The 71,104-nt window shown below is 42.4% G+C and overlaps 6 protein-coding genes and 2 pseudogenes across 7 annotated transcripts in view; 6 read left to right on the top strand and 2 right to left on the bottom strand.

Annotated features, from left to right (window-relative positions):
* LOC125541385 (probable leucine-rich repeat receptor-like protein kinase At1g35710) overlaps window positions 1-2,192 on the top strand; it is a 3,632-nt gene extending 1,440 nt beyond the window's left edge. Inside the window, exons 1-2 of the mRNA XM_048704815.1 lie at window positions 1-1,647; window positions 1,740-2,192. The exon at window positions 1-1,647 is cut by the window's left edge and continues 1,440 nt beyond it. Of these exons, the coding sequence (XP_048560772.1) occupies window positions 1-1,647; window positions 1,740-2,113 (2,021 nt within the window). The 3' untranslated portion in view covers window positions 2,114-2,192. The remainder of the gene's footprint in view (window positions 1,648-1,739) is intronic.
* A 16,491-nt stretch (window positions 2,193-18,683) lies between these two features.
* Window positions 18,684-22,220, top strand: LOC125544817 (probable leucine-rich repeat receptor-like protein kinase At1g35710). The gene is made up of 2 exons (XM_048708923.1): window positions 18,684-21,585; window positions 21,673-22,220. Exons 1-2 carry the CDS (start codon window positions 18,705-18,707, stop codon window positions 22,008-22,010), a joined length of 3,219 nt encoding a protein of 1,072 aa, XP_048564880.1. The 5' UTR covers window positions 18,684-18,704; the 3' UTR covers window positions 22,011-22,220.
* Window positions 22,221-23,177: 957 nt separating this feature from the next.
* Window positions 23,178-24,031, bottom strand: LOC125540883 (annotated as a pseudogene).
* A 10,875-nt stretch (window positions 24,032-34,906) lies between these two features.
* LOC125541346 (probable leucine-rich repeat receptor-like protein kinase At1g35710) lies at window positions 34,907-38,702 on the top strand. Its single transcript, XM_048704788.1, has 2 exons — window positions 34,907-37,845; window positions 37,934-38,702. Exons 1-2 carry the CDS (start codon window positions 34,911-34,913, stop codon window positions 38,248-38,250), a joined length of 3,252 nt encoding a protein of 1,083 aa, XP_048560745.1. The 5' UTR covers window positions 34,907-34,910; the 3' UTR covers window positions 38,251-38,702.
* Window positions 38,703-45,838: 7,136 nt separating this feature from the next.
* Window positions 45,839-48,862, top strand: LOC125541358 (annotated as a pseudogene).
* Window positions 48,863-51,377: 2,515 nt separating this feature from the next.
* Window positions 51,378-55,599, top strand: LOC125541327 (probable leucine-rich repeat receptor-like protein kinase At1g35710). The gene is made up of 2 exons (XM_048704772.1): window positions 51,378-55,054; window positions 55,147-55,599. Exons 1-2 carry the CDS (start codon window positions 51,958-51,960, stop codon window positions 55,518-55,520), a joined length of 3,471 nt encoding a protein of 1,156 aa, XP_048560729.1. The 5' UTR covers window positions 51,378-51,957; the 3' UTR covers window positions 55,521-55,599.
* A 1,054-nt stretch (window positions 55,600-56,653) lies between these two features.
* Window positions 56,654-67,127, bottom strand: LOC125541371 (vacuolar protein sorting-associated protein 60.1-like). 2 transcript variants are annotated; one of them, XM_048704801.1, is made up of 11 exons: window positions 66,648-67,127; window positions 66,192-66,263; window positions 65,941-66,083; window positions 65,561-65,707; window positions 64,905-65,076; window positions 64,557-64,634; window positions 58,271-58,364; window positions 58,113-58,184; window positions 57,889-58,000; window positions 57,456-57,604; window positions 56,654-56,973 (listed from the first exon to the last, which is right to left on the bottom strand). In XM_048704801.1, exons 5-11 carry the CDS (start codon window positions 64,985-64,987, stop codon window positions 56,923-56,925), a joined length of 639 nt encoding a protein of 212 aa, XP_048560758.1. In that variant the 5' UTR covers window positions 64,988-65,076; window positions 65,561-65,707; window positions 65,941-66,083; window positions 66,192-66,263; window positions 66,648-67,127; the 3' UTR covers window positions 56,654-56,922. The 2 variants fall into 2 exon arrangements, with proteins under 2 accessions (XP_048560758.1, XP_048560762.1); XM_048704805.1 differs by having other exon boundaries at window positions 64,905-64,998.
* LOC125541336 (probable leucine-rich repeat receptor-like protein kinase At1g35710) lies at window positions 60,201-64,225 on the top strand. Its single transcript, XM_048704781.1, has 2 exons — window positions 60,201-63,613; window positions 63,697-64,225. The coding sequence occupies exons 1-2, from the start codon at window positions 60,649-60,651 to the stop codon at window positions 64,047-64,049; spliced, it is 3,318 nt and encodes a 1,105-aa protein (XP_048560738.1). The 5' UTR covers window positions 60,201-60,648; the 3' UTR covers window positions 64,050-64,225.
* Window positions 67,128-71,104: the final 3,977 nt, after the last annotated feature.

The raw sequence follows: 71,104 nt of genomic DNA, 5'->3' as shown, positions 1-71,104 counted from the left end.
TTTCAGGACATTTACCTGCAAATATATGTTCAACTGGAGGACTAAAATCTCTCGCTATCGCTTCTAATATGTTCAATGGCCCAATTCCAAGGAGTTTAAAGACATGTACAAGTTTGGTTAAAATTGACCTTCAGTCGAACAAACTAACAGGAGATATATCTCATCATTTTGGTGTGTATCCACAACTCATATGGATGGGCTTGTCAACGAATAGACTCTCTGGGCAGATCTCATCAAGTCTATGTGCATGTACCCAACTAACGATACTACATCTAGGAAATAATATGATCACAGGTTCCATACCTCCAATCCTTTCTAAATTGTCCAACCTAGTAGCACTAACACTCAATTCTAATCATCTCAGCGGCGAGATTCCTCCAGAAATCTGTACTTTAGCAAATCTATATAGCCTCAACTTATCATCGAACCAGTTATTTGGATCCATACCTACACAGATAGAAAAGCTAAGCAATATAGGATACCTTGATATATCTGGGAACAGACTAAGTGGATCAATACCTGAGGAACTAGGGGCATGCAAGAAACTACAGTCCTTGAAGATCGGCAACAACCAATTCAACCGGAGTTTGCCTGGTGCGGTTGGAAATTTAGCAGGCCTGCAAATCATGTTAGATGTGAGCAACAATAACCTCAGTGGTGTTTTGCCGCAGCAACTTGGGAAGTTGGAGATGCTGGAATCTCTCAATTTATCACATAATCAGTTCAGTGGAAGCATTCCATCCTCCATTGCAAACATGTTGAGCCTTTCAACACTTGATGTGTCCTACAATGACTTGGAAGGACCAGTCCCAACAGCACGGCTACTCCAAAATGCTTCAGCAAGTTGGTTTCTTCCCAATAAAGGTCTCTGTGGTAACCTCTTTGGGTTGCCACCTTGTTATTCAACCCAAGTAGCTGCTCACCAAAAAGGGAAGATACTTGGTTTGCTTTTGTCCATTGCTCTTGTGATGGGTTTCGGCATTGTTGCTGCAATTGTTGTCATAATAATACTTACTCGTAAGAAGAGAAATCCACAAGAAAGTGTTACCGCTGAAGCAAGGGACCTATTCTCTGTTTGGAATTTCGACGGAAGATTAGCATTTGATGATATTGTAAGGGCAACAGAAGACTTTGATGATAAGTACATCATTGGAACAGGGGGGTACGGCAAAGTCTACAAGGCACAACTCCAAGACGGGCAGCTGGTTGCTGTGAAGAAGCTTCATCAGACCGAAGAAGAGTTGGATGATGAAAGAAGATTTCGTAGTGAAATGGAAATCTTAACACAGATCCGACAACGAAGCATTGTCAGAATGTATGGATTCTGCTCCCATCCAGTGTATAAATTTCTCGTCTATGACTACATTCAACAGGGAAGCCTCCACAGAATATTGGAAAATCAAGAGCTAGCAAAGGAATTAGATTGGAACAAGAGAATTGCTCTTGCAACAGATGTGGCTCAAGCAATATCTTATTTGCACCACGAATGCAGTCCACCTATAATCCATCGAGATATCACAAGCAACAACATTTTACTTGATACATCCTTTAAGGCTTTTGTCTCGGATTTCGGCACGGCAAGGATTCTTAAGCCCGATTCATCAAACTGGAGTGCACTAGCAGGAACGTATGGCTACATCGCTCCTGGTATGTACTAGCATAACCTTCCTTCTCACGTCAGAAGCATTCGTCTCTATCCATTTATTCCTAATTCTAATATTATTGACGCTTCTGTGCAGAACTATCATACACATCTGTTGCGACAGAGAAATGTGATGTTTATAGCTTTGGGGTGGTTGTGTTAGAGCTAGTGATGGGCAAGCATCCAAGGGATTTATTAGATGGTAGTCTTTCTAACGGCGAACAGTCAATGATGGTGAAAGATATTCTGGACCAACGGCCGACAACACCAATAACAACAGAAGAGAATAACTTAGCTCTGCTCATCAAGTTGGCCTTATCTTGTTTGGAATCTTCTCCCCAAGCAAGGCCAACCATGCAGGAGGTATACCAAACACTCATCCAGCGACCATCTTCTAGTTCTTGTTCTGTGCCTTTCAGCGCGCTTATATTACAGCAAGGGATGCATGCTGATATAAGGTCTGAATCCTAGTGAGAAACCAGGGTCTGTCAAAGCAGAGGCCGATTCAGATTTCCGATTTTTTATTCAAGTCACTCATACACCACCTATATATATACACTAGTAGAAAACAGGGCTATGGTCCAGGCCGGCTCAGCCCATTAGTCCCGGTTCAGTGTAGAACCGGGACTAATGTGGGCATTGGTCCCGGTTCGTGAGCCCAGGGGGCCGGCCGGGCCACGTGGGCCATTGGTCCCGGTTCGTCTGGACCTTTTGGTCCCGGTTGGTGGGACGAACCGGGACCAATGGGCCTCGCTCCTGGCCCACCACCATTGGTCCCGGTTGGTGGCCTGAACCGGGACCAAAGGCTCCCCTTTAGTCCCGGTTCTTGCCACAAACCGGGACCAATGAGGTGCCTATATATACCCTCGCCCGCGAGCAGAGCACTCCAGTGCTCTGTTTTTCTCTGGCCGGCGAGGGGAGGGGTTTGTGGTGCTCTAGCTCACCTCCTATGCACATGAGGTGTTCGATGGAATGCCCGAGCCACACTACTTAAACTTTCTCCTCTCGAAGCTCGACCTCCAAGCTCCATTTTCCTCGAGATTTGTCTAGATTTAGCGGTCCGTCACGCCCCGTCCCCGTCTTCACCGCCGTCGATCACCCGCGCTGATCTCATCACCGACACCACCGTGGTGAGCCTCTTGTTCTTATCTTCTTTCTGAAAGGAAAAATATTCTTACTTGTCTGTTTAGATAGATACTTGTATCATTTTCTTACATTTATTATTGCATCTTATATAGTGCGATGGTTTTGGTATCCGCCCCCGTTGGCCCTCGTCCTGTCTATGATTCGGATTTGGTATGTATATTATCTTCATAACTATTGGTTCATTTATTGTTTATGAAAATTATGCCGACCAACATGACATAGATTTTATTTATCTAGGATGTATGTGAATCGGAAATGCCAACCGACCCTATTGTTGAGAGGTTAAATTTAGTTGAAGAAGAAAACAATTTGTTGAAGGAAAAAATAAAAAAAAATGAGAAGGAGAAGATGATATTGGAGTTGCATGTTGCGGATGTCGTCGATGATCACAAGATCAAGATGGATGCAACGCGCTTGAAGATTAGAAAGATTAGAAAATATGCCATTCATACCGAGGCTTGGTATCATTATGCCGTTGGATCAATTGTTACCTTGGTTGCGATTATGATCGCATTTGTTTTCGCATTGAAATGTTTTACATAGTTTCAATGTATGGTTTAATTAATTAGATGCTCTGGAGAGCTATATGTTGTTAGATGAGAACTATGTATGCACTTTGGTTTTAATGTGATGATGAACTTCTATTAAATTGGACACTTAATTATATATAATGCACGCAGATGAACCGGCAATGGATGTACGGTGACAGACACACCCGCGAGTACATTAAGGGCGTGCATGAGTTTCTCGATGCGGCTGAGGCAAACAAACAGAATGGTTTTATGTGTTGTCCATGCACTGAATGTGGGAATACGAGGTCTTACTCTAACCGGAAAATCCTTCACTCCCACCTGCTTTACAAGGGTTTCATGCCACACTATAATGTTTGGACGAGGCACGGAGAAATAGGGGTTATGATGGAAGACGGCGAAGAAGAAGAGTACAATGACAACTATGTGCCCCCTGAATACGGTGATGCTGCAACGGGGGGAGCTGGTGAAGTTCAAGAGGAACCAGACGATGTGCCCAATGATGCTGCCACGGGTGAAGCTGCTGAAGATCAAGAGGAACCAGACGATGTGCCCGATGATGATGATCTCCGCCAGGTCATTGTCGATGCAAGGACGCAATGCATTAGTCAAAAGGAGAAGCTGAAGTTCGATCGCATGTTAGAGGATCACAAAAAAGGGTTATACCCCAATTGCGAAGATGGCAACACAAAGCTCGGTACTGTACTGGAATTGTTGCAGTGGAAGGCAGAGAATGCTGTGGCTGCAAAGGATTTGAGAAGCTACTGAAAATATTGAAGAAGAAGCTTCCAAACGATAACGAATTGCCCGACAGTACATACGCAGCAAAGAAGGTCGTATGCCCTCTAGGATTGGAGGTGGAGAAGATACATGCATGCCCTAATGACTGCATCCTCTACCGCGGTGCATACAAGGATCTGAACGCATGCCCGGTATGCGGTGCGTTGCGGTATAAGATCAGACGAGATGACCCTGGTGATGTTGACGGCGAGCCCCTCAGGAAGAGGGTTCCTGCGAAGGTGATGTGGTATGCTTCTATAATACCACGGTTGAAACGTCTGTTCAGAAACGAAGAGCATGCCAAGTTGATGCGATGGCACAGTGAGAACCGAAAGAAAGATGGGAAGTTGAGAGCACCCGCTGACGGGTCGCAGTGGAGAAAAATCGAGAGAAAGTACTGGGATGAGTTTGCAAAGGACCCAAGGAATGTATGGTTTGCTTTAAGCGCGGATGGCATTAATCCTTTCGGGGAGCAGAGCAGCAATCACAGCACCTGGCCCGTGACTCTATGTATGTATAACCTTCCTCCTTGGATGTGCATGAAGCGGAAGTTCATTATGATGCCAGTTCTCATCCAAGGCCCTAAGCAACCCGGCAACGAAATTGATGTGTACCTAAGGCCATTAGTTGAAGAACTTTTACAGCTGTGGAATGGAAACGGTGTACGTACGTGGGATGAGCACAGACAGGAGGAATTTAACATTAAGGCGTTGCTGTTCGTGACCATCAACGATTGGCCCGCTCTCAGTAACCTTTCAGGACAGACAAACAAAGGATACCACGCATGCACACACTGTTTAGATGACACTGAAAGTATATACCTGGACAAATGCAGGAAGAATGTGTACCTGGGCCATCGTCGATTTCTTTCGACCAACCATCAATGTCGAAAGAAAGGCAAGCATTTCAAAGGCGAGGCAGATCACCGGAAGAAGCCCGCCATGCGCACCGGTGTTCATGTGCTTGCTATGGTCAATGATTTACACTACGTAATCTTTGGAAAGGGTCCCGGTGGACTAGCTGTTCCGAATGACGCTGAGGGACACGCACCCATGTGGAAGAAGAAATCTATATTTTGGGACCTACCGTACTGGAAAGACCTAGAGGTCCGCTCCTCAATCGACGTGATGCACGTGACGAAGAACCTTTGCGTGAACCTGCTAGGCTTCTTGGGCGTGTATGGGAAGACAAAAGATACACCCGAGGCACGAGAGGACCTGCAACGTTTGCACGAAAAAGACGGCATGCCTCCGAAGCAGTATAAAGGTCCTGCCAGCTACGCTCTTACGAAAGAAGAGAAAGAAATCTTCTTTGAATGCCTGCTCAGTATGAAGGTCACGACTGGCTTCTCGTCGAATATAAAGGGAATAATAAATATGCCAGAGAAAAAGTATCAGAACCTAAAGTCTCATGACTTCCACGTGATTATGACACAACTGCTTCCGGTTGCATTGAGGGGGCTTCTACCGGAAAACGTTCGATTAGCCATTGTGAAGCTATGTGCATTCCTCAATGCAATCTCTCAGAAGGTGATCGATCCAGAAATCGTACCAAGGCCAAGGAGTGATGTGGCACAATGTCTTGTCAGTTTCGAGCTGGTGTTCCCACCATCCTTCTTCAATATCATGACGCACGTCCTAGTTCATCTAGTCGACGAGATTGTCATCCTGGGGCCCGTATTTCTACACAATATGTTCCCTTTTGAGAGGTTCATGGGAGTCCTAAAGAAATATGTCCGTAACCGCGCTAGGCCAGAAGGAAGCATCTCCATGGGCCATCAAACAGAGGATGTTATCGGGTTTTGTGTTGACTTCATTCCTGGCCTTAACAAGATAGGTCTCCCTAAATCGCGGTATGAGGGGAGACTGACTGGAAAAGGCACTCTGGGAAGAGACTCAATAATATGCAGGGACGGATATTCTTGGTCTCAAGCACACTACACAGTTCTACAGAACTCTACCTTGGTGACCCCGTATGTCGATGAACACAAGAACAGTCTGCGCTCCAAACACCCGGAGCAGTGCGACGACTGGATTACATGTGAACACATCAGGACTTTCAGCAGTTGGTTGGAAACACGTCTCAGAGGTGACAACACTGTTTGTGATGAGTTGTACTTGTTGTCCAGGGGACCATCTTTGACTGTATTGACTTACAAAGGATACGAGATAAATGGGAATACATTTTACACGATCGCCCAAGATCAAAAGAGCACCAATCAAAACAGCGGTGTCCGCTTTGATGCAGCAACCGAGAGCGGAAATGACACATATTATTGTTACATAGTGGACATATGGGAACTTGACTACGGACCTGATTTTAAGGTCCCTTTGTTTAAGTGCAAATGGGTCAATCTGTTAGGCGGCGGGGTACAGGTAGACCCACAGTACGGAATGACAACAGTGGATCTGAAAAATCTTGGGTACACTGACGAACCGTTCGTCCTAGCCAATGATGTGGCACAGGTTATCTATGTGAAGGACATGTCTACCAAACCGAGAAAAAGAAAAGATAAGGAAGCGAATACATCATACGATGAGCCAAAGCGCCACATAGTTCTTTCAGGAAAAAGGGACATCCTGGGAGTGGACGGCAAGACAGACATGTCGGAAGATTATGAAAAGTTTCATGAAATTCCTCCCTTCAATGTCAAGGCTGACCCAAGCATCCTGATAAACAATGAAGATTATCCATGGTTACGGCGCAATAAGCAAATGACACAAGCGAAGAAAAAGTGAAGACTTTCTCCCGCAATAAGCAAATGCTATGTGGGTGAAATTATGATACCATCCCAATTTTCAACTTTTTCAGAGTTCATTTGAAATGCTTTCATGTCTTATGGTTCGAAACTTTGATACTTCGAAAGTGATTGTCCATTTTGTACACGAAGTGCATCAAGTTTTTTTCGTAACCCTCTCTACTTTTTGGAACATGCTATGTGGGTGAAATGATGATACCATGCCAACTTTCAACCTTTTCAGAGTTCATTTTGAAATGCTTTCCAATTTCAGAGTCATTTAGCTCAAAGAATGAATTAATAGCAAACAGAATGAACTACAAAACTTTTATGAAAATAAAAACAATCAATTAAAATATTATGTGATGATCAACTAAAATAAAACTATAATATTCTTCAATAGCAAAAAGAACATAATTTGTGTGACCTAAAATCAAACTATAAGTATTTAACTGTAAGTAAAAATAAAAAATAAATAGCAAAGAAGAAAAAAATTCTAATTTTATAGTAGAGTTATTCATAAACTAGTGATTCACACAAATTTTTAAAAATTAAAATTTAAACTATTTAAAATTTAAAACTAATGGCACTAACAGAAAGTTTATAATTTTTGTGACCTAAAAGCAAAAAGAAATCACTAAAAAACTATAAGTATTTAGTTTTAAGTAGAAATAAAAAATAAATAGAAAAAAATTCTAATTTTATAGTAAAGTTATTCATAAACTAGTGATTCACACAAATTTTTAAAAATTCAAATTTAAACTATTTAAAATTTAAAACTAATGGCACTAACAGAAAATTTATAATTTTTGTGACCTAAAAGCAAAAAGAAATCACTAAAAAACTGTAAGTATTTAGTTTTAAGTAGAAATAAAAAAATAAAAAACCAAAAAAATATAGAAATAAAAAAGAAAAAACCAAAAAAAATGCCACCTACTGGGCCTCCACGGCCTGAATACGACTAGAAACCCTACATGGGCCAGGATTCAGGCCCGCAGAAGGCCCAATAGGCCCACAGGCAAAGCAGTGTCAAATTAGGCCCATAGGCCTGCTGTTCAGAGGAGTTCGAGAGGGAGGAGGTAGCAGAGCTTATAAACTGGTGTTGGGCGCTGTCAACTAGCGATGTGGGACTAAACTTATGGGCGCGGGGCAGCACAAGGGTATTGGTCCCGGTTGGTGGCCCTAACCGGGACTAAAGGTGGCATTGGTCCCGGTTGGTGGCACCAGCCGTGACCATTGCCCCCCTTTAGTCCCGGTTGGTGCCACCAACCGGGACCAATGGGCTTCGCTTCCCGCCCTTTGGGCTGCCGAAAAGAGGCCATTGGTCTCGGTTTGTGGCACCAACCGGGACTAATGCCCACCTTTAGTCCCGGTTGCTGCCACGAACCGAGACTAAAGCCTCTTCTATATAAGGCCACACTTTGGAATTTTTCATTCTCATCTTGCAGTTGTCGCCCTTGACGCCGCCAGGCTGCCCCGACGCCGCCCCGCCCCCATCGTCGCCGTCGCCCGCGACGCGCGCCGCCACGGCCCGCCCCCGTCACCGTCGCCCTCGTCCCTGCCCCGACGCGCACCGCCCCGTCCCGCCCTCGCCGTCGCCCGCGCCGGCCCCTTGCCCGACGCCCGCCGCCCCGGCTACCGTCCCCGTCACCGCGTCCCCGAGCCGGCCGTCCTCGTCGCCGGACTCCAGCCGTCGCCGCCCCCCTCAAAGTGAGCCCCCCTCTCGAGTGCCACTCTTGCGCCGCCCGAGCGCCCTTGCTCCACCCCTGCTCCATGGTCGCCACCGCCCGAGCGCCCCGGCTTCGCCCCTGCGCCCTTGCTCCGCCCCTGCTCCGCCGGCCCCGAGCGCCCGAGGAGAAGTAGAGGAGAGGAGAAGTGGAGCAGCAGCAACGCGCTGTCCACTTTTCTGAATTTTTTGGAACAGGAGGAATTTTTTTGTCCATATAGAAGGTATTTGATGAAATACTAGATGGCTTTGGGCATTTTTTGGAACAGGAGGAATTTGAATGAAATTTGAAAATTTTGAACTATGGATCAGAATATGCTAAATATGTCAAAAATGTTTTTTTATATGATGTTTTTTTTCATATATGTATTCATTTTTTTATTTAGGTTGTTAATTAGTAGATATCGATTTTAGGTTAGTGTAGAGGAAAAAGTAAAATAAGGAAAAGGAAGAAAAGAGGAAGAAGGAAGAAGAAGAAGAAGAAAAGGAAGGAGTTTGGAAAGGTAAATAAGAAGAGGAAGGCTTCTTTTTTTTTTCTTCGATCTTCTCCTCTATTTTGTTCATGGATATATGCTAAAGAAAATGAGGGGGGTGATAGATGATGATGAGGGGTCGAGAGTGGGACGAGAGGTCGAGAGGTGTCGAGGGGAGAAAAAATATGTTATCAGGGACGAGGGTCATCGAGGGGTCGAGAGAGGGATGAGGGGTCGAGAGAACTAAATAAGAAGAAGAAGAGGAGAGGAAGAAGAGGAGAAATAAATAAGAAGAAGAAAAAAGAAGGGGAAGAAGAGGGAGAAGAAGAGGAGAGGAAGAAGAGGAAGTATTCTCCTCTATTCTTTCTTTTCTTCTTTTTTCTTCTTCTTCTTCCTCTTTATTTTATCGGGAACGAGGGTCGTCGAGAGGTCGAGGAGCGGTAGAGGAGAAACCCTAAATAGAAAGTATCGTCGGTGTGAGATACATGTACCGTCGGTGTCGGACACTACACCCACATCCCACAAGTGGCGCGGGCTTCGACGCCCACGTCACTTGTGGGACGTGGATGTAGTGTCCGACACCGAAGGCCACATGTATCTCACACCCACGAAACTTGCTAGCTATTTAGGGTTTCCTCTACCGAAAAGAAGAGGAGAAATAAATAAGAAGAAGAAAAAAGAAGAAAAAGAAGAGGAGAAGAAGAAAGGAATAGTGGAGAAGAAGAGAAAATAGAATATATTCTATTTTCTCTTTTCTCCACTATTCCTTTCTTATTCTCCTCTTTTTTTTCTTCTTCTTCTTATTCTTATTAGCCGGAAGTAGAGAGAGGTTTTCTAGTGTCAAAGTATTGAAGAAATCCATGCCTTCATCATTAGCCGGAAGTAACCAGGGCATGTTGGTACGAAGTTCTGCAAAATTGTTTTGGAATGGAGTCCCGGATAGAATAATCCGCCTTTTGGTACCAATTCAGCAAAGGCCTTCCAAATAGCGATATTCGGAAGGCTCTTGCTGAACTTTGTACCAAAAGGCGGATTATCCTATCTGGGAGTCCGTTCCAGAACAACTTTGAAGAGTTTCGTACCATCATGCACATGTTACTTTCGCCTAATGATGAAGACATGGTTTTGTTGAATCCTGAGACACTACGCAACCTCCCGACCCCTCGGCGATCCTATCGAACATGAGAGGAAGAAGAGGATAAAAAAAGAAGAGGAAGAAGAAAAAAAGAGGAGAAGAAAGAATAGAGGAGATCTTCTCCTCTATTCTTTCTTCTCCTCTTATTTTTCTTCTTCTTCCTCTTTTTTTTATCGGGAACGAGGGTCGTCGAGGGACATAGATGTAGTGTCGTCGTTGTCGATATATACCCCCTCCCGATAGCTTACTATGATTAGGTAGCTAGTTCTACGTTTGGCACTAATATATCCATCTATTATGTTTGAATAATAATTGCCATGTTGTAAATATTTGTAGAAACTATGGACACCGCCCTAGACGAAGCAACAAAAGAAGCGTTGTTGAGGGACATAATCGCAGAAGGAAGTGATGCCATCTCGTTGTTTCTCAATGAAACCGATGGTCTGGAAGGAGAGGGTGAACAAGCTGGCTACGGTGACCTATTGCCGATGCAAGAAGAAGAACATGAGGACGGCTCCGGTGACCGAACCGAGTCCGGCCAGGTATATATATTAGTTAAGCCTATGCTGACTAGCTGATTGATGCATTCATTGTTTTGGTATGTACACATATTAATTAAGTCTTTGTTCTTTTTTCTAGCCCTCCGGATCGAGCACAACTTCGGTAAAGAGATGAGGCCCGAAGAAAAAGTTGAGCTCGGATGAAAAGTTTGAGATCATAGCAATCGCGCCCGACGGCCAACCTATTGAACCCCTCCGGACAAAGAGCGCATTTGTTGCTCAGTGCGGGGTTCTGGTTAGGGACAAGATCCCGATAAGCATCCAGCAATGGTTTAAGCCGGCTACAGAAGACCCTGAGGTCTCTTATGTCAATGATATGCAGAAAAATGATCTTTGGACTGAGCTGAAGTCAAATTTCACCCTACCGCCTGAGGATAATCCAGAGAACCCAGTTAAAGAGAAATTAATCAAGTCTTTTGCTCTGAAGAGGATGGCAGAACTATTCAGGAGGTGGAAGAAAGAGCTGAATAAGTTTGTCGAAATAATGACACACCAGAATTTAAGGGCAGATATGAGAATATCAGAGATCACTGGCCCGCATTTGTGGCCCACAAGACATTGGAAAAGAGTAAGAAGATGTCGGCGACAAACAAGCAAAATGCTGCGAAGAAGAAGCTTCACCATCGCACGGGGTCAGGTGGCTACCTCGTAGCCCGGCCTAAGTGGTCCAAGACTGAGAATGATCTGGTTCATAAAGGGATCGAACCAGAGACAATTAACTGGCCAGACTGTTGCCGGACTTGGTTCTTCGGGGCTGGCGGAACACTGGACCCTGTAACAGGGAAGTGCATTTGGACGAACGATCAAATGGACATACCAGTCAGTAAGCTTAAGCAGTATATCGAAGCAGCGCAGGAAGGGACGTTCTTTCCAGACAGAGAGAACGACGAGCTCACAATGGCCCTCGGGAATCCTGAGCACCCTGGACGGACACGAGCCACGCCAGGCTCCATTCCGTGGAAGGTTGGGTTTCCGGACGCAGGCGGTTACAAATCCCATGAGAGGAGGAAAAAAGTGCAGCAGACCCAAATGCACGCGCTGCAAGCAAGGGTAGACGCGATAGAGGAACGAGAAGCAAATCGCAGCAAACGTACTGCCAAAGCCTCCCCCGAAGCTACCCCGCCATCTCAGCGCAGAAGCAGCGTGGCTTCCACCGAGCTACTTCAGCCGGAGCATGTCTTGACGGCTCCTGCCAGCTATCCCGTGGATGCTATAACAGAGTCTCAAAATTGCCACCTTATGACGCAATGGATGAATTTGAAGGTCAAGGCGGCTGTTGGCTCTGTTTTTCCTACTGAACCCGGCGCAACTTTTCACTGTCGGCCGATTCCAGAAGGATATTCTAGGGTGATGGTGGATGAGATAACGGAGGGATTTGAGGACCTCCAGCTTGACCACCCTACCGGTGAAGGGGAGACTCGGCTGGGGTCTGCTCTGAAGACTCCATGCCTATGGCGGAAGGAGCTCATCAACCTTCCGAACTGGACGCCACCGCCTCCTCCTCCTCCTCCGGCGAGTCAGGGCACTCCGCCTCCACCGCCTCCTCCTCCGGCGAGTGACGATCAGGGCCCTCGGCCGGCTCCTTCTCCGGCGCGCGGCGGCACTCCGCCTCCTTCTCCGCCTGCGCCGACGCGCCCGAGCAGCCAGCCTCCTCCTTCTCCGCCTCGTCAGCAAAGGCGGAAGAGACCTGCCGCCGCTCCAGCTGCTCCGGCGCGTCGTAGTCCTTCTCCTCCGCCTCTTAAGCAAGTAAAGAAGACAACCGCTACGTCTGCTCGGTCGGCGTCTAGCGGTACAACCAGAGGCGGGAGGACATACAGATTCGGTCCTTCTCTGAAGACTCCAGAGAAGTTACCATACGAGAGGACCCAGGAGGAGAACGCCGAGATCGCGCGAGAAGAAGTGAAGAAATTCTTTGAAGGGGTGAAAGCAAAGAAACATCCACCTCCAGAGGAGAAGGTAGATCGGGTGAAAGTGGAGCGCACTCTGGCTGCCCTCACAAAACCACCGAAGTCTGATTCGCCGAAAGGAAACTATGACCGCATTATTGGAAAGGAATTTGCCGAAGCGGAGCGGTCGGGAAGTACTGTCAGTGATCAAAGGCTGAAAGAACGACGAGCTGGGAAACAAATTGCCCAGCTCGGCGAACAAGCGAAGCAATCGTGCCCCCCGCTCAAGGTGCCTAGCCACAACGTCGATAATGATCCGAGGATGGTGCCCGGTTATAGCAATCTTGCAGATTACCTGCCCGACGAAGTACATTATGAACCCATGGAGATGCAGATACAAAGATACGAGTACGGGAAGCCTCTCGTCAAAGATGAAAGATCTCTATCAACGATGATGCGAAGATTGCATGATTGGTACTTGAAAATCTGCAGACTCTGGGGGGAGGAGTACCTTGTATGTGAAAGTTAAAAAGGAGCATGACCTCGTTGGAATTGATCTGTTGCATGTTCCATTTGAGGAGTTCTATCAGTTTTTCAATCAATTGGCCCTCGATAAAACAACGGTCGCCTGCTACTGTCTGTAAGTAGTACTACTTCTGTCATTAAGTTTCTCTATATAGCTTAGCTCTTTCATTGCATGTATTTATAATCATCCTCACTATATTATGCAGATTGAAGATCGCCGAATTGAAGAAAAGACAAGTCGGTGATATTGGGTTCATTAACACACATCTCATAGATGCAACTTAGGTTAAACTTCATGCCGTAGCTACCGAGGCCAGCTTGCTACGATCGTTCGTAATAAATCAAAACAAAGATATAATACTCTTTCCTTACAACTTCAGGTGAGTGTTACTGTCTTGTGCGTATTCGGTTTCCCTTATATATTAGTCAAGGTTATAGTAATGTAATTCATGAGTTATGCATGTGTGTGCAGTTACCACTATATTCTCCTAGAGATTAAGCTTGAGCAGGGAGTAGTAACCGTCTTGGACTCTAAACGAAAATATCCCAAGGAGTATGCGGACATGACTGAAATCCTCAAGAAGTAAGTTAAATCGATCATTATCCACCATATCAGCAACTTTGTTCATTTCCTGATATCAAGTAATTGTTTTTTTTGTCCGGCAGGGTTTGGAGAAAATTCACCAAAACAGTTCCGGGACTGCCGAAGGAGCTGGAATTTAGACACCCGAAAGTAAGTACTATAGTAGCATGTTCCACGCATCTCCTAGTGATTCAAGCGCTAGTTTCATCAATACCATTTAGCATTCTTGCTTATCAGTTTGATTGACCTCTATTTCTTGTAAAGTGGTTGTGGCAGGAACAAGGGAATGATTTCTGTGGATACTACATCTGCGAGTCCATCCGCCACACGACCTGTGAGCGGGGCGGGTACTCTAACGAACAATATGAAGTACGTAAATAACAACATTCACAATTTTATTTTATTACCATCATTTGTGTTGAGTTTCATTCATTTATATATATATATATATATGTATTGACCCCCTTCTTCAAATTAGATGTTTCGGAAGCGGGATGAACTCCTAGCACCAGCTCGCATGCGAGCAATTCAAGAGGAATTGGTGGCATTCTTTCTTGACCACGTGATCCCTGAAGACGGAGAATTCTATGTGGACCCTGAGTCCATATGATTATATTTGTAAGAGATAATTATTGTATATATGTAGCCGGTAGTGTCAGATAGATATACGAGAACTTGTTGTTCGACCAATCTCTCGGAGAAGGAGAGGTGGTCGATATCACTTCTCTCTGTATATATGCATATATGTTCATGACGATCTTCTGTTTCCTTCGTTTGCTTACTAGCTAGCTAGCGTGTCTAGTCCTCTCTATATACGTATGTATAGTACGTAGCGTCGACCAAGCACGCACATAACAGAGGACACTTCTCTCTATTAATTATAACTAGCTAACACAATATATGAAACACCTAAATTAACCCCCCAAAACCCCCAACCCCCCCCCCCTTTCAAAAAAAAACAAAAACCCCAGCCACAGAAGTGCTGACGCGTGGATGCCTATTGGTCCCGGTTGGTGCCACCAACCGGGACCAAAGGGTCTCCTGGCTGGGCTCTGCGCACTGCCCACGTGGAGGGCCTTTAGTCCCGGTTCTGGATTGAACCGGGACTAAAGGGAGGAGGTATTAGTACCGACACTTTAGTCCCGGTTCCGGAACCGGGACTAAAGGCCCTTACGAACCGGGACTATAGGCCCTTTTTCTACCAGTGATACCTCTCATGCCATGCCACACAGGATGAGTTGACGACTCATTGTAAGTCTATGTATTTGTAGATTCTCCTGATACAACAAAAGATCACCGTTGTGTGCCCGTGGTTTTTCCCGCAAGGATTTTCCACGTAAAAATGTGTGTCCAGTCCCGTGTTCTTGATATTTCTGTTTGCTTGCTGATTTCATAAATATAATTTGGTTTGCGGGTTGCTTATATTTGTTAAAGACTGTAGTATCCACATGTGACACTTTCTTTCGGCTGTTGTCTGTAGGGTACTTAAATGTGTCCTAATATTTGTCTCTTTTTATCTACTATTGCTCGCATATAACCTAATAAAGATTGAAAAAAATGAAATCCAAAACTGGCGCAGTACCATGTTGTCCTGCTTTATTTATTCCATATGGGAATCAAGATCAAATATCTTGGACCAAGCAGGAATAATCACAATGCATAAACGGAACGAAATGAATGTAAGCACATTGGAGATATATAGGTGCATAAAAAAAGAGAAGTACCACAATATACTAAGTAAAAGGACTTACAGAGGATTGTAGGGCAGGAGTATGTAGTCCTTTTCCTTATTATTGCTCCCATGAACCTGAAGGTGAAAAAATGGAATCCAAAACTGACACGTTATCATGTCATCCTGCTTTATTGTTCTCTGGGTATCAAAGTAAAATACCTTGTGCCAAGCAGGAACAATCACAATGATCAAGTGTTCGATGAGTAAATGGAACAAATGAATGTGAACACGCGGATATGGGTGCATAAAACAAGAAAAGTACAACAGTATGAGTACTAGGTAAAAAGAGCTTACGGAGGATTGTAGGGCACGCATATGTAGTCCTTGTCCTTAGGATGGAGCATATGTAATCCTTGTCCTTAGGATGGAGCAATAGATAATTTACTACTACACTTAATTTCAAGCACTTGTAACGAGATTTTCATGGAACAATGATACAACCTTTTTTTTCTTGATGCTATACAAAATTAACAAAGGATGAGATGAGATGATAGGAGAAGCCGTGACAGACAACACGAGAGCTAGCAACGTCCCATAATTTCATTATCAGAAAAGCAGATACCAATTCAACTCAGCAGAGACATACTAACAACAGGATGTACAACCATATAGAGAACACTCCCTTTATCACACACTATTGTTCCAACACAAAGGGAAAGAGACATTCCATCGTTCAACGATTGCAGTGGTATATGAGGCAAGATACAATGAATCTGTCCATGCATAAACAAAGTGCCGACCATTTACAACGAGATCAAAACCTACACCATAGCTTTTTTGTTACTTTCAGGTACGAATAGATGCGTGCGGCACGGTAGGCAGTCCCAGTTCATCCTCCTGCACCAACAGACAAAAATAAGCAGAGCAAATTAGTCTACTGGTTGACAAGTGTTCACATTGCAATCAGGGGTAATCAAGCAAATTAAAGTATGTGCCGTCTGAGATATTCAATGGGGACTTCAAAGTTCATCATGAAATCCATCATATACCACATGTTTGGCATGAAAACAGTTTGCATGTTCTCCCTCTGTGTGTTTCTTTTACTATTAAGATCAAGCTATTATGAGCTCAAATTGTTCATACCAACAACATATGTGTGCAACGAGCAGCGTGACTGGGAGCAAAGTTGCAGCGCGCCTGTGTTTGGCTGACTCGGTAGCGGCTCGGGTTTCGGCGGCGTGCGAGGTGGCCGGCGGTGCTGTGGCTCATGGGGCAAGTTGTGCGGAGGCACGCAGCGGCTGGGTCGCCGGACTTGTGCTCATAGAGTGGTCGGAGAAACTGGCTCAGCTGGGCCGGCTACAGCGGTTGGCTGCTCTATACGGCGGCCAACAGGGCAGCGGCGCAGTGGCACGGCAAGGCGGCCATCGCACCAACGAGCAGCGCTTCGTTCTCCGGATCGATTCCTCCCTGCAAGAGCGCTTGTACACGCACGTACACATGACAAGAGCTAGTAGAAGCACTTGATCTATTTTCTGAGGAAGTTGTCTCCTGCACCTAGCAAACCAAGCAGCATACAGGGTAAAGCTGGTCAACTACGTAGCCGGCGACGCGACTGCAGCGTCCGGCAAGCTGGACATGACTCTTTTTTTTTTTCTTTCAATACTTAGCTTAGCATTTTGGTCACACTTCCTATGAGGTGCAAAAATGTCTTTTCAGGTGTTATTTAACACCGTTGAGGCTTAAAATAGATGGAAGTGTCATATAAGGCATAAAATTTTAACGGGGTGTTATATAGAGAAGAAACTTCTTTTCAGTGTCAAATAGGGAATAAAACTTTATGACAGTGCTAAATAAGGAATTCTCTCCTTTTTTTGTGTGTGTGTTCAGCAAACCCATTGGTAAAAGAAGCAACCGCGTCCCCACACGTTAACCAAGAAGTCATGAGCAGCAGTCGGAGACCATCGGACAACGTACGATAATGCTATAACAGAGACGTCGCACTTGGGATCCACTCATATTCAAAGACCATCCATCGAATATGATGATGATAATGAGGAGGAGGATTGGATGAGGACGATGATTGTCTTTGCTTTGCTTTACATAATAGTCTTGCTTTGCTTTGCTTTACTTTGCTTTACATAATAGTCTTTGGACTGTCCTCTGAGTTCAGACAACCACTCCCGTTAACACTTTCTATCTACTGGGGATGGTTATAACGTGTTTGCTTTCTCCGGTATGTGTGTACAGGGCCTGTTTGGCAGAGGTTTCAAAGCTCAAGCACAAGAAGCACTTATAGCAAGTAAATAAACTGAGGACGGCTGAAACTTACCGTGCTTTACGTTCGTTCCATGTCCAGCAGAGCAATCAACACCTACAGAAAGCAGAAAGCAGGCGTAGTAAAAGTCTACCGAATCAACCCACTTTAGAATGGAACCTTTCTTCAGTTGCAACCACTACCACATTTTCCCTGACTTCAAACAGGACTTGTGATCCAAGATTTGTATTGACCAAAATTCAACACATGAACCATTATTTCTACCATTGACAGAATTCCAACACGTAAATTTTCCTGCAGTAAATATAAATTGTTGCCTTCCGCGGCCAGTAACAAGTCCTTGAGGTAAATCTTTTGTTCGACGTACCAGCTCAAAAGTGAATAAGGGAAACATTTTAGAGAATAGCTCAAGACAAGCAGCTTCAATTTCTTTATGGAATTGCCAGCTGAAGAAATTGCATGATCCAATAAACAAAGAAATACTATCAAACAGGAGATACCATCATGAAAACTCTACTGCAATATGTTAACTCAATTCCGTTCAGTGCATAAGCTGTAGACAGAGGAAAATTGCAAATTTTGCCGGAATTCTGTCCCTGCCTTCAACTCCTTTTTAGGGATTCCTGGGTCATTTTTCCACAGGCATGAGTAAAGAAAGAAAGGAAGAGGTATAGATGGCGGCTTGACACTGAAGAAAAGCCATCCAGCAGAAGCTTCTACTCAACTCATGAAGAAAAGAAGACAGTCCACCAGGAAGTCTGTCATCCTTTTCTCACACAGAAACACAGGAAACAAACCGTATTTGCTGCCAAAGGAAAGAAAAAGGGGCAGAGATGTCGACAGACACTGAAGAAAAGCCATCCAGCAGCAGCTTCCACTCAAATCTTTTTCGAAAGAATAAAGCATCCATTCAACTGCTGTGTCTTGACTAAGGACCTCATAACAATGGATGACACACTCGTTAAATACTCATCAACAGAGTTGCATTGTGTATTGAATCACATCCCCCAGCCAAACACATTATCGAATTCCAGATGCAAACACTAGGCAGCCAAATGCGACCTCTGTTCTACCTCTGCCTACTGCTGGTGACATGTCTTCTTCTCTTGGAAGAAGCACATGCAGCGCACCATCGACGAATCTCGCCGAGGTCTCAACGCATGGCCCTCCTCCACTGGAAAGGTACACTTGCAGGCCCGGCGCTGCAAATGAGCTCTTGGCAGGAAAACACCAGCCCCTGCAACTGGACGGGCATCATGTGCACGGTTGTTCGCCTTGGCCGCAGCATGCCCTGGGTGGTGACCAACATCTCACTTCCGGGTGCTGGCATCCGTGGCCAGCTTGGTGAGCTCAACTTCTCGGCTCTTCCATTCCTCGCATATATTGACCTCAACAACAACAGTCTCCATGGTCCAATACCAGCTAATATCAGCTCTCTATCATCACTTTCATATCTTGACCTATACTTCAACCATCTCAAAGGACAAATTCCATTTGAGTTTGGTCGCTTGCAAAGTCTGACCTGGCTTGATCTCTCATTTAACAGACTCATGGGACATATACCTGCATCTCTGGGTAACCTAACAATGTTAATTGGTCTTTCCATTCGCCAAAACATGTTATCAGGTCCCATTCCCGAGGAGATTGGAAGGCTTGTCAACCTACAAGTTCTACAGCTAAGCAACAACACCTTAAGCGGCATGATGCCAAAAACCCTTGGAAATCTGACCCAACTAAATACTTTGTACCTCTATACTAATCAACTTTCAGGGCCTATACCCCAAGAACTAGGTAAGCTAGTCCATTTGCAAAATCTTGAACTTAGTTCAAATGATATTGCAGGTCCAATTCCAATCTCCATAACCAATCTCACTAAGATGACCACACTTTCTCTCTATAGCAATCAAATCACAGGTCCAATACCTTCAGAATTGGGCATCTTGTTGAATCTCCAGTTTTTAGACTTGTCTGGAAACCAAATATTTGGCTCTATTCCTGACATCTTAGGAAATATAACAAAGCTAGTACACCTATCCCTCTATAATAATCAGATAACCGGTTCCATCCCCCAGGAAATTGGCAATCTGATGAAACTCGAATATTTAGGATTGCAACTGAACCAAATTTCAGGATCAATACCAAAAACTTTTGGGAAGTTGCAAAGCCTCCAAAATGTGGAAATCTTTAGTAACAAATTGTCAGGTTTTCTTCCTCAAGAATTTGGAGATCTCATAAACCTTTTTCAACTTGCGCTCTCGTTCAACTCATTTTCAGGACCTTTACCCGCAAATATATGTTCAGGTGGCAGACTTCAATATCTCAGTGTCGCTTCCAATATGTTCAATGGCCCCATTCCAAGGAGTTTAAAAACATGTACGAGTTTGGTTCAGCTTGAGCTTCAGGAGAACCAACTAACAGGAGATATATCTCAGAATTTGGGTGTGTATCCACAACTCATAAAGATGAGCCTGGCATCGAATAGATTCTCTGGGCAGATCCCACCAAATCTAGGTGCATCTACCAAACTAACGGTACTACATCTAGCACAAAATATGATTACAGGCCCCATACCTACAATCCTTTCTAAATTGTCCAACCTAGTAGAACTAAAACTAGATTATAACTATCTCAGCGGTCACGTTCCACAAGAAATCTGCAGTTTAGCAAATCTATATAAACTGACCCTATCATCGAACCAATTATCTGGATCCATACCTACACTGGTAGGAAATCTGAGCAATTTAGGACACCTTGATATATCTGGGAATAGAATGAGTGGATTGATACCAGAGGAACTAGGGCGCTGTACAAAACTGCAGTCCTTGAAAATCAACGACAACAACTTCAGTGGAAGTTTGCCTGGTGCCATTGGAAATTTAGCAGGCTTGCAGATCATGTTAGATGTGAGCAACAATAACCTCTGTGGTGTGTTGCCGCAACAACTTGGCAAATTGCAGATGCTAGAATTTCTGAATTTATCACATAATCAGTTCAATGGCAGCATTCCATCCTCCTTTGCAAGCATGGTGAGCATTTCAACACTAGATGTGTCCTACAACGACTTGGAAGGACCGGTCCCAACAACACGCATACTCCAAAATGCTTTAGCAAGTTGCTTTCTTCCCAATAAAGGTCTATGTGGTAACATCTCTGGCCTGCCACCTTGTTATTCAACCTCAGTAGCTGCTCACCAAAAAGGGAAAATACTTAGTTTGCTTTTGCCAATTGTTCTTGTGATGGGTTTTGGAATAGTTGCTGCAATTGTTGTCATAATAATACTTACTCATAAGAAGAGAAAACCACAGGAAAGTGTCATCACTGAAGCAAGGGACCTATTCTCTGTTTGGACTTTCGATGGAAGATTAGCATTTGACGATATTTTAAGGGCAACAGAAGACTTTGGCGATAAGTACATAATTGGAACAGGAGGATACAGCAAAGTCTACAACGCACAACTCCAAGACGGGCAACTAGTTGCTGTGAAGAGGCTTCATCAGACAGAAGAAGAGTTGGATGATGAAAGAAGATTTCGTAGTGAAATGGAAATCTTATCACAAATCCGACAACGAAGCATTGTCAAAATGTATGGGTTCTGCTCCCATCCAGCATATAAATTTCTTGTGTACGAGTACATTCAGCAGGGAAGCCTCCATAGGACATTGGAAAATGAGGAGCTAGCAAAAGAACTGGTTTGGCCCAAGAGAATTGCTCTTGCAACTGATGTGGCTCAAGCAGTATCTTATTTGCACCACGAATGCAGTCCACCTATAATCCATCGAGATATCACAAGCAACAACATATTACTTGATACATCCTTTAATGCTTTTGTCTCAGATTTCGGCACGGCAAGGATTCTTAAGCCCGATTCATCAAACTTGAGTGCACTAGCAGGAACGTATGGCTACATAGCTCCTGGTATGTACAAGTATACCTTGTTTCTCACATCAAAAGTATTCATCTCCATCCATTTGTTCCTGATTATAATTACTTGATTTTGTGCAGAACTGTCATACACATTTGTTGTGACGGAGAAATGTGACGTCTATAGTTTTGGCGTTGTTGTGCTAGAGCTAGTGACGGGCAAGCATCCAAGGAATCTCCTAGATGGTAGTTTGTCAAGAGGGGAAGAAGTTATGCTGGTGAAAGATATTCTAGACCAACGGCCAACAACACCAACAACAACAGAAGAGAAGATCTTAGCTCTGCTCATCAACCTGGCCTTCTCTTGCTTGGAATCTTCTCCGCAAGCAAGGCCAACCATGAGGGAGGCATACCAAATGCTCATCCAGCAACCTTGTTCTAGTCCAAGTCCCATGCCTTTGAGTGCAGACGCATGTTGATGTATGATCCGAATTCTGGTGACAAGCCAAGGTCTATCGTGGCGGAGGTCGATAAAATGTTTCCAATTTTGACTTGAGTCACTCATATGCCATGTATATATACGCCATGTATGCTAACATGGGACGAGTTGATGGCTTATTGTAAGTCTATGTATTTGTAGACACTCTCCTCATACAGTGAAAGATAATCGTCGTGTGCCTGTGGATTTTCCCACAAGGATTTTCCATGTGAAAATTGGTGTCCTGTGTTCTTGGTATTTCTCTTCTTGTTCGCTTGCCAATTTCTAAGAATGCATAAATATAATTTTTATTGTGGGTTGCTTGTAAAATATGTGTATTGTTTATACTTATATATGCTTAGACGTAGTATCCACATGTGACACTTCCTTTGGGTTGTTGTCTGCAAGGGTGCTTGAAATGGTGTGCTAATATTTCTCTCTTTTTGTCTACTATTTCTCCCATGAACCTAAAAATGAAAAAAAAGGAATCCAAAACTGGTGCGATATCATGTAGTCCTGCTTTATTGTTCTCTGGTAATCAATATAAAAATTCCCTAAAAACACCTTGGACTAAGCAGGAACGATCACAATGATCAAATGGTCAATGCATAAACGTGAACAAATGAATGTAAACACATGGGGCTAGGTGCATAAAAAAAGGAAAATTACCACCGAGGAAAAGGACTTACGGAGGTCTGTAGGGCAGAAGTATGAAGTCCTTGTACTTATGATGATGGAGCATTGTGTCCAGATTTCAAGCATTGGTTGTCGAGATAGAAATGGAACAAATATACAACCTTCTTTTTCTTCATGCCTAATACAAACTTAACAAAGGATGAGATGAGATGAAAAGCCACAGGTGACAGACAACGGGAGAGCTAACAATGGCCCATAATTTCATTATCAAAAACGTAGTTACCAATTCACCTCAGAATTCAGCCCACCTAGTGCAATCACAGACAGACAATGCTAACAACATGATGTACAACCGTATAGAGAACAGCTCACTTTATCACTCACTATTATTATTCCAAACCAATGGAAAAAAGACATTACATCGTTCAACGAATTGCAGTGGTATATGACGGAAGATACAACGAATTTGTCCATGCAAAAACATAGCGCCGACCATTTACATCGAGATCAAACCTACATGTATTTTTTAGTTTCAGGTACGAATTGATGCGTGCGGCACCGTAGGCAGTCCAAGTTCATCCTCCTGCAACAACAGGCAAAAACAAGGAGAGCAAATTAGTTCATAAATTATCTCAAGTATCTCACCCATCGATTAAATCATGTGACAAAATAACAAAAAAGGTTTATAGCTTCAAGAACTGTGATTGCAGGGGCTTGACATGAGCCGTCAATTTCCTCCTCGGGATATCAGCACCATAATCAATGTGACTAGAAACTAGTAAGTCTCCCTATTGACATACCTGCTGCCGGTTTGCCAGGATTAATTGCTGCATGACCACTTGGATCAAATTCAACTACAGAATTTAAATTGAAGAGTGGCTCATGGATGGTTACCACTGTAAGGAAAACTATGTAACTTTAAGGTGATAATATCTGGCGTTTGAATTATCTAAGAATAGGAAACTGCAATAAGTGTCATACCCCCCATAAGTTCCTCCTCATCGAACTCATCTGGGACATTGTAGCTTCTACCAAGAGTTTCTTGTATTTCATTGCTCACATCCATAACATCCGTCGTCTCGTCTTGCATGCTCTGCTGATTATGAAAGAAGGTACGGATTCAGATGTAATTCAAACAAAATAAGCTGAAGATCTTGAAAACATGAGCAGTGATGTTGCATACATCTATATCTTCAATCCTGACAGTCTTCATCATCCCTTTCAGCTCTTTATTGGCAGCCTTCATTGCAGTCATCTGTTAAATGGAAGACACTTCAACATTAGTTTGAGAGCCAGAATCAGCATACAGTCTGTTGAGCATTTTTAATTCCCTCCAATGCATGCGAAAGCAACTTGGTCAAGATTATATGTTTGGTTGTACAGCATGTCACGCTGACCTTCATACCTGTAGGGAAAACATGTGGGGCATAGAGATTAGAATAATAAACCAACAGGCTACCGCCACAAAAGAATGATTAAATGCTATAGGGTAATCGGTTCCATTTCAATAAGGCCAGCAGCACGGAGCAACAAGAGCATTCCACTTTGTGTCTTGTCCATGTTAAGACGGTGACTTGTCAACATTGATGGGTGGCAGAATAATGGACCGGTTGGTTGCTGGAAAGAGGGGAGAAGAAGACGTCGCTGATGCATTTCATCCAACTGGTGGTGTGCCGTCGCCTCCCTCCTCCAAATTCTCTCCTCCCTTAAATCGATGCTCAAACCACCAAAATCAGCAGCAGCAATCACCAGAAGATGTAGGATTTATTAGACCGAGAGAGCACGAGGCGGTGGCGTGGCGTGGAGTCGCGGCAGAGCTCGCGGACACCAGAGTCGCTGCACATTGACGCAGGCGTAGCCCAAAGCTCGGTGTTCCGGCTTCGCGGCGGGGAGGTGGATGCCGGCGAGGACGCAGCCGCGGCGGCTTCGGTGGCCCGTAGGCCAGAAAATGGAGAATCCGCCTATTCGCCGCACAGGCTAGAAGAGTTCCCTTGGCCGGCCCATTACGGATTTGAATCGGGTTTTCTATTATTATTATTTTTTTCAAATAAATAAATAAATTTGTTTCGCAGATTAAAAAAGAACTACTGTTAATGAGTTTTGAAATATGTAAAAACTTATAGGTGGGGAAATATAAAAATACTCAGGTATGTACATACAAATATCCATACTTCTGAAAAAATACTCCCTCCGTTCCAAAATATAAGTCTTTTTAGAAATTTTAATATAGACTACATATGAATGTATATAGATATATTTTAGAGTGGGTAAAGTTCCTTTGTAGAGTGTAGATTCACTTATTTTGCTCCGTATATATTTCCGTATTGGAATCTCTAAAAAGACTATTTAGGAACGGAGGGAGTAGTTAAAAAATTCAATGCATATTTAAAATATATTAGCGTGCGTATACATAAAATTATATTTGCATAAAAAACTTATATGCATTTTTTATGTGTTTCTTGAAAAGTTCTTGGATTTTAAAAAGCTTTTCTCAGATGGAAAATAGATAAAATGTGTGTCCAGTGCAGGGCGGGTGCATAGAGAAGTGCCTGTTTATACAGGATAATTAGCACCTAACATAATAGTCTTTGGACAATCGTCGAGTTCAGAGAACAGCTCACCTTCGAATGGAGGTTGATCAGACGAGGTTGCCATCCTGTGCTTACTTTCTCCAATTCAGTACGTGTATATACTGATAATTGCAACCTCCATACTTCATCGAAATTCAACTCGGCTAGTGCCATCACAGACAAGCTAACGACAGCTCTGTATCAATCACTATCATTCCAAAACAAACAATGAAGAGCCATCCCATCGTTCAATGAATGACTGTGATATAGGAGGAAAGATACAATGAATCTGTCCAGGCAAAAACGGAAGTGTCCATCATCGACGTCGAGATTCAGGTACAAACTGATGTGTGCGGCAATGTACTGTAGAAAGTCCCAGACTCCCAGTTCATCCTCCTGCACAAGCAGACAAAAAGAGCAAGCTACAGCACATTATTTTACTGGTTGAGAGAGAAGCTCGGACATCCACAGCCACCCAAATCAAAGAAACCAGTGCATACTTACACAGGAAATTTAATTAGCAGCAAACATAACAGTGTGAATAATCATTCAGAGACCTTTGGTCAACAGTTCTGCAGGCAAGCCTACAATCCGTGTGTTGTTTTCTATTGGTCCAGGATTGAAGCCACGCATAGATGAGGTGGCAGCCCATACCCATGCCTTTCCTCCAACATCCTCCCAGCCATGTACTCCATACAAGAACAAAACAATAATGCAATGAGATAAATAATACTCTCGGCCACCAACTGCCACGGGTCTCCTCGGCGGAACAAAGCAATAATGCAAATGAGATGGATCCAATTTTATTTTTATTTTTATTTTTTGAGCAATAGAACAGATTCATTTTTTTTTTGCACGGATCTCAATTAAGATCTCATGGATATAGCATCGACTGAGACTTAGAAAGACTGTTTGAACAACTTTGCCATCCTCGGAGATTTTGCACCTTGAAAAGAATATATGGTTTGTGTAGGTCATCGTGAAAGCTTTGCCTTCCGCTCAATATTGGCTTCAAATAACTATCACTCTCCCCTAAAAAAGAAGTCTTAGCTTAGCTGGTATACACTCTAGAAAGTCTGGCCATTTGGCACGCACGGAACGTTTGTTGCCCAGGCCGACTGCACCGACTAAGTTATGTCCCACATGGTGTAGCCAATTATTTTTTCAAAAATGATGAAGCAAAGATACCACTTATTGCAAAGATACCACTTAAGGTAGGATGATTTAATAATTTATCAAAACTATGACTTAGTCCCTGGTACGTACTAGTACTCTCCTAGACAGTTGGATTGATCGACCTAGGAATGAAGTTTAATTACCGTCACCAAATCGCTGACAAAACAGAGTTGAATCGGTCTGATCCATTACGACATCCATGCCTAGTCAACACGGTTGCATCTCGTCATGATCCTGGACTCCAAAACTGCGGGCGGAACTGCAAATCAGGAGTTGCTATTTACATATACCAGCCGGCCTGTGTGGAATAAATACATCTATTTGAAATGCTGGTTTGTCAAAGTAAACGATTGGTACTGAACGATTGTTTTGCCTACGACACCACACACACACGCGCGCACGCACACGCACACCTCCAACCCCATAGAAGAACTGTGTTGTATATATATACGAGTATACAATTCTTGTCCCCAAGTATAATCTTAGACTCTCGCCCACTTCTTCACCATAATGCCCACACTTGCTGGTCTCGCTGGCTACCTCTTCTATATCGCGTTCATGATGGAAATGTCGTGTCTAATGCGCATAGCTGCCATGTCCGCCTTTCCGCCACTCAAGAAGAAGAAATACCGATTCTTGGTGGTCCCAACGGCCATGGTCCTCCCCTTCGTGCTGAAGCATATGTTGGGGCATGCTCTGATCTCCGGGTTCCCCTCCACCTTGCCTTCCGGTGTCTTTGAAATGATAGCCACACTTCTTTGGATCGCTGGCTACCTCGCGTATATCACATGCATGGCGGGGCTATCATGTGTGGTGTTCCACACATCCATCTTCGTCTTCAAAGTAGCGAAGGGGCCACATCGCGAGGAGGGTTGGATAGACATTATGTTCATCATCGTTGTTGTCATCGACTTCATGGTGATGGATACGTTCATGAAGCATTCTGACATGAAAGCCACCCTTCTTGGTCTTGCTGGCTACCTCGTCAGGATGATCGTCTCACCATTGCTTCCACTTCCCGCGATGTCATTTCTGGTAGCGTTTTCATTTCTGGTGGTCACGGGCCTAGGAGCCTGGGTCACAATACTGCTTCCGTCGGCCACGTACAATTATCCTAGGTTGATGTTCGCGAGCATCATCGGCATCACCTTCCTAGTGATAAAAAACATGTTCGAGTTGGACACACCGATCAACAAGTCTGGTCTGATCGATGAATCCTTGTCCATCTTGCCTTCTTTCTTCTTCGGCACGAAAGACACACTTGTTGGCCTCGTTGTCTTCATTAACGATTACCGCGTTGCCTACTTGGTGATGAGGTATGTCACCCTTCTAGCCCTCGCATTGTTACCGTTGGTGTCGAACTCCATGACGGCGCGCGCCAAGTACACCAAGGCATCCGTTATCATCTCCCTAGGCATACTGTTAATGATGCGGCCACCATGCATGCCCATCGGGAAGCTAGCCCCAGTATTTGAACCCCCCTCTGTCGCAACTGCCTCTACTTTGGGTTTGGATGATTTCACAAGGTTTTCGGAGCAGATGAAAGTTGATCACATGATGGTTATGGAGAAGGTCGTCTCTGGATTGAATATGCTCATCGAAGAGTCTATGGGAACGGTTCAGAGCTTCATCGTCCACACAATCTTGATCCTGATGGCTCTCATATATAGGAGGCATGGTGTTCTTTGTATGGAACCAGTATGGTTTATGGATCGACACTCTAACCAAAAAATCAAATGAATTGATGGAAGACCGGTTTCCTGTATGGGTCGACACTCTAACTGCAAAAGCATATGCATTGATTGAAAAGGCTGCTTCGCAGGCGGATATATTTGTTCAGGACCAAATGTACCATTTTTCATTTGGTTTGCTTGGGAAAAGGAGGCCCAAAACAACTCCGCGTGTGCATAGGGACAAACCCAAAAAAAGTGGGAGGGGGAGACTCAAACCCAGGAGGGCAGAGGAAGACAGCTAAAAGGTATTATAGCGATTCAAAACAAGAAGACGGAGATCATTGTCTGTATATATGCCTCTATATATGTATTGTACCCTAGTAATTTTTATACGTGAAAAGCTATCAGTGATCGAAATGAAGCCAGGGTTTTGCTCTATTTTTCACCTGTACAACGGGCATTGTTAGAATTTGTATTTGTAGCTTCTTTTATATACACTATATTCCCACAAAAGAATATGTATATACACTACATACCTTGTATTTGTATATGTTGGTTATATTAAAAATATTATAAATTTTACAGCGATTGACAATTTTAGGGACCCGTCCATCCACCCAAATCTGACGATGGTAAAATAGGAGTCAAGACTGAAATTACATGAAAGTACAACTAACTGTGGGACCAGTACAACTGCTATTTATTTTTTTATGTTTTTTAACAGGGTAGATCAGTCATTTACTTAATTTTCCCATGGCCTTATCATCTGCTCTCACCCGACAAGTCTCTCTCCCTCACCCAAATGTCTGTCGTCGTCGACGCCTAATAGTCGATGCCGTCTCCGTCCCACACCTGTGAGGACCTTGAATTGCTGACACGCCACTCTCGGTCGCTGGCTAACCCTAGCCGCACCCGGTGGCCGGCACACGCCCTGGATGGCGAGCGCGGCCAAGGCAGGAGAAGAAAGGTGATGCCAAAGGAAGAGCGCATGGCGGTTGTATAGCCGTCCGAGGGAAGAGGTAGAGCGTCATGTGCCGATTCGGCGGCTATGGTGTCACTGAGTTGGCGGAGACAAAGCTCACCGCTGGACCCGTGAAGGCCGCCGCCACGTTCGTGCCACCTGCCATGGTGGACCGGTGGGCGCCCAAGCGGCACGTGACCGCCGAGGCATCCCTGGTCGTCATCCTGCGTCGGTCGGCGGCCGCTCCAGCAAGCCCATCCCCGCGGCAGGTGGAGGAGCTCACCTGAAGCTCACCGGAGCCAAAAGGTATCTTTTCCGCCCTTCTCATTAAGGAGCCCACCGCGGTGCTTTTGATTACAGTGATTTCATTTAGTAGGCAATAGATACTCGACATGCTACAATTGATTAGAATATCACTTGCAAGTTGATATGGGTTCAGAACCTTTTTGGCTTTGTGATGTGAGAAACAATTATACTATGAGATTCAGACAATGTACTTCTGATTAGCCACTGGACTATGGCCTTCTCCCTTATAATTACCCACTAGACGGTATTTTTAGGCAGTGTATGGGCCCTATAGAACGGCCACTAAGTGTGTAGAGTATTGTTTTTGGAAACCAGAATTGGCTGAATTTGGAGGAATGGCTGCTCTATGTGAAATTTTTGCCCGCTTTGCTACAAGTGCATTACCCCGCCTCGGCCATAATCATCATCAACAAATATAGCAGTCATCTTTTTCTGTTGGTAGTAAAAAATAATGCTAGCAACAACATGCACGTTACTAGTCTAAATTACTCCTCACTATGACTAGTAATGTAAGACCTTTAAAAACCTTATTTGGAACCTGTATCTTTAAGTGACTGCAGACCTCCACCGGAGCGCATCTGCCATGGTTGTAAGTCCTCGCCCTCTCTGTAGATTTACTGCTTTCGACTAGGAGTAGATTAGATTTGAGCACGCGATTGGATAGTTAGGGAGGGGAATGAACACATCGGTGGTGAAGGATTGGATTAAAACACTGCCATCGATCGATTCTGCACCGACGCCCCTCCGCCGCTCGACATGACTCTAGGATCACCAGTGCTAGATAAGAAATTTGGTACCCCACTCCCCTCCCTTGATGTAATCAAAAAATGACCTATGAACCTAATTATCCAATCGCGGTGCAGAATCGATCGATGCAGAAGACGGCTACGCCCCTTCGCCGCTAGATAAAAAATGACCTAGAAGTCGTAGCCGTCTTCTTTTCTTTCTCATCGTCTTCGTCAAGAAATTTTGTCGCGTTAACCCAATCCTATCGCTAATTACTATTACGTGGTAAAACAATCATCGATCGTTGGGGGGGGGGGGGGGCTTGCCCCAGTTTAGGCCTATTGCTCTATTGCTCTTATTAATAACTTTGCCAAGTTCCCGGCCAAATGTCTGGCCACTCGACTTACCCCTGTGGCTCACCACACTCTTTCTCCTACCCAATCTGCCTTTTTCAAAGGCCGCTTTATCCTTGATGGAGTCCTCTGCCTTCATGAGATCATTCATGATATCCACAAATCAGGCACTAAGCCAGTTATTCTTAAATTGGACTTTGAAAAAGCCTATGACTCTGTGAGCTGGGGCTTCTTAAGGCAAGTGCTTCTGTCCAAAGGCTTTGATGGTGGCGTGGTTCATAGAATTATGCAGTTGGTCATGGGGGGCATACGGCTATTTCTGTTAATGGGAAAATGAGCAATTTCTTCAAAAATTCTAGAGGTCTCAGGCAAGGAGACCCGGCCGCCCCTATCCTTTTCAACTTTGTGGCCGACGCCCTTTCTAATATTTTGTCTAGAGCCGCGGTGGCTGGACACATCAATCATGTTAGCTCTCATCGTATTCCTCGAGGGATTACCCATCTACAGTACGCCGACGATACGATTATTATGGTAGAACTGAATGACCAGTGCCTTTCTCACCTCAAATTTCTGCTTCTTTGCTTCGAAGCTCTTTCTGGTCTTAAGATCAACTTCTCTAAAAGTGAAGTCATTGTTACTGGAGTCTCGGATACCGAGCCTTTGCGTGTTGCCCACCTCCTAAATTGCTCTCTTGGCGCCTTCCCTCTTAAATATCTTGGCCTGCCCATTACCTCCGACAAACTTCTAGCCAAAGATTTCACGCCTACGGTGGCCAAAGTTGGCAATCGTGTCATGCCTTGGAGGGGAAGATACAATACCCATGCTGGGTTTGACAAACATAGAGGTGCCTTCTATTGGAACGCGGACGATAACAAGCGCAAGTATCGTCTGGTTAAATGGGACCTTATTTGCAGACCAAAGAGCCTGGGGGGCTGGGCATTATTAACACTCTAGTCATGAACAAATGCTTGATCATCAAATGGTGGTGGAAGATTATGACCACCACCTCGGATAAACCTCTCTGGTACAACATTCTCAAGGCTAAGTATTTCCCTCTCTCTAGCCCCATGTTCGCTCGCCCCACAGGTGCTTCTCAGACCTTGTTAAGCTTAGGCCTATCTTTCAAGGCCTTGTTAAATTTGTTGTTCGTAATGGTAGATCCACTAGGTTTTGGCTCGACTGGTGGTGTGGTTCGACGACACTGGAGAATTCTTTTCCTGTTCTCTTCTCTTATTGCCCCGATCCTAATATCTCTATCTCTGAGCTCTCTGACAATAATTGGGACCTTCAGCTGCGTCGTGCTCTTTCTCCTGAAGAGTTTGTTGACTGGCAGCGCCTTGTTGCCCTCTTCCCTTTGCTCTCGAAGGAGGAGGACTAGCTCGGTGGTGTGTCCCCACTCCTCTTCGGGCAGTTTTTCCGTGAAATCTCTTTATAGCAAGTTAATTTCTGGGTCCAACACATCCAAATTCAAGTGGATCTGGAGGGCCCGCATCCCTCCGAAGATCAAGATTTTCCTTTGGCAAGCCTCTCGCGGGTGGCTGCCAGCTGGTGATCAAATCCACAAGCGCAATGGTCCTGGCTCTGATTGTTGTGCTCTCTGTGGGCAAAGAGAAGATACGAAACATATTTTATTTACCTATGTCCTGGCTAAGCTTTTCTGGTGATGTATCAGATCGTGGTTGCATGTTTCTTGGCGACCTTCCTCCTTCTCAGACCTTCGACTCTTTGCTTCCAACCTGGTTGGGACCCAGAGAAGAATGCTTTGGGTGGGAGTGGCAGCGATGTGTTGGACTCTTTGGACGACAAGAAACAACTTTACCATTGAACATGTTTTTCCTGCTAAACCTGCTGATTGCTTATTTAAAACTTGCATATTCTTGCAGCAGTGTAGATTATTGACTAAGGAGGAGGACCGGGATGCGTTCGATGTGATGATATCCAAGATTCGGGCCTCTGCCATCTCCCTCTCTTCAGTTCAAGCCGGCAGTTAGGTGTTGTGGGCCCTGATTTTGCTGCCCTTCGTTTCTCCGGCCTACGCGCCTTGTAATGGCCTGGGAGCCATGTACATTATACTTTAGCCGTCTGGTTTTGGTTGATACTCTATTCTTGTTGTGCTGTTCTTTCTTGTGCTTGGTTGTGACTCTGCCTGGTGGCTTTATTTATAAAGTCGGGCTCTGGTCTTTTCTCTAAAAAAAGCTAGTGCAGTGAGTGACTGACATGCTAATAAGTGTACAGAGAGGCAGAGAGCACCTCCCTTTATTCCAAAAGCGTGTCTTGTTCTACCTTGCTCAGTGCCTTCTCAGATGTTTGATTGGCCAGTTCAACCGATGATGGGAGGTCGACGAGTGGATTTGACACCCTTTTGATCGCTACAGAAAGCGCGTAATTCCACAAAAGCTGCAGCCACTGACTTCCAGCAAGACCTGTGGTCCAGGATTTGCACTGACCACAACTCAACACTGAGACCTTTATTTCCACCATCGAAGGAATTCCAGCATCCCACGATTCCATTCACAAGTCCTTGAGCTACTACCACTCGCCATTATTCCAAAACAAGTCTTCTTCTGCCTCACTAAGTGCCTTCTCAGATTTTTGATTGGGAAGGTTTGACAGATGACCCAAGGTCGACAAGTGAGTTGATTTTGATTACTACAGAAAGCGCCAATAACCCACTTGTGTGGTGAAGATGCTGCTTGGCTGTACATGCTTTGAATTCCACAAAAGCTGCAGCTGCTGCCTCGTTTTTCCTCGGACACATGACTTCCAGCAAGACCTGTGGTCCAGGATTTGTATCGACCACAATTCAACACTGAGACCTTCATTCCCAACATGCTAGAAGCAGCTGCCAAAGGGGTATGCTATCATTGAAACAAGGGGTAATAATAATCCAGTGGGCTAAGATGGCGACAGACACTAAAGAATAGTCATCCAGCAACAGCTTCCACTCAACCGGTGAGTGTTCGCTGAGGACCTCATAACCCTAGAGTTGCAGTGTGTATTGAATCACATACCCCAGCAAAACGCAACATGCAAACAATAGGCAACAAAATGGCACTTGCATTGCAGTGCTTCCTGAAACTAAACCATCAGGCTTGTGCTTTTCTTTCTAGTAATGACTTCCTTCACCTGGGTTAGGTGCCTATTTATTATACAGGAAAATTAGAAGCTAAGATAATAGTCTTTGGACAATTGTCGAGTTAAGATTTATCACTTTCTAATGGAGCTTGATCAGACGAGGTTGCCATATATGTGCTTGATTTCTCCAATTCAGTACGTTTATATACTGATATGAAGACTATAAGAGAAGTGGATACCAATTCAACCCTGAAAATTCTTCGAAATTCAGCTTGGCTAGTGCCATCACAGAAAAGCTAACAACAGCTCCCTATTTGCGAAGAGACATTCCATCCTTCAACGAATTGTAGTGGTATACGAGGAAACATACACCAAATCTGTCCATGCAGAAATGAAGGCGTCTACTATTTACGTCGAGATTCATGTTCGAATTAGTGTGCGCGCCACTGTACTGTAGGCATGCAGCCCCAATTCATCCTCTTGGACAAGCAGAAAAAAGCAAGCACCAGATCGAGAAAAAAGCAAGCTGAGCAAATTATTCTACTGGTTGAGAGACAAGCTTTAGGCATTCACAGTGACTGGAAACAAAGCAAATGGAACTTTGTTAGGTGCTATCTGGGACGCCGAACAGAAGTTTCAAACAAGTCCAATATGTCAAAAAAAAAAGCATTGGCCATAGATGCTCAACGCATACAGAAAGCGCCAGTAACCCACTTGAGCTTGGATTTTTGCTTCAGTTTGTGTGGTCAATATTCTGCTTTGAAGTCCACAAAAGCTGCAGCCACTGCCTCGTTTTTCCTCACACACATGACTTCCAGCGAAGACTTGCGTTCCAGGATCTGTATTGACCACAATTTAATGTTGATGCCTTTATTACCATAGATAGAATTTCATCATGGAGTTTTTCCGACAATTCCAGTTACGAGCCCAATTTCTTTTGTTCTCTGTACCTGCTGAAAAGCGAATAGGGAGACATTTTAGAGAATAGCTTAAGACAAATCACAACTGAATACAGGTTGCATGATCAAATAAACAAGAAATATAGGAGATGCCATCAAAAACTCTACTACGATGTTAACTCAAGTCCATTCAGTAAATAAGTTGTAGACAGAGGGGAATTGCGAAAGATACGAGTAGGCGTACACCATAGGCACCTTCTAGGTATCCCTGCCTTCAATTGCCCTCTCATTTTTCAACAGGCATGAGAAAAATAAAAAGGAAAAAAAGGTTGCCGACACTGAGGAAGAAAAATAGGTTGCCCAGCAGCAGCTGCCAAAGGGGTGTGCTAGCGTCCGAACAAGAGCTAATAGGCATCCAACTGGCAGAGATGGAGAAAGACACTGGAGAACAGAGGACCTCACAACACTAGTTAAGTATAAATACGATTGCAGCGTGTGCTGAATTAAATCCCCAACCAAACACAACATGCAAACACCATTGCTGTATCTCTACCTACTGCTGGTGACATGTCTTCTTCTCTTGGAAGAAGCACATGCGGCGCGCCATGGAGGGATCTCACTGAGGTCTCAACACATGGCCCTCCTCCATTGGAAAGCTACGCTTGCGAGCCCACCACTGCTGATGAGCTCTTGGCAGGAGAACACCAGCCCATGCAAATGGACGGGCATCATGTGCATGGCTGTTCGCCATGGCCGCCACAGGCCCTGGGTGGTGACCAACATGTCCCTGCCAGATGCTGGCATCCATGGCACTCTTGGTGAGCTCAACTTCTCAGCTCTTCCTTTCCTCGCATATATTGACCTTAGCAGCAACAATCTCCATGGTCAAATACCAGCTAATATCAGCTCTCTATCATCACTATCTTATCTTTACCTCGACATTAACCAGCTCACGGGGGAAATTCCGCATGAGATTGGTGGCCTGCAGAGTCTCACCCAGCTTGGTCTCTCATTTAATGGACTAACAGGACATATCCCTGCATCTCTGGGCAACCTAACCATGTTAACTGATCTTGTCATTCACCAAAATAAGGTATCAGGTCCCATTCCTGAGGAGATTGTCAAGCTTGTCAACCTACAACTTCTAGCACTAAGCAACAACACCTTAACCGGTTTGATACCCAAAACCCTTGAAAATCTGACCCAACTAAATACTTTGTACCTGTATGGTAATCAACTTTCAGGGCCTATACCCCAAGAACTAGGCAGGCTAGTCCATTTGCAAAGTCTTGACCTTAGTTCAAATGATTTATCAGGTCGAATTCCAATCTCCATAACCAATCTGACTAAGATGAAAACACTTTTTCTCTTTGAAAATCAAATGACAGGTCCAATACCCCCAGAACTAGGCAACCTCGCCATGCTAAACCACCTTGATCTCCATAGTAATCAAATAACAGATTCAATACCCCCGGAACTAGGAAACCTCACTATGCTCAGTGAACTTTATCTCTATACAAATCAAATAACAGGCCCAATACCTTTTGAATTGGGCATGTTACTGAATCTCGAGGAATTAGACTTGTCTGATAACCAAATATCAGGCTCTATTCCCCAAGAGATTGGCAATCTGATGAACCTCAAATATTTACACTTGTTTCAGAATCAAATTTCGGGATCAATACCTAAAACTTTTGGGAAGTTGCAAAGCATGCAAGGACTGCAAATGTACGATAACAAATTATCAGGTTCTCTTCCTCAAGAATTTGAAGATCTTATCAGCCTTGTTACACTTGGGTTGTCTAACAACTCATTTTCAGGACCTTTACCCGCAAATATATGTTCGGGAGGAAAACTTCAATATCTCATTGTCTTCTCTAATATGTTCAATGGCCCCATTCCAAGGAGTTTAAAGACATGTATGAGTTTGGTTGAAATTGAGCTTCAGTCGAACCAAATAACAGGAGATATATCTCATCATTTTGGTGTGTATCCACAACTCACAAAGATGATCTTGGGATCGAATAGACTCTCTGGGCACATCTCACCAAATCTAGGTGCATCTACCCAACTAACAGTGCTACATCTAGCACAAAATATGATTACGGGTTCCATACCTCCAATCCTTTCTAAATTGTCCAACCTAGAAGTACTAAGACTTGATTCTAATCATCTCAGCGGCATGATTCCACTAGAAATCTGTGCTTTAGCAAATCTATATAGCCTGAACTTATCATCGAACCAATTATCTGGATCTATACCTACACATGTAGAAAAGCTAAGCAATCTAGGTTACCTTGATATATCTGGGAACAAGATGACTGGATTAATACCTAGGGAACTAGGGGCCTGCATGAAACTATTGTCCTTGAAGATCAACAACAACAACTTCAGTGGGAGTTTGCATGGTGCGATTGGAAATTTAGCAGGCCTACAAATCATGCTAGATGTGAGCAACAATAACCTCAGTGGTTTGTTGCCGCGGCAACTTGGGAAGTTGGAGATGCTAGAATTTCTGAATTTATCACATAATCAGTTCAGCGGAAGAATCCCACCCTCCTTTGCAAGCATGGTGAGCCTGTCAACACTTGATGTATCCTACAACGACTTGGAAGGACCAGTCCCAACAGCAAGGCTACTTCAAAATGCTTCAGCAAGTTGGTTTCTTCCCAATAAAGGTCTGTGTGGTAACCTCTCTGGCATGCCACCTTGTTATTCAACTCAAGTAGGAAGTCACGATAAAAAGAAGACACTTGGTTTTCTTTTGACAATTGTTCTTGTTTTGGGTTCCAGCATTGTTGCTGCGATTACTGTCATAATAATGCTTAGCTGTAACAAGAGAAAACCACAAGAAAGTGCTACTGCTGAAGGAAGGGACATGTTCTCTGTTTGGAATTTTGATGGAAGATTAGCATTTGATGATATTGTAAGGGCAACAGAAGACTTCGACGAGAAGTATATCATTGGAACAGGAGGATACGGCAAAGTCTATAAGGCACAACTCCAAGACGGGCATCTAGTTGCTGTGAAGAAGCTTCATCAGACTGAAGAAGAGTTGGATGACGAAAGAAGATTTCACAGTGAAATGGAAATCTTATCACAGATCCGACAACGAAGCATCGTCAAAATGTATGGATTCTGCTCCCATCCAGTGTATAAATTTCTTGTCTACGAGTACATTCAGAGGGGTAGCCTCCATGGGACATTGGAAAATGAGGAGCTAGCAAAGGAATTAGATTGGCAGAAGAGAATTACTCTTGCAACTGATGTGGCTCAAGCAATATCTTATTTGCACCATGAATGCAGTCCACACATAATCCATCGAGATATCACGAGCAACAACATCTTGCTTGATATAACCTTCAAGGCTTTTGTCTCGGATTTCGGCACAGCAAGGATTCTTAAGCCCGATTCATCAAACTGGAGTGCACTAGCAGGAACATATGGCTACATAGCTCCTGGTATGTACAAGTATAACCTTTCTTCTCACATTAGAAAAATTCATCTCAGTTCATTTGTTCCTCATTCTAATGTTTTGATTTTGTGCAGAACTATCATACACATCTGTTGTGACAGAGAAATGTGATGTGTATAGCTTTGGTGTGGTTATGCTAGAGCTACTGATGGGGAAGCATCCAAGTGATAAATTAGACCGTAGTTTGCCAAGCGAGAAACAAGCTATGTTGGTGAAAGATATTCTGGACCAACGACCGACCACACCAACAATAACAGAAGAAAATAACTTATCTCTGCTCATTAAGTTGGCATTTTCTTGCTTGGAATCTTCTCCACAAGCAAGGCCAACCATGCGGGAGGCACACCAAACACTCATATGCTTTTCAGCCCACTTACATTACAGCAAGTAAAGGATGCATGTTGGTATATGATCCAAAACCTAGTGAGAAGCCATGGTCTATCGTAGTGGAAGCAATTTAGGTTTCCGTTTTGCCTCGAGTCATCATATGCCACCTATATATGTTGAAGTATGAAATCCATTCATGTCATCTCGTAGATTTTATTTCTAGTAACGATAAAAACCGGTCCATGCAGCGTGAGCCTGTTCACGACATGGCCAGATCTGTAGATGCATCCTGTTACGATCGCCTTGTGGGATGGCATGAGTGCCAACCGTCGCAGCTTAGAACTTGAGGCATGGTCAAGGGACGTGGGATGGCACGTCGGTGAAGCTTGGTCATGGCACAAGATTAGGACCTTTGTGTTAGCTAGTTGAGCTAATGAGCTATTTAAATAAAAAGGAGAACAAAGCAGAAACACAGCACAAATATCCTGAGTGTTCACTAATTCTTCTACCTCCCGTTTCTGCCCCAACAATATATATATATATATATATACCTCGGGATGAGTTGATGACTCATTGTAAGTCTATGTCTTTGTAGATACTCTCCTGATATAGTGAAAGATCACCATCGTTTAAGATACTTAACACGAGAAACTTACAGAGGGCTGTAGGGCAGGAGTGTGAAGTCCTTGTCCTTATGATGCAGCACCATACCCAGGAGTATGTAGTCCTTGTCCTTAAGATGAAACAACAAATAATTTACTGATAAACTTAATTTCAAGCATTGGTTGTCGAGATTGACAAGGAACAAAGAGACAATAAGGTGTGATGAAAAAAAAAACATAGCAGCATCATTTTCTTGACAATAGGAGGAAAATTAATGAAAATGTACAGAAGATAAGTTACAATACCACTCGAAAGTATTACTATATCACTTGATCAGAAGGTATAGCAACTTCTGTGATAGCAATACTACTGCCACAAGCATCAAAGCTGATTAACAATATTATCATGGGCAGAGATGATCTATCACCCCTTTTTAAGATACTTAACACGAGAAAGCTGCATCTAGCTCATGCCAGGCAACCAACCAAACATGTACAGGAAAGGCTCATGTTTGCCTGTATAGTGTTTAGGCCTATAGTATGTTGCCTCACTGCTATTGTTTTTAAATTAATAGACACCTTATACGCCAATGTTCCAGTCGTGCCAAATACTTAACCAACGAAGCTTCTCCTGTTGCCATATCTCAATGTCTTCCTGAAATTCAAACAGATATAATGTAATGTTCTCCAGTTGAGCAATTTAAGTTTCCAAGTCAATTAAAAGCTAGGCAGTTCTCTGAAGCTCTGAAGTGTATGATAATGATAACTGATCCTGGTAAAGTATAGCCAAACAAGGGTATGATACACATAATGTGTTCTGAAGCTAAACTTATTTGGAATCTTAATCATCCCACCCACTGTGCATACCTGTGCTCCAGTATTTGCTCTTTTCCCCTCATCAGGACGTGAGCAGGAAGACAAATAGAAGCAAAAGTGCTCTAGCATTTGATCCAATGATTTATCGTCAAGGAGGGGAGAATAAGACGTCGTTGGGACATGTAGCGGACGACTAGTTTGTGTGCAGAAACTGTCTTTATGGTGCCTTGCTCGCCTCCCTCCTCCAAATTTGTGACTCTTCTCCCTGAAATCGATGATCGAACCATCAAAATCAGCAGCAACCACCTGATTCTCTTCATCTGTGGCAGCAAACAGAGAACTGTCTTGTCTGTAAATAGACACATGCACAACCCAAAAACAGTCTTACGACAGAAATGAAAAGGAAATGTTTCAGATGAAATCTAAGACTGATATGAACTGGAGAGTGTGCTGAATCAGATTCAACTACAAAAGTTTAAATTGAGGAGTGGTTCCCAGCTGGTAACCACTGCAAGGAAAACTAGTTGGCCAAGTAAGCTTTTGAATTATCTGAGAATAACCAACCTCAAATAAGAGTCCTACCCTCCATATAAGGTCCTCCTCGTGGATGTCATCTGGGACATTGTAGCTTCTACCAAGAGTTTCTTGTATTTCACTGCTCACATCCATAACATCCATCGTCTCGTCTTGCATGCTCTGTGGATTACGAAAGCAGGTACGGGTTCAGATGTAATTCAAAGAAAATAAGCTGAAGATCTTGAAAACATGAACAATGATGCTGCACACATCTATACCTTCAATCATGACCATCTTCATCATCCCTTTCAGCTCGTTATTGGCAGCCTTCATTGTAGTCATGTGTTAGATGAAAGACACTTCAACATAAGTCTGGGAGCCAGAATAATAGCCTAAGGCAACATACAGTGTGTTGAGCATCTTTAATTCTGTCCGATGCGAAAGCAAGTTGGTCAAGATTATAAGTTAGGTTGGACAGGATGTCACGTTGACCTTCATACCTGTAGGGAAAGGATGTGGAGTATGAAGATTAGAGCACTAGAATAATAGCCTACTGCCACAGGAGGAATGATTAAATGATACAGGGTAATCAGCGCCCTTTAACCAATAGCATTCCCACTTCTGTCTTGTCCATGTCAAGAATATGCTAGCATTCGGAATAAGCGGTTTCTATAACAAGTAACCTAAGGAGATAAGAACAAAACCTTTTACATGTAAGGAAATTTTGAAACAACACAAAAATGGCCTATTATTGTAAAGAAGGGGGAAAAAATCTGAAGGTGTATGAGAGCACATCAACCAGATTCGGGATTCAGCTATATATATATACCTTCTTGGACAACCTTTTAGATGTTGACTTGTCAACATTGATGGATGGCAGCGTGGACCGGCGAGCGACTGCCAAGAGAGGACAAGAAGACGTCGCTGTGGGCTATGGCTGCAGCGCGTTGTGGGCATATCATCGAACATGTGGTGTGCGGGGGCTGATCTTTATGGCCTTGGTCGCCTCTCTCCTCCGATTCCTCATCCTGCCCCTGAAATCGGTGCTGAAGCTACCAAAATCAACACTTTTCTTCATCCGTGGCAGCAATCAACGGAAGTTGTAGGATTTGGTAGAAGGAGAGAGCACTAGGCGGCGGAAACGCAACACCTACTGACCTGAGGCTGTGAGTACTGGGGGTCAAGGGCAGTGGCGGAGACAGGGGGGACCAGCAAGGGCCCTGGCCCCCCCTAACAATATGGATGTAGTGCTAATTTGTTGATGAACAGTGCAAAAATCAGTGATTATCTACTGTTAAAAGCTTATTTTTCATTGTCTTGGCCCTCCCCAGCCTGTTTTAGCGGCCTTCGGCCCTAGTGATACAAATTTCCTGGCTCCGCCACTGGTCAAGGGAGTAGCGGGGAGAAGAGCTGACGGACGTGATCGGTGGCTTTGCCGACGAGCAGACACCGCAGTCGCTCGCCAGTCGGCTTTCTTTCTTTCTCGCGGGTGTGAGGCTTTTTTTTTCACTTATGCAAAATATACTATAGATACGTAGATATATAGAAAAAAAATCATCCATTCCAAAATAAGTGCCGTGGTTTACCAGTAGTTTCTAAAAAATCCCTAAAAAAGTAGTTTTTAAAGAATGTTCATCGTGTAATATAAAAATGTTTCGGGGAATGTAAAAAGTCATGTTCTCGTGGTTTTAAAAAATGTTCAAACAATTCAGAAAAATGTTTGTGAGTTTAAAAAATTCTCATGCAGTACAATTTGTTTGTGACATTGTAAAATGTTCACACTTTTAACAAAATTATGTTCATGAAATTTCAAAAAACAAGTTTGTCCATGGTCAACATATAATTAAAAAATGTTCGCAAGTATATGGAAAATGTTGCGTATTCAGAAAAAAAAAATCAATGTGTATTTAAAAAATATTCATCATGCATTTACAAAATTATCAAGGTGTACCTGAAAATGTTTCACATGTATTGAAAAATATTAAAAATGTACTTGAAAAATGGTTAACATGTGTTCAAAAACATGTTCAGAGACGTATTTTATAAAATGTTCATCATGCATTTGAAAAATATTCAGTGTGTACACAAAAAAAAAAGTAGAGCATTTGAAATACATAGCTCTAGGGCTGCTATCCATCGCTTTTAGCGAGGGCTAGTGTACGAGTCCCTCGCTGGTCACCCTTGAATAGGTCTGACCCGTCAGCGAGCGCTAGCGCTGTGGCACCAGCGAGCCAGCGCGAGCTTGTGTATGGGTTGTTTTCTTTTAGTCCAAAAATTGAAATTTTTTAATGTTTGCGAATTCAAAATTCTGAATATTTTTAGAAACGATAAATTCTTTTAGTCCAAAATATTAAAAGAAATTTGAATTTTTTAGTCCAAAATATTAAAAGAAATTTGAATTTTTTTTAATAGTGAACTTTTTGAAAACACGAATAAATGTTGAGAACACGGTTTTTTTAAATCCAAGCAAAAGATCGAAATTCTATCTAAATTTTGAAAAAATGAACAATTTTCAAATTCCATTTTGATAGAATACACACTTAACAATTAATTATATATTTTGATGAAAATTTTATTTATAGAGAATGAACATTTTATATATGGTGAACAATTTTACAAAACACACACTGAAGAATGATTGAATATGCAATGAACATTTTATTTGTGTACAATGAAATTTACTTAATATACGGTGAATAAATTTTAGTTACACTGATCATTTTATGTTTTATGGTGAACAATATTTAAGATTCCAAAATAATTTTTTATGTCTCGAACAATTTTTTAGAAATGTGAAAACTTTTTGAAAATTTCTTGAAATTGTGATAAAAATTTTAAATTTTGAACATATTTTGGTAAAATAAAAAATTGATTTGAAAAACGTGATTTTTTTCATAAAAACGTGAACAGTTTAGAAAATCTGAACATTTATCGAAAATTTTGAAATTAGAAAATAAAATAAAATTAAATGTAAAAGGTAAAAAACTGGGAGGAAAAAATAGTAGAAAATAAAACTATTATTTCAAATTCATGTATTTAAAAAGGAAAAAGTAAAAGAGAAGAACAGGAAACGAAAAAGAAAGAAACAAAAGAAGAAAAAGAAAAAATAGAAATAGAAACCGGGTCAAAAAAACAAGCAAAAAACACAGAGAAGAAAAAAACATTTGGAAGCTTCCCAAAACTTTTGGGAATGCTTCCGCTCAATGGATTGGCCCGCTGGACACGCCTGTAGGTGATTGACGTCGTAACGCTAGCAAAGAGCGACATACATCCGTTGTGATAAAGCTCTCGCGCTTGGTGAAGGCAATTCTAGTCAACTTTTTTTTTGAGGGGTAAAAGCCTTTTATTACTCAAAATCCACAGAGAGTGGGATACAAGTTTGGTCATGTGGCTGGCCAAACCACACATGACGCCCTGGGAGTAAAGACAAAGCATATTTAGCTAACTTGTGGGCTTCAACATTCGCCGCACGCCTTTCAAAAATAAACTTGCTAGTAGATGGAACTCTATGTCTAATCTCTCTGATTACAGCACCATATGCTCCTTGGCTTTCCTTGGCTAGATCGTCAACAACCTGTTTGCAATCGGATGCCACGATGTAGTTATGTAGGTTGAGGTCTTCTGCCAACGCCACGGCTTCGCGACATGCTATGGCTTCCAGCGTTGGTGCATCCCATACACCTGCAATGACGAGCGCTGAGCTGCCCAAGTAAAGACCCTGGCTATCTCTGCATATAGCAACTGCTGACCCTCCTCTCTCAACACAAGGGCAATTCTAGTCAACTGTGTGTGCGTGCTAGGCTCTATGATTTGGTGCCCGTGATGGACCTCACAATTACGATGGGCTGAAGTAGTCTACACCACACAAAATGATGGTCCGGAAACAGCCAAAGGTCTAGACGGGTGACCTGAAACGGCCCAAAGAAATGGATGTACGATGATTAAAAAAAGCCTATTAAACGGGTCAGCTCGTGCCTTCTCAACGATGGCGTGGAAGCCCATCGCGCCAGGCATGGGCCCAAAGTTGTTACAAGGGATCCTTCTAAAAAAGTTTTTACAGCGGAAAGCATGCCCTTGTTTCTCATGCCAGAATTCCACGCATCGCCCTGTTACCGGCGTAATTCTTGAGGGACGTGCTGTTGTTTTGCCCTTCACACATACCTTTATCAGACCATATAAATTGTATGTTGTGCAACTTCTTCCCGCGATTCTCTCGCAACTCATCCATTGCCGCCGACAGGGAAGCACAGATCTAGAGTCACATGCGACACTGATGGCAAGAAGGAGTGACGCAACCGTTGGCCTCGAGGGCCGGAATGCCACAACAGAAGGTACCATGATTTGTTGTTCTTCTTGCTCCGCTGGAACAGCCGCCAAGCCCAAAGTCCCTGGGTGCTGGTCAATCTCCATGACTAGTTTCGACCACCTGCAAGATATGGTCACTCCAAGTTTTCTGCCTGATAGGCGCGTCTTCCTGTGGCTCCATGTACTTCTACACGTAAAGAAACATGGATTTTTCCTTAATCACAACTGTTAGTACATTAATATTTTTTAATCAACACAATTAAACTTCAAAATGGATAGATATATTTTCAATGATGTTTGTCCCTGAAATTGGAGATGTTCTATTCGCAATATCTTTGCAAATCTTTCGAGGCATTTGGGCTTGGTGTCGTCATTGTGAGATCGTGAGGATTATCTTGGTGTCGTGGCCCTAGATTGTAGTCATTGAATGGCGAATAATGAAATTTGTGAGTCATTCCAACAAATGGTATTGTCAACAGGGTACATATAGTATATTTTTGTAGCCAGGTCAGCCAATGGTCCCATGTCTATAGGTGTTGTAATATTAACATTAGCCCAATTTTCCTGCAATTAACATGGGGACCCTCTTTAACTTAACTGGTATATGTGTTAAATGGAGTAGAGTGTCAATCAAGTCCACTAAGAAATAAAAATTGATGAAAAATCAATCTATATTCATATCCAAACAAAGATATATCATGAATCAAACATTCATTAGATGCAAATCAGCTCCACACTTAAGGAACACTGAGACAATGCCTATTTTTTGCATATAAGAAAATATAGACCATGAGGGCATGTACAATGGTTGATAAAATTGTCTTATCTTACGTCCCCTGTGTAAACTAGAGAAGACAACAAAAAATGATGTACAATGTATTACTCTTCGTCTGATCTCTAATAACAAGATATTCCTACTTATGTGGTGAGAGAATTTTTGCTAAGAGATCATATCTTAATGAAGAGAAGGCAAGTCTTTTCTTATGGTTTCTCTCTCCTCCACCTCTGCAATTATCCTAAGTGGAACTTCTAAGATAAGACCATTTTATATGTCCTCATACATCCATTCCTTGGATGTAAATCAAGTCCATTGTTAATTATTATTGATGCATAAATTGATCTATATTCATATAAAAGATAGGCCATCAAGCAATCATTATTTGGATGTAAACCAAGTCCATATTTAATGAACATTAATTAAACAATTGATTTATACCCAACTCTAGAAAGATTAGTTCACCGGATGACTACCCATTAAATGTTCAGTGCATCATCAGTACAATGCAATCTAAAGCCTTCTAAAAAAAGAACCTGGCTCAATTCTATATAAGTTGTGTTCTATGAAGAAGATACAAGTACGTCAAGAATCACATAGTTACTATTTCATTGAAAATAACACAATTACCTATACAAATGGGAGGTGATTATGTTGCCATATCGGTCTTACTATGCTTTTTGTGTATAACCTTCCACCTCACCTTTGTTGAATCGATAGACGTAGATGTCAATCTCCAGACAAATGAGAAGGTAACCAATATTTTACTTTTAGATTTTGATATATACAACTTTTTATCAATTATTTTATGTATTATCCCATTGTTGTATCTACTTTACCACTTAATCTTGATAATTACTATTGGTGTTAATATTCATAACTACTTTATGTTACTTATATGCCCAACTAAAATTTAGGACACATATGTGAAACAAATACTTATCTTTCAAAGACTCTGTACATCAATTATATATGCTAACTAGTCATGAACTATTATTTCCCTCTGCAGAACACCACTCTTCTAAGACCTAAACCTTTCCATTTTCCTTGGAGAGCTGATATCATGAATGAAGGAAGCGGCATTGTTTCTCATGTACACACACTCAACCCCATTCTCTGTATATATCTCTCTTTACTTTTTCATGTATTAGATTTGGGATATTTTGTTAACTTGTTGGGTATTGATCACAAAAAACGTCACAATATATATGCCAGAGTGACATGTGACAAATATAAAAGGCAAAGTCAAGGTATTTCCAATATAAGCATCACATATTTAAACCATAGAGAAAAAAACAGTAGAAATCTAATTCATTCATGATGTATCTAAATCATTGCTGGTCAATCTAAATTATGGCCAATGGTCCAAGAGACAAGGTGGTATATAAAGACTAGATAAAAGGGATACACCTAAATGAACTTATCTTGATCCCATATATACCGCAAAAGTTATGATCATTACATACAAAACATGCTACCAAAATACTGTGAACAACAGCTTCAGAAAGGCATTTAAGACATACTCTATTGGAGACTTATGCTGACATACCAACTTTATTGGCAATACACTTCACAGCTATTAGAGAGAGAATCAAATCTTGTTTCACCCATGCCACAAGGAGGAGAGAAGATGTTGTGAGCCCAAACACGTAAGTAAGACCATCGAAAATGCACATGAACTAAAGCATTGCATGCATCACTACAAAAGGTCTAACTGCGTTGGATTGACACCACACCCCACGGAGGAAGCTAAATCCAGTATGATATACTCAACAAGGCCAATGAAAACTAATCTAGACTAACTCCAAGATAGCATGAAAAATTCCCCATTGTAAATGTCTAGTAGGTGAACCTCATACCAAGGCCAAGAACGCACAACTTCACTTGTTTATTATGTCATTCTCTATAGATTTTTCTTGTTATTTACTAATTCGAGCTATAATCTTCTATCACTAGTATGCAATGTGGCACACAGAGCCAGGATAATTCTACGGCCTTCGAGCTGACATGAGTATATGGGCTTCACCAAATCAAGGTACTTCTCAAGAATCCGGAGCATCCTTACAGATCTATTGTCAAGATGGAGGAAACTACAACTTAATTCAAGTTGGATTTCATGTACAAACATATCACCCATTATGGTAAAGTCAAAATGCTTTTGAATAAACAACTATTTCATAATTTGCTTCTGCTTGCAGATTTCCCCCTCTTTGTACCATAACAGAGATATTCGCTTCTTTACATATTGGACCGTAAGTATAATCAATGTCATTTTAACAAGTTATATATTATTGTGGTCCCCATATAGTTTTCTGGTATTTCATAGGAGTTAGAGGCACTACTGGACTAAGTAAAAGTCTCTTTAGATCCAAAATAATACATGTTTCCTTTTTTGTTGCTCAGAAGGACTTGAAATCGAAGGGGTGCTACAACTTGCAGTGCCCAGGATTTGTTCCTGCAAGTCGAGCTAATCTGGTACCTGGACAAGCCGTGGCTCCTCCATCAATTTATGGCGAACAAGACCACTACGTTAGGCTTAGCCTCAACAAGGTGCACCATTTGTCCCATTCTGGAGATTACTATATCTATATGAATTCACAAATATGCTACTATTTCTACAATAAGTAGATGATACAAGTGCGTTCCTGCAGCAACCTCATCAAATGAATCACGTAAATAGATGCTATAAGAGCAACTACAAAAGAGAAAAAGTTGGATTGTAGTTAACAGAATTCCATTTTTCTAACAAAATGTGAAATATGAACTGCATAGGTATCCTCAGAGTGTCCAACATATACTCCATTCATGACAACAAAAAATAAATGCAAAACCAGTAATTTATGATGAACATGCATGACTTGCTGGCGTGGCAAGACTGCATGGATAGGAAAAACAAGCACATATGAAAAATATAACTTACCGGGAACATGCATGACTTGTTGATGTGGTATGGATGCACACATAGAAAGAAAAGTAAACTTACAACTAACATGTATGACTTGTTGACGTGGCATGGCTGCTTGAATAGGAAAAATAGGTAGTGGATTGCAACTATTTCAGAATAGAGGATTAAAATTAACAAAGTTAGATCTTATTAATGTTAAAATTAGTTAGGCATAAATTCACATGGTTATTGAGTACCATGCTTTGTATTTTATTAAGAAAATATGGAACATTGGAATCTAGGAAATTGTACGCCACCCAAGATTCTTGCAAATAACATGTTTTCTACTCTTTTTGTACATGAAATTTATTGTTCATTGATGTCATCAATCCCTTGTTGACTACAGGATCCAAATTCCGGAGATTGGGTGGTGTACCGTCACGATTTACAAAAACCATCATTCTTGGGACATTTTCCAAATAAGCTTTGCCCCGGAACACGACGTATACAAGCCTTGACTGGATTCGTGAATTACTTGAAGAATGCACATGGTCCTCCAATGGGTAGCGGTCACTTCCCCGATTATGACGATAAGAGATCTGCGTACTTCAAGCACATTCAGAATTACAATCCAAATGGCCATTCTTCTGACCTCTTTGGCATTCCCATGATCAAGTTAGTTGATAGGCCAGATTGTTATAGAGCAAATAATTTATTTCTCGAATACAAGAAAGGTTATATGTTCAACTATGGTGGACCAAGTGGTTGTGTTGGTTGATAAAAAAAGTTGTATTGCCATTTGGATTCAATAAATAAAAAATATGTTACTTAATGGTCAAAGACTGTCCCTTATTTCATTTATCTTGTTCCAACTTGGTCTTGATGTTGATTATCACCATCGTCACTAGTTTATGAAAAAATTATTGGTTTCCACCGCGCACTTAAGCCATTCCCAACACGTGCACTTCTGAGACAAGAGCTAGGTGACAATCGTAAAAAAAATCAGTGAAGCATCAAAGCAGCAAAGACCATATGATCGGACCTCTATTGGCCCAAATATGGGGCAGGAAACCCTGGTAGAACACTACCAACCAATGTGGTATATTATCCATCTGATGAATAATTAGGAGTGTGTGTTTGGGTGCAAAATGTTTATTCTGTATGTGCACTTGCTGCTGTGGCCAAACCCTCCATCCACTGAAAGCCTGGAGCTTGTCTCGGATAGACTCACTGCATGCAGGGCAGGGTTGGCGAGCACACTTCTTCCTTCCTGCACAACTGCACAAGTAGCCGAGTCAGGCAGCACACACCCCAACAAGCGTGCAGGAGATGACCGTGATGATGATGACGGGACGGGGGGTGATCGAGCACACACCCCAACAAGCCGGAGACAGGCACGATGCTTGCTTTTGCTTTCGTTTCTCGTGACGAGTTGTAGCAGAAAATCTAGAACCTAACACAATAATCTGAATAATCGTCGAGTTCAGGGACCTTACAGAGGATGTCATGAGACGTACAGTATATACTAAGTAAAAACACTTACAGAGGGTTGTAGGGCCGGATTATGAAGTCCTTGTCCATATGAGCATTATATATCCAGGAATATGTAGTCCTTGTCCTTGGGGTAGAACAGAAAATAATCAATCTTTTGATGTGATGGAAACCAATTTTGGATATGCAATCAGAACTGCTGGATCGTTTTGTCCATCAAATGGAGAGTTGCTCCATATAGTCTGGACTCATGCTTGATCAGGCACAAGAGAGCTCCAAGCCTTCCCGTCAGTGCTGGAGATGTGATGTAGATCATTCAACTGGAAGCATGAAAAGATACATCCTGAGCTGACTCGGAACCTGCAAGCACTCCTTCTGAGGTGATCTGCCTTCATGTTTCGTTAATATGATATAATGAAAGCGGGCGGTGCGTCCTTTTTCTCTAAAAAAAATCGTGGTCGGCTTCACCAAATATTCTCTTTTGGCTTGATTGTCCACCATAATTATTTGGGCACACCATAGGATTCACCCATGACGGTCGTGATGCTGTGTGCAGCATCTCACGAACTCTGATGATCAGATCCGGCACTGCTGCACATAAGAAATATCAGCTGGGCACAATGATCTATCTACACAGGCGTCAGTATATCATTTGGCAACAGGTGAGCAGGAAGATGTGTCTCAAAGGTTGATACTGGTTGTGGCCCGCCCCTGAAGGTTTGTAAATTAAATTAATCAGCTAACTTAATAGTCTGAATAATCAGAGACTTTTGTTACAGACTTGCAGTACAAGTTTGGTTGACGGTAACGCAGGCAAGCAAACATTGGAAATTCGTCGTGTGCTCTTAAGAAAAATGATTGACATGGAACAACAAATAATTTACTACTACGGTACCTTGTGTCTTACTTAGTTTCAAGCATTGGTTGGCGAGATTGACATGGAACAAACATACAGCCTTCTTTTTCCTTTCTGCCTATGACAAACTTAAGATCATGTGAAAAGGCCCAGGTGGCAGAAAACAGGAGAGCTAGCAATGCCCCATAAATTATTTATAAGAAAAGTAGATACCAATTCAACCAAAAAAATCATCAAAATTCACCTCAGCTAGTGGAACCAGACATGCTAAAAGCAGGACGTACAACCGTATTGGGAGCAGCTCCCTCTATCACTCGCTATTATTCCAAAACAAAAGTAGTAAACAGACATTTCATTGTTCAACTGGGATCAGGAAGGAAAAAAAATCAAGTTCTTGTGACCAGGAGCTAAGGCAAGAGAATACCATGCACGGGGTGACGTACAGAATAATGCAGAAAGTGTGTCAAACAGCAAAGGTAGTATGAGTCTACCTTAGAGACTATGTTTAAGATGCAACCAGTCTAATTTACACATACACATAAGCACAGGCGCCACTTGGAGCTACCAAAGTATGGGAGCAATACTAATCATTTGCACACTTTTTGGTTACTTGTATTTACAAAGTGCTGGGCAATCAACTCATACATGGGAAGACGTACAGAAAGTGCTAGAAGAAGTAGAATATTACCAAATCAATCCACTTGAGCTTGGAATTTTTCTTCAGTCAGTGTGCTCCAAATTTTTGCTTAATTGTATTCCCCCACTTGTATCCCACAAGTTGGACCTTTCTTCAGCCAGCCACTTGAATTCAACAAGTTGCAGCCACTGCCTCGTATTCCCTCGGACACAGGACACAATTGGTCCAAGATTCGTATGAACCAAAATTCAGCACATAAACCTTTTCATATTCACTATCGATAGAATTCCAGAATGGAATTTTCCCATGGTTAACCATCCACTTGAGCTAAATATTTTGTTTCATACCAGCTGAAAAGCAAAAAGGGAAACATTTTAGAGAATAGCTTAAAAAATATTCAAGCAGTTATGGTCAAACAAATAAGAAATACTATCAAACCAATCAGAGGAGATACCATCCGATAAAAACTGTACTAGAATGTTAATTCAAAAGTCCATTAAGTGCATAAGTTGTAGATGCAGGAGAACTGGGAAAGATATGAGTAGGCGTATGCTGTGGTGGGTACCCTTCTATCCCTGCTTTCAATTTGCTTTCAGGGAGTAATTACTGTGTCATCTTTCCACAGGCATGAGGAAATAAAATAGAGTAAGAGATGATCACGCTGAAAAAGAAAAACTGGCAGTCCAACAAAGCTGCCAAAGGAAAGAAAAATGGGGCAGAGATGGTGACAGATACTGAAGAATATCATCCAGCAAAAGCTTCCACTCAACTGTTGTGTGTTGAATGAGGACCCCATAACAATGGCCGGCACACTGTTAAATACTCATCAATAGAGCTGCATTGTGTATTGAATCACATCCCCCAACCAAACACATTTCCAAAATTCCAGATGCAAAAACTAGCAAGGAAAATGCGACCTTTACTGTACCTCTGCCTACTGCTGCTGTCGTGCCTTCTTCTCTTGCAAGAAGCGCATGCAGCGCGCCATGGAGGGATCTCACTGAGGTCTCAACGCATGGCCCTCCTCCACTGGAAAGCTACACTTGCAAACCCACCGCTGCGCATGAGCTCTTGGCAAGAAAACACCAGCCCATGCAACTGGACGGGCATCATGTGCACGGCTGTTCGCCATGGCCGTCGTATGCCCTGGGTGGTGACCAATATCTCCCTGCCAGACGCTGGCATCCGCGGACAGCTTGGTGAGCTCAACTTCTCGGCTCTTCCATTCCTCGCATATATCAACCTTCAAAACAACAGTCTCCATGGTGCACTACCCACTAGTATCACCTCCCTGTCAGCACTTTCAGCACTTGACCTTAGCTTCAACCAGCTCAAAGGGAAAATTCCTAGTGAGATTGGTGGCCTGCAAAGTCTCAGGGTGCTTGAGCTCTCATCTAATAGACTCACAGGACATATTCCTGCATCTCTGGGCAACCTCACAATGTTAAATATTCTTGCCATTCACCAAACCATGGTATCAGGTCCCATTCCTGAGGAGATTGGAAGGCTTGTCAACCTACAAGGTCTGCAGCTAAGCAACAGCAGCTTAAGAGGCATGATACCAAAAACCCTTGGAAATCTGACCCAACTAAATGATTTGTACCTGTTTGGTAATCAACTTTCAGGGCCTATACCCCAAGAACTAGGCAGGCTAGTCCATTTGCATGGTCTTGCGCTTAATTCAAATGATTTGTCAGGTCCAATTCCAATCTCCATAACCAATCTCACTAAGATGAACCAACTTTTTCTCTTTGAAAATCAAATCACAGGTTCAATACCCCCAGAACTAGGCAAACTCGCTAAGCTAAACCTACTTGTTCTCTATGAAAATCAGATCACAGGTCCAATACCCCCAGAAATAGGAAATCTTAAGATGCTAAACCAACTTATGCTCTACCAAAATCAAATCATAGGCTCAATACCCCCTGAACTAGGCAACATCACTATGCTCAATGTAATTTCTCTCGATACAAATAAAATCACAGGCCCAATACCTTCAGAATTGGGCTACTTACTGAATCTCCAGAATTTAGAGTTGTTCGACAACCAAATATCTGGCACTATTCCTGGGAGCCTAGGAAATATTACCAAGCTAGTAGCACTATCCCTCTATGGAAATCAGATAACCGGCTCCATCCCTGAAGAGATTGGCAATCTGATGAACCTCGCATATTTATACTTGAATGAGAACCAAATATCAGGATCAATACCTAAAACTTTTGGGAAGTTGCACAACATCCAAGAAATGCGAATCTTCAATAACAATTTATCAGGTGATCTTCCTCAAGAATTTGGATATCTCATAAACATTGTTGTGCTTGAGCTAGCTAACAACTCACTTTCAGGACCTTTACCCGCAAATATATGTTCAGGTGCCGGACTTCAAACTCTCAATGTCGCGTATAATATGTTCAATGGCCCCATTCCAAGTAGTTTAAAGACATGTTCAAGTTTAGTTGAAATTGACCTGGAGTCAAACCAACTGACAGGAGATATATCTCAGCATTTTGGTGTTTATCCACAACTCACAGTGATGAATTTGGCATCGAATAGACTCTCTGGGCTGATATCATCCAATCTAGGTGCATCTACTCAATTAGTGGCACTACATCTAGCACAAAATATGATCACGGGTTCCATACCTACAATCCTTTCTAAATTGTCCAACCTAGAAAAACTAAGACTTGACTCTAATCATCTCAGTGGTGAGATTCCACCAGAAATCTGCAGTTTAACTCATCTATATATACTAAACTTATCATTCAACCAATTATCCGGGCCCATACCTACACAGATAGAAAAGCTGAGCAGTCTAGGATACCTTGATATATCTGGGAACATGTTAAGTGGATCAATACCTGAGGAACTAGGGGCCTGCATAAGAATACAGTCCTTGAAGATCAACAACAACAACTTCAATGGGAGTTTGCCCAGTGAGATTGGAAATTTAGCAGGCCTGCAGATCAAGTTAGATGTGAGCAAAAATAACCTCAGTGGTGTGTTACCGCAGCAACTTGGGAAGTTGCTGATGCTACAACTTCTGAATTTATCACATAATCAGTTCAGTGGCAGCATTCCATCCTCCTTTGCAAGCATGGTGAGCCTTTCAATGCTTGATGTGTCCTACAACGACTTGGATGGACCGGTCCCTTCAGCACGGCTACTCCAAAATGCTTCAGCGAGTTGGTTTCTTCCCAATAAAGGTCTGTGTGGTAACTTCTCTGGTCTGCCACCTTATTATTCAACCCCAGTAGCTGCTCACAAAAAGGGGAAGATACTTGGTTTGCTTTTGCCAATTGTTCTTGTGATGGGTTTCGTCATTGTTGCTGCAATTGTTGTCATAATAATACTTACTCGTAAGAAGAGAAATCCACAAGAAAGTGTTACCTCTGAAGCAAGGGACCTATTCTCTGTTTGGAATTTTGACGGAAGACTAGTATTTGACGATATTGTAAGGGCAACAGAAGACTTTGATGATAAGTACAACATTGGAACCGGAGGATACGGCAAAGTCTACAAGGCACAACTCCAAGATGGGCAGTTGGTTGCTGTGAAGAAGCTTCATCAGACCGAAGAAGAGTTGGATGATGAAAGAAGATTTCGTAGTGAAATGGAAATCTTAACACAGATCCGACAACGAAGCATTGTCAGAATGTATGGATTCTGCTCCCATCCAGTGTATAAATTTCTCGTCTATGACTACATTCAACAGGGAAACCTCCACAGAATATTGGAAAATCAAGAGCTAGCAAAGGAATTAGATTGGAACAAGAGAATTGCTCTTGCAACAGATGTGGCTCAAGCAATATCTTATTTGCACCACGAATGCAGTCCACCTATAATCCATCGAGATATCACAAGCAACAACATTTTACTTGATACATCCTTTAAGGCTTTTGTCTCGGATTTCGGCACGGCAAGGATTCTTAAGCCCGATTCATCAAACTGGAGTGCACTAGCAGGAACGTATGGCTACATCGCTCCTGGTATGTACTAGCATAACCTTCCTTCTCACGTCAGAAGCATTCGTCTCTATCCATTTATTCCTAATTCTAATATTATTGACGCTTCTGTGCAGAACTATCATACACATCTGTTGCGACAGAGAAATGTGATGTTTATAGCTTTGGGGTGGTTGTGTTAGAGCTAGTGATGGGCAAGCATCCAAGGGATTTATTAGATGGTAGTCTTTCTAACGGCGAACAGTCAATGATGGTGAAAGATATTCTGGACCAACGGCCGACAACACCAATAACAACAGAAGAGAATAACTTAGCTCTGCTCATCAAGTTGGCCTTATCTTGTTTGGAATCTTCTCCCCAAGCAAGGCCAACCATGCAGGAGGTATACCAAACACTCATCCAGCGACCATCTTCTAGTTCTTGTTCTGTGCCTTTCAGCGCGCTTATATTACAGCAAGGGATGCATGCTGATATAAGGTCTGAATCCTAGTGAGAAACCAGGGTCTGTCAAAGCAGAGGCCGATTCAGATTTCCGATTTTTTATTCAAGTCACTCATACACCACCTATATATATCCTCTTGCCATATGACATGCCATGCCACACAGGATGAGTTGAAGACTCATTGTAAGTCTATGTATTTGTAGACTCTCCTGATACAACAAAGATCACCAGTTGTGTGCCCGTGGTTTTTCCCTGCAAGGGTTTCCACGTAAAAATGTGTGTCTTGTCCTGTGTTCTTGATATTTCTTTTGCTTGCTGATTTTTACAATGCATAAAATAATTGGTTTGCGGGTTGCTTATATTTGTTAAAGACTGTAGTATCCACATGTGACACTTTCTTTCGGCTGTTGTCTGTAGGGTACTTAAATGTGTCCTAATATTTGTCTCTTTTTATCTACTATTGCTCGCATATAACCTAATAAAGATTGAAAAAAATGAAATCCAAAACTGGCGCAGTACCATGTTGTCCTGCTTTATTTATTCCATATGGGAATCAAGATCAAATATCTTGGACCAAGCAGGAATAATCACAATGCATAAACGGAACGAAATGAATGTAAGCACATTGGAGATATATAGGTGCATAAAAAAAGAGAAGTACCACAATATACTAAGGTAAAAGGACTTACAGAGGATTGTAGGGCAGGAGTATGTAGTCCTTTTCCTTATTATTGCTCCCATGAACCTGAAGGTGAAAAAATGGAATCCAAAACTGACACGTTATCATGTCATCCTGCTTTATTGTTCTCTGGGTATCAAAGTAAAATACCTTGTGCCAAGCAGGAATGATCACAATGATCAAGTGTTCGATGCGTAAACGGAACAAATGAATGTGAACAAACGGATATAGGTGCATAAAACAAGAAAAGTACAACAGTACTAGGTAAAAAAGCTTACGGAGGATTGTAGGGCACACATATGTATCCTTGTCCTTAGGATGGAGGATGTGTAGTCCTTGTCCTTAGGATCGAGCAATAGATAATTTACTACTTCACTTAATTTCAAGCACTTGTAACGAGATTTTCATGGAACAAAGATACAACCTTGTTTTTCTTGATGCCTAATACAAACTTAACCAAGGATGAGATCAGATGATAGGAAAAGCCGTGACAGACAACACGAGAGCTAGCAACGTCCCATAATTTCATTATCAGAAAAGCAGATACCAATTCAACTCAGCAGAGACATACTAACAACAGGATGTACAACCATATAGAGAACACTCCCTTTATCACACACTATTGTTCCAACACAAAGGGAAAGAGACATTCCATCGTTCAACGATTGCAGTGGTATATGAGGCAAGATACAATGAATCTGTCCATGCATAAACAAAGTGCCGACCATTTACAACGAGATCAAAACCTACACCATAGCTTTTTTGTTACTTTCAGGTACGAATAGATGCGTGCGGCACGGTAGGCAGTCCCAGTTCATCCTCCTGCACCAACAGACAAAAATAAGCAGAGCAAATTAGTCTACTGGTTGACAAGTGTTCACATTGCAATCAGGGGTAATCAAGCAAATTAAAGTATGTGCCGTCTGAGATATTCAATGGAGACTTCAAAGTTCATCATGAAATCCATCATATACCACATGTTTGGCATGAAAACAGTTTGCATGTTCTCCCTCTGTGTGTTTCTTTTACTATTAAGATCAAGCTATTATGAGCTCAAATTGTTCATACCAACAACATATGCATGCATCATGAAGTTGAGCCCAAAATACAAGAGTTATGAGTTCAGCACTACATTCATAATGATCTCAAGCATCTAGCCTGTCAAATTAGATCATGTCACAAGATAAAAGGAAACACTGTGATTGCATGGGAAATGACATGAACCATCGATTTCTTCCTAGGGATATCAGCATCAGAATCAATGTGAACAGAAACTGAACTAGTCAGTCTTGCAATTGACATACCTGCTGCCGGTTTGCTAGGACTGCTGCATGACCACTTGGTGCAGCAGGTAGGTTAAGCTCAGAATCAAGATCAGTCTCCTTGTCTGGTTGGAGATACGATGGGACTGAATTCGACTCAAAGTCCATATCGGCTTCCAAAGCATCAAGCTCTGTATTTTCCAACGTACAAAATGAGAACAGCAAACAGAGAACCGTCTTTTCTGTAAATTAACACATGCATGACGCAAAACCAGTCTTGCAACAAAAGGGCCAAAAAAGTGTTTCAGATGAAACCTAAGACCAATATAAAATGGAGAGTGTACTGAATCAAATTCAACTACGAAACTTTTACTGAAGAGTGGTTCCCAGCTGGTAACCACTGCAAGGAAAACTAGTTGGCCAAGTAAGGTTTTGAATTATCTGAGAATAACCAACTACCGAATAAGAGCCATACCGCCCATAAGTTCCTCCTCATCGATGTCATCTGGGACATTGTAGCTTCTACCAAGAGTTTCTTGTATTTCATTGCTCACATCCATAAGATCCATCATCTCGTCTTGCATGCTCTGCGGATGATTATTATAAAAAGTATGGATTGAGATGTAATTAAAACAAAAATAGACAGGATAAATTAAGCAAGCAAATAATGAATCTGGTACACAACAGGATGTTGCATACATCTATATCTTCAATCCTGACAGTCTTCATCATCCCTTTCAGCTCTTTATTGGCAGCCTTCATTGCAGTCATCTGTTAAATGAAAGACAATTCAACATAAGTTTGGGAGCCAGAATAAGAATCTATCATGAACTTGATAGGAAACTAAGGCAACACACAGTGTGTTGAGCATCTTTAATTCTGTCTGATGCGAAAGCAAGTTGGTCAAGATTATAAGTTTGGTTGGACAGGATGTCACGTTGACCTTCATACCTGTAGGGAAAGCATGTGGAGTTTAAAGATTAGAGCACTAGAATAATAGCCTGCTGCCACAAGAGGAATGATTAAATGATACAGGGTAATCAGTGCCCTTTATACAGGGAAACCTTCAAGTATAAAAAAAGAGAATGACTCACACGGAACAACAAATAATTTAAACTAAAATCACGGCAAGCATTTTGGAACGGAGGGAGTAGTACTTATGTGGCTTACTTAGTTTCAACCATTGGTTGGCAGGACTGACACGGAACAAATATCATACAGCCTTCTTATTTCTACATGCCTAATGCAAACTTATTGACAGAAAGGCTGAGTATAGATGGTACGAGAACTAGCAAATACCCCAATAACCTTTTTATCAGAAAAGTAGATACCAATTCACCTCAGAACTCAACTAGGCTAGTTGCAATCACACACATGCTAACTATAGGGTGTACAGAGAACACCTCCTTTTAGAACTCACTATCATTCGAAAACCAACAGCGTGAAGACACTCTGGAATGAAATGATGGCTGAGCCGAGGAGCAGGTTGAAAGAGACGAAGCGAGAAGAAGGAAAATGTCTTGGCATCCTTAGTTTTACCGTAGCAACGTGCAAAGAGCCATCGTGGCAAATATTGCCGTGCTTGATATTACACGGCAATCCAGCAGACGTACATGAAGCGCTAGTAGTAGACTTTTACCGATTCAACCTACGTGAGCTTGCAACTTTTCTTCAGCTTTGAATTCCACAAGCTGCAGCCAAACACATGACTTCCAACAAGACTTGCATGCGGTCCACTATTTGTCTTAACCTCAATCGAACATAGAAACCATCAATAGAATTCCAGCACGGAATTTTCCACTAGTTTGTTTTACTAGTAAGATCAAGCTAGGATGAGCTCAGTTCTTCGCACCAACAAAAAAGGTATCTTTCATGACACTAAGCCTGAAATACACGACTTAAGAGTTCAGAAATATGTTCATAACGATCTCAACAATCTAGCCTCTCTCAATTAGATCATGTGACAGGATAAGAAAAAACCCGACTACTACAGAGCATGGTATATTAGAAATTGCAGAGAGAGAGGTAGGCAGGCACCTAACATAATACTCTGAACAATCGTGTGAGTTCAGAGAACAGCTCTCATTATCACTTTCTAATACAGATTCATCTTGTGCTTGCTTTCCAACCTAAACATTCCATCGAGATTCAACGCAGACGGTGTGATTGACATGCTATATAATAATAGGATGTACAACCACCATACAGAGACAGAGAGTGGCTCACATTATTCCAAAACAAGTCTTCTTCTGCCTTCCTCAATGCCTTCTCAGATGTTCGATGGAATATCGGAGGTTGAACAGTGGATTTGCACCCTTTTGATTACTCATAAATTAAAAAGGGGCATACCAGGGAATATTGGCATGTCGGATGTTACACGGCAATCAACAACGTACATGGGCCGGCAGACCTACCGAAAGCGCAGTGACCCATTTGAGCTTGTATTTTTGCTTCAGCTTGTGTGGTCAAGATGCTGCCTGGTTGTATAGGTTATGAATTCCACAGGACTTCGAACAATATATACTTGCATGGTTGTACAGAGCCACTCTGTCATTTTCCTCGTACACACGACTTCCAACAAGACTTGGCATTTATACTAACCACAATTCAACACCCAAACCTCTATTTTTACCACCAGCACAGAATTTTCCCACAATTTGTCGTTGTGTTGCTCCACCAGCCACGATTCCGTGAGCTAAACAGTTTGTTCTATGTACCAACTGAAAAGTGAAAAGGGAAAATTTAACATTGGTACCGTGGAGAATAGCTTAACTGAAGCAGTTACAGTTTACATGATCAAATATACTATCAAAACAACCACAGGAGATAGAACAAACTCTACTGCAGTGTTAACTCAAAGTCCATTCAGTGCATAAGTTCTGGACGGAGGAGAACTGGGAAAGATATGAGTAGGCGTACTCCGTGGGTACCCTTCTATCCCTGCCTTCAATTGCTTTCTAGTAATAATTACCTTGTCATTTTTCCACAGGCACAAGGAAAGAAAAAAAGAGGAATAGATGGCGACACTGAAGAAGGAAAAACTGTCTGCCCAGCAGCAGCTGCCAAAGGGAAGGAAACAGGGGCAGGGATGGCGACACGCTGAAGAATAGTCATCCAGCAACAACTTCCACTCAACTGTTGTGTGTTGATTGATGACCTCACAACAACGGAAGACACACTAGTTAAATAATCATCAACAGTATGCACAGAATCATATCCCCCGAGCAAACAAAGCATGCAAACACTACGCAGAAAAATGCCATCATGCTCAACACCATTGTTGTACCTCTGCCTACTGCTGGTGGCGTGCCTTCTTCTCTTGGAAGAAGCACATGCGGTGCACCATGGAGGGATCTCTCTGAGGTCTCAACGCATGGCCCTCCTCCACTGGAAAGCTACACTTGCGAGCCCACCACTGCAGATGAGCTCTTGGCAAGAAAACACCAGGCCCTGCAACTGGTCGGGCATCATGTGCACGGCTATCCGCCATGGCCGCGGCATGCCCTGGGTGGTAACCAACATATCCCTGCCGGGTGCTGGCATCCGTGGCCAGCTTGGTGAGCTCAACTTCTCGGCTCTTCCATTCCTCGCATATATTGACCTTCAGAACAACAGTCTCCACGGTGTACTACCCGCTAGTATCAGCTCTCTATCATCACTATCTTATCTTGACCTTAGCTTCAACCATCTCAAAGGGAAAATTCCGTTTGAGTTTGGTGGCTTGCAGAGTCTCATGCAGCTTGGTCTCTCATCTAACAGACTCACAGGACATATCCCTGCGTCTCTTGGTAACCTAACAATGTTAAATTATCTTGTCATTCACCAGAACATGGTATCTGGTCCCATTCCTAAGGAGATTGGAAACCTTGTCAACCTACAAGGCCTACAGCTAAGCAACAACCCCTTAACCGGCATGATACCAAAAACCCTTGGAAATCTGACCCAACTAAATGATTTGTACCTATATGGTAATCAACTTTCAGGGCCTATACCCCAAGAGCTAGGCAGACTGGTCCGTTTGCAAAGTCTTCAGCTTCAGTCAAATGATTTTTCAGGTCCAATTCCAATCTCCATAACCAATCTCACTAAGATGAACACACTTTTTCTCTTTGAAAATCAAATCACAGGTTCAATACCCCCAGAAATAGGCAACCTCACTATGCTCAATGAACTTTCTCTCTATACAAATCAAATCACAGGCCCAATACCTTTTGAATTGGGCTATTTGCTGAATCTCCAAAATTTTGGGTTGTCCAACAACCAAATATCTGGCACTATTCCTGATAGCATAGGAAATAATACCAAGCTAGTAGTACTATCCCTCGATCAAAATCAGATAACCGGCTCTATCCCTAAAGGGATTGGCAATCTGCTAAACCTCAAATATTTAAACGTGTACCAGAACCAAATTTCGGGATCAATACCTAAAACTTTTGGGAAGCTGCAAAACATCCAAGAACTGTACATCAACCATAACAAATTATCAGGTTCTCTTCCTCAAGAATTCGGAGACCTCATAAACCTTGTTGCACTTGGGCTGGCTAACAACTCACTTTCAGGACCTTTACCTGCAAATATATGTTCAGGGGGTAGGCTTCAATATCTATATCTCTTTTCTAATATGTTCAATGGCCCCATTCCAAGGAGTTTAAAGACATGTACCAGTTTGGTTGAAATTAGCCTTCAGAGGAACCAACTAACAGGAGATATATCTCAGCACTTTGGTGTGTATCCACAACTCAAAAGGATGAGCTTTGCATCGAATAGATTCTATGGGCAGATCCCACCAAATCTAGATGCATGTACCAAACTAACGATACTACGTCTAGCACAAAATATGATCACGGGTTCCATACCTCCAATCCTTTCTAAATTGTTGAACCTAGAAGAACTAAGTCTCAATTCTAATCGCCTCAGCGGTGGGATTCCACAAGAAATCTGTAGTTTAGCAAATTTATATAGACTGAACTTATCATCTAACCAATTATTTGGATCCATACCTACACACATAGAAAAGCTAGGCAATCTAGCATACCTTGATATATCTGGAAACAGACTGAGCGGGTCAGTACCTGAGGACCTAGGAGGCTGCATGAAACTACTTTCCTTGAAGATCAACAGCAACAGCTTCAATGGGAGTTTGCCTGGTGTGATTGGAAATTTAGCAAGTCTGCAGATCATGTTAGATGTAAGCAACAATAACCTCAGTGGCGCATTGCCGCAGCAACTTGGGAAGTTGGGGATGCTAGAATTTTGGAATTTATCCCATAATCAGTTCAGCGGCATCATTCCGTCCTCTTTTGCAAGCATGGTGAGCCTTTCAACACTCGATGTGTCCTACAACAACTTGGAAGGACCAATCCCAACAACACGGCTACTCCAAAATGCTTCAGCAAGTTGGTTTCTTCACAATAAAGGTTTGTGTGGTAACCTATCTGGCCTGCCAACTTGTTACTCAACTCCAGTAGCTGGTCACCATAAACGAAAGATAATTGGTTTTCTTTTGCCAATTGTTCTTGTGATGGGTTTTGGCATTGTTGCTGCAATTGTTGTCATAATAATACTTACTCGTAAGAAGAGAAAACCACAGGAAAGTGTCACTTCTGAAGCAAGGGACCTATTCTCTGTTTGGAATTTTGATGGAAGATTAGCATTTGACGATATTGTAAGGGCAACAGAAGACTTCGATGATAAGTACATCACTGGAACAGGAGGATACGGCAAAGTCTACAAGGCACAACTCCAAGACGGCCAGCTGGTTGCTGTGAAGAAGCTTCATCAGACGGAAGAAGAGTTCGATGATGAAAGAAGATTTCGTAGTGAAATGGAAATCTTAACACAGATCCGACAACGAAGCATCGTCAAAATGTATGGATTCTGCTCCCATCCAACATATAAATTTCTCGTCTATGACTACATTCAGCAGGGAAGCCTCCACGGAATATTAGAAAATCAGGAGCTAGCAAAGGAATTAGATTGGAAGAAGAGAATTTCTCTTGCAACTGATGTGGCTCAAGCAATATCTTATTTGCACCACGAATGCAGTCCATCTATAATCCATCGAGATATCACAAGCAACAACATCTTACTTGATACATCCTTCAAGGCTTTTGTCTCGGATTTCGGCACAGCAAGGATTCTTAAGCCCGATTCATCAAACTGGAGTGCACTTGCAGGAACGTATGGCTACATAGCTCCTGGTATGTACTAGTACTACTATAACCTTTCTTCTCACGTCAGAAGGACTCATCTGACGGAAGTCTAATGATTTTATTTTGTGCAGAATTGTCGTACACATCTGTTGTGACAGAGAAATGCGATGTCTATAGCTTTGGAGTGGTTGTGCTAGAGCTAGTGATGGGGAAGCATCCAAGGGATCTATTAGATGGTACTATGTCAAACGGAGAACAAGTCATACTGGTGAAAGATATTCTGGACCAACGACTGACAACACCAACAACAGAAGAGAATAGGTTATCTCCTCTCATCAAGCTGGCCTTTTCTTGCTTGGAATCTTCTCCACAAGCAAGGCCAAGCATGCAGGAGGCATACCAAATGCTCATTAAGCGACCCTCATCTAGTTCATGTTCCGTGCCTTTCAGCACACTTACGTTACAGCAAGTAAGGAAGAGTTGATGACTCATTGTATGTCTATGTATTTGTAGCCACTCTCCTGATATAGTAAAAGATACCATCATGTGCCCGTGGTTTTTTCCCGCAAGGGTTTTCCACGTAAAAATCGTCACGTGTTCTTAATATTTCTTTGTTTGCTTGCTTGCTGATTTCTGACAATGCGTAAATATAATTTGTTTTGTGGGGTGCTTGTAAAATGTATGCAGTGTCTATGTTATATTTGTTTAGACATAATACCCACATACGACACGTTGTTTCGGCTGTTCTCTACATTCTACAAGGGTACTTGATATGGCGTATTAATATTTCTACATTTCTCTACTAACTGGAGTGATATCAGCGGTCACGCTTTATTGTTCTCCAGGAACCAAGGTAAAATACCTTGGACCAAGCAGGAAAAATCACAATGATCAAGTGGTCGATGCGTAAACAGGAACAAATGAATGTAAACACGCAGATCTAGGTGCGTAAAAAAACATAATTACCACAGTACTATGTAAAAGGACTTACAGAGGATTGTACGGAAGGAGTATGAAGTTCTGGTCCTTGTGATGGAGCATTGTATCCAGGAGTATGTAATCCTTGTCCCTAGGATGGAACAACAAATAATTTACTACTACACTTAAATTCAAGCATTAATTGGCGAGATTGACATGGAACAAAGATGCAACCTAAGATGAAATTTCTTCATGTCTAATACAAGCTAAACAAAGGATGAGATGAGATGAGATGAGATGAAAAGCCCCAGGTGACAGTCAATGGCGAGAGCTAAGCTAGTGCAATCATAGACATGAAGAGTGCAAACAGAGACATACTAAGAACTAGATGTACAATCGTATAGAGAATAGCTCCATTTACCATTGTTCAACGACTTGCAGTGGTATATGAGGAAAGATACAATGAATTTTTCCATGCACAAACAAAGCGCCAACCATGTACATCAAGATCAAACCTACACGATAGTTTTTTTTTGTTAGTTTCAGATATGAATTGATGTGTGCGGCACTGCAGGCAGTCCTAGTTCATCCTCCTGCACAAGCAGAGGAAAGCAAGCACATCAAATTAGTCTACTGGTTGAGACACAAGCATAGACGTTCACTGAAACTGAAATGAAGCAGAGTATGTGCTGTGGTATGATAAGACCGAGACAACGGTAATTGTTCCAAGAGCTCAGGATCAAATCCATCATATAGCACATGTTTGGCATTAAAGTGATTTGCATGTCCTCCCATGAGTTGTTTTTGCTAGTAAGCTAGGATAAGCTCAGTTGTTCACACCAACAATACAGGTACTTGCCATGAAATTAAACCCAAAATACACAATTTATAGGTTAGGAATAGTTCCATATATAATGATCGCAGGTATCTAGCCTCTCATTTAGATCATGTGACGAGATAAAGAAACCCTTCTACAACTTCATGCACAGTGATTGCATGGGAAATGATGCGAACCACTATCTCAGAAAATCAACATCACAGAAACTAGTCAGTCTTGCAATTGACATAACTAGCTACCTGCTGACTATTTGCCATGACTGCTGCATGACCACCTTGTGCAGCAGGTAAGTTAAGCTCGAAACCAAGATATGTCTCCTTGTTTCGTTAGAGGTATGATGGGACTGAATTTGATTTAAAGTCCATCAGCTTCCAAAGCATCAAGCTCTGCATTTTTCAACATACAAAATGAGTGCAGCAAACAGAGAACTGTCTTGTCTGTACAGGGCTTATGACAAAAGTGCCAAAACGTTTCAGGTAAATCATGGACCTGAGAACTGATAAAAACTGAGAGTTTGCTGGATTGAATTCAACTACAGAATTTAAATTGACGTGTGGTTCCTGGCTGGTTATCACTGTAAGGCAAACTATTTGATTCAGTAACTTTAGGGTGATAATACCTAGTGTTAGAGTCATCTAAGAATGGCCAACTACAAATAAGTTCCTCCTCATCAATGTCATCTGGGACACTGTAGCTTCTACCAAGAGTTTCTTGTATTTCATTGCTCACATCCATAAGATCCATCATCTCGTCTTGCATGCTCTGCGCGTTATAAAAAAAGGTATGGATTCAGTTGTAATTCAAACAAAAATAGACAGGAAAAATAAGCAAGCAAATGACGAGTCTGGTACACAACAGGGTGTTGCATACATCTATATCTTCAATCCTGACAGTCTTCATCATCCCTTTCAGCTCTTTATTGGCAGCCTTCATTGCAGTCATCTGTTAAATGAAAGACACTTGAGCACAAGTCTAGGAGCTAGAATCAGAATCTACATTGAACTAGATAGGAAACTAATTCAACGTACAGAAAGCATGTGCAGTATAAAGATTAGAGACTAGAACTAGATTAATATGTTGCTGCCACGAAAAGAATGATTAATTCCTACAGGATAATGAGGTCCATATTTAACTAAAGCCAGGAGCATGGAGCAGCAATAGCATTCCCACTTATGTCTTGTCCATGTGAAGAACTTGCTAGCGTTTGAAATCAGCAGTTTCTATTATAGCAAGTAACTGAAACTACAGAAAAAATACCTATTATTGTAAAGAAGTAAAAAAAATCTAAAGGTGTATGAGAGCACATCAACCAGATTCAGGCTATACCTTCTGGGACAACCTTTTAGACGGTGACTTGTCAACATTGATGGGTGGCAGCGTGGACTGGCGAGCGCCCGCGGAGAAAGGAGAAGAAGACGTCGCTGCAGCGTGCTGTCATGCTGCGGGCATTTCATCGAACAGGTGGTGTGCGGTAACTAATCTCTATGCCTCCGAATCCTCTTCCTGCCCCTGAAATCGACTCTCAAACCACCAAAGTCAGCAGCAACAACCCGATTCTCTTCATACATCGCATAAATCACCGTGAGAAGTTGAGAAGAGCACGCAGAGCTCGCAGGCGTGGTCGGTGGCGTTGTCGTGGTGCTAGCCGGCGAGCGGGCACGGCAGTCGCTGCATTTGGCGCTGACGCGGCCCGAAGCTCGGTGGTGGGGGGTCGTGGCGCGGCGGGGACGCAGGTTGGGGTCGGGGTCGGCCGCCGGGAGCTCGGCCCGGCGCAGCTTGGAGGACGGACAACGGCGACGGGGCGGGCTGCTAGGGGCGAACCAACCCAAAAACTGCCTGAGGGGCCAGTTATTGTTTGCCGCTCACTGCTATGGGCCCGGCCCATTGCCAGTTTCCCCTGTTTTTATTTGGTTTTGAAAGAAGTATAGTTTTCACCCTCAAATCCACTCCATTGTCTCCATAGCTCCCTAAAGTCAATTTTGGTATGATTTAGACCCTAAAAACAAAAATGCTAGACACACAGACAAAACCAACGGACCTTTACGGATAAGCTGACTTGTCATTTTCTAATTAGGCTAAATAACCCTGTCCACCTAATTAATCGCCCCCCCTGATTTTAACTGGTGGGGGTGGGCGCCAAGGCCTGTAAAGCCCCGTAATCTTCCGTTTATGTAGCAAAGCCGCCCTAAAAATATCAATACCAGTTTAATTAGACCTGAGCGGTTTAGTCTCGGATCAAGAGTGGTTTTGCATCTGGTTTTTGTTTATTCATCTAGGCGGCAAGGACAGCGACGCAATTGTAGTTGGTGTGGACGGCTGCGCTGCAGCCCTTCCGGTTTCCTCTTTGCACTACGAAGACGAATAGCCAACTACTTATTTTCAGCGACCTGCTGCCACATAAGCATGTCAAGTCAGCGACAAATCAGTGCCTAATCACAAAACAAGATGAAAAATCACTCTTGATGTGACACTGGGGCGAACCAAACCCAAAAACTGCCTGAGGGGCCAGTTATTGTTTGCCGCTCACTGCTATGGGCCCGGCCCATTGCCAGTTTCCCCTGTTTTTATTTGGTTTTGAAAGAAGTATAGTTTTCACCCTCAAATCCACTCCATTGTCTCCATAGCTCCCTAAAGTCAATTTTGGTATGATTTAGACCCTAAAAACAAAAATGCTAGACACACAGACAAAACCAATGGACCTTTACGGATAAGCTGACTTGTCATTTTCTAATTAGGCTAAATAACCCTGTCCTCCTAATTAATCGCCCCCCTTGATTTTAACTGGTGGGGGTGGGCGCCAAGGCCTGTAAAGCCCCGTAATCCTCCGTTTATGTAGCAAAGCCGCCCTAAAAATATCAATACCAGTTTAATTAGACCTGAGCGGTTTAGTGTCAGATCAAGAGTGGTTTTGCATCTGGTTTTTGTTTATTCATCTAGGCGGCAAGGATAGCGACGCAATTGTAGTTGGTGTGGACGGCTGCGCTGCAGCCCTTCCGGTTTCCTCTTTGCACTACGAAGACGAATAGCCAACCACTTATTTTCAGCGACCTGCTGCCACATAAGCATGTCAAGTCAGCGACAAATCAGTGCCTAATCACAAAACAAGATGAAAAATCACTCTTGATGTGACACTAAACCGCTCAAGGCTAGATTAAACTGGTATTGACATTTTTAGGGTCTAAATCAGACCAAATTTGACTGTGGGGTTATGGAGACATTGAGTGGATTTGAGGGTGAAAGCTATACTTTTTTCTTTGGTTTTTATAAGTTTTTATACTGATTTCTTTTGGTTCATTCAGGGTGGCTTTTTTGTTTTTAATTTTTTGTTGTTCTCTTATTTTTCCTTTTGTTTGATTTTTTATTTTATTTATATTTTTGTCTTCATTTATAACTATAACTCTGGTGTATATATGAACATTTCAAAAAATATTATTACCTTTTTGTAATATTTTTAAAAAATATATAAACTTTTTTAACAATATTTTTTAAAATAAATCCGTGCTCACCCATTAGAACTCCTAACTAGGGGCTAAATAGGGTCTTTACACGTTGCTACCTCGATCTCTCCCTTCTAGCGGTATCGTCGGCGGCCAGAGGTGCGCGGACTCATCTTGTTCGTAGTTCATAATTATTTTTCAGTGGGCATGTTAGTGTCATGGTATCTTTTTCTTTGTACGGCTACTGTTTTCATTGATGAATATCAAATATGATACACTTTTTTTTCATTGTAAAAAAAAATGCTCTCTCTATTTTTATTCACCCTGCGTATTATATTCCTCCTAAGTCAAACTTTAGAAAGTTTAATCAAGTTCATAGAAAATGATACAAACATTTATAACAACAAATATATATGATGTGGAAATATATTCAATGGTGAATCCAATAGGATTGATTTCGCATTGAAGATGTTAACCATTTTTTTTCTAAAAATTTGGTCAAAATTTACAAATTAAAGTTTGACTTAAGAAAAAAGCTACTATGCAGAGTAAATACAAACGTACGCAGTACTTACTGCACATGAATCTTGCCATTTGGCATCAGGCTAGCAGGTAGATGGCCTTCCACTTTCAACAAGAGGTGTATACTACTTGTGTGCACTCTTCCTCTTCCTGCACAAGCAGATCAGTGTTCTATCCTGCACCACTCTGCTGCATCTCTAGTCTCAGCCAAACCACTAGCCTTGGCAATTAAGTGCTTGCTTTCTCCAGTAGCTAGGTCGTGTGTATATACACTAATAAGAGAAGTTGAAACAGATTCAACCTAAAAAATCCATCGAGATTCAACTCAGCTTGTGCCATCTGTCCATCACAGACATGCTAATTAACAACGAATCTGTCCATGCACAAACAAAGGCGTCGACCATTTACGTCACCATAGCATATACTCCCTCCGTTCAGAATTACTTGTCACAAAAGTGGATGTATCTACAACTAAAATACATCTAGATACATTCATTTTTTTACGAGTAATTCCGAACGGAGGGAGTAGATTTGAATCCATGTGTTTGCTACTGTACCGTAGGTAGTACCAGTTCATCCTCCTGTCCTGCACAAGCAGAAAAAAATGAGCACCCGGTCAGACAAAAGGAATTAGCTGAGCAGATCATTCTAGTGGTTGAGAGTCAAGCTTAATTAGACATCTACAGCGACTGGAATCAATCGAGCTAATGGAACTTGGTTAGGTGCCATGCATCTGAGATGCTGAGCAGAGGTTTCAAAGCCCAAGATAATGTCCGTCCATCATACAACAAGATGATGTCCACCATATATCAGGATGATTGCCATCCTGCTGCACTTGCTTTCTCCGTATGTGTACACACTGACAAGAGTAGTGGATGCCAATTCAGCCTCGAAAAACTCATCAAAATTCAACTTAACTAGTTGTATCTCAACTTAACCTCGACCGCAGAAATTCAACTGCCAGTACTGACTAGAGTAGTGGATGCCAACTTAACCTCAAAAAATGCTAACAAATCCCTGTTATTGCAAAACAAACAAGGGGAAGAGACATTAATTCCATCGTTCAAAGAATTGTACTTGTGTCCATGCATAACCGAAGGTGTCGACCATTAATTTACCTCGAGATCAAACCGCAACCGTAGTGTATACTTCTTGTTAGAGTCAGGTACGGATCGATGCATGCAGCACTGTACTGTAGGTAGTCCCAGTTCAGCCTCCTGCACAATAAGAAAAAAAGCAAGCACCATTTCAGAAAAAAGCATGCTGAAAAAAAACTGTTCCGCCGGTTGAGAGACAAGCTTAGGCGTTCACAGATACTGGAATCAATCGAGCAAATGGAACTTGTTCATCTGTTGTCTGAGATGCTGAGCAGAGGATTCAGAGCTCAAGATAATGTCCATCGTACAACAAGATGATAGGCCACGGGTGCTCAACAAAGGTAACTGTTTCCAAAGTTCATGGAGCCCCAAATACTACTACTACAGAAAATGCCATATCAGACGTCGCACTCGGAGCTATCAAAGTATGCAAACGATAGTAAGAAACTTACCGTGTGTACAAGTGTTTACTGCCGTGTATAAGTGTTTCAGTGTTGGAATTCTATTGATGTTAAAAAAATAAATGTTTCAGTGTTAAAGTTTAGTCCAGCTAAAACTTACTGTGTGTGAAAGTGTTTACTGCCGTTTCTGCCATCTTGTATTATAGTACATCTCTATGTACTGCTATGTGCTACCAAAGTATGCAAGAGACATTAAGAATTTGCACACTTTTGATTACTACTCGTAAATTGCAAAGGTCATACCTGGGAATATTGGCGTGTTGGAT

This window comes from Triticum urartu, chromosome 1, assembly GCF_003073215.2.
Source record: "Triticum urartu cultivar G1812 chromosome 1, Tu2.1, whole genome shotgun sequence".
NCBI lineage: Eukaryota > Viridiplantae > Streptophyta > Magnoliopsida > Poales > Poaceae > Triticum > Triticum urartu.
Note: the sequence above shows the minus strand (reverse complement) of the source record. Positions and strands in the feature narration are given on the sequence as shown.

What these genes read in the sequence shown, in the direction of transcription:
- LOC125541346 (XM_048704788.1), top strand. Translation starts at nt 34,911, where the DNA reads ATGCAAACACCATTGCTGTATCTCTACCTACTGCTGGTGACATGTCTT. An exon ending in ATATGGCTACATAGCTCCTG is followed by an intron (nt 37,846 to 37,933) that starts GTATGTACAAGT and finishes GATTTTGTGCAG; the next exon opens with AACTATCATACACATCTGTT.
- LOC125541327 (XM_048704772.1), top strand. Translation starts at nt 51,958, where the DNA reads ATGCAAAAACTAGCAAGGAAAATGCGACCTTTACTGTACCTCTGCCTA. An exon ending in GTATGGCTACATCGCTCCTG is followed by an intron (nt 55,055 to 55,146) that starts GTATGTACTAGC and finishes GCTTCTGTGCAG; the next exon opens with AACTATCATACACATCTGTT.
- LOC125544817 (XM_048708923.1), top strand. Translation starts at nt 18,705, where the DNA reads ATGCAAACACTAGGCAGCCAAATGCGACCTCTGTTCTACCTCTGCCTA. An exon ending in GTATGGCTACATAGCTCCTG is followed by an intron (nt 21,586 to 21,672) that starts GTATGTACAAGT and finishes GATTTTGTGCAG; the next exon opens with AACTGTCATACACATTTGTT.
- LOC125541371 (XM_048704801.1), bottom strand. Translation starts at nt 64,987, where the DNA reads ATGTACATGGTTGGCGCTTTGTTTGTGCATGGAAAAATTCATTGTATC. An exon ending in CTGCAAGTCGTTGAACAATG is followed by an intron (nt 64,635 to 64,904) that starts GTAAATGGAGCT and finishes GTTCCATCCTAG; the next exon opens with GGACAAGGATTACATACTCC. An exon ending in CTCCTTCCGTACAATCCTCT is followed by an intron (nt 58,365 to 64,556) that starts GTAAGTCCTTTT and finishes CTTTCCCTACAG; the next exon opens with GTATGAAGGTCAACGTGACA.
- LOC125541336 (XM_048704781.1), top strand. Translation starts at nt 60,649, where the DNA reads ATGCAAACACTACGCAGAAAAATGCCATCATGCTCAACACCATTGTTG. An exon ending in GTATGGCTACATAGCTCCTG is followed by an intron (nt 63,614 to 63,696) that starts GTATGTACTAGT and finishes TATTTTGTGCAG; the next exon opens with AATTGTCGTACACATCTGTT.